The following is a 53274-nucleotide window of genomic DNA, read 5'->3' as shown; positions in this document are numbered from 1 at the left end:
AATGGGGAAAATCCATTGAGTCTACAAAATGGACGGTTGTACCAGTACGTCATCTTCAAGATACAAGGCAGTACTAAGAAAGGAGCAAAACCACGAAGCAGACCTTTAAAGAGAGAATCCAGCATTTCACTACTGAGTGGAGAAAAAGGGAGTGGAGCGGTCCCTAAAGCAGAGAATTAAACAGAGAAGTGACAACATTTTTGCTGACCCTCCCCTGAACTGGATGGAAGATAAGAACATTCACCTTCGGCGGCACAGATGGAATAAAGACTGGATGTATCATTTTACAGGAAGAAAGAAGAAAAAATAAGGACAAATTCCAGAATGAATACCTAATAATCCAGCCCTAACACCTTGGCCATTTCCACACGGCTCCCTGCTGCTCGTAACAACCTGGAAGATCACGCAAAAAACGCGGAAGATTGCGTTTTCTCGCGCGAGATTTGCGTGATGTCACGTGACGTCGTGCAAATCTCGCACGAGAAAACGCGATCTTCCGCTTTTTTTGCGTGATCTTCTGGGTTGTTACGAGCAGCGGGGAGCCGTGTGGAAACAGCCCTTGTCTCTATGGAAGGAGAAATATGGATTATGATCTGATTCTTTCTGTATGTCAAATGATATGCAATATAGATCTAATGAAAGCTCTAGAGTCGCTGTATTATGATAGATTTTGAATGTTTACTGCCAAAGGGATGATGATGATGTGATGGCTGGGCCCTTGAAACTTTCTACCCGTTGTTGATTTTAGTTTTTCCTTTTAGAATATAAATGAGTGGCTAAGCTAAGTAACTGACTGCTCTTTTTAACCTTACGATTATGAAAACCCAAGTAATAGTGCAGATGGTCAAGATAAAACAGATGAAGGACCTAGTTTTCTCTTTTTTAAAAAAATGGGAAACCGTGCTTTAGCCTTGTAGCCTATGTAGACATTTCAGCCTTATTAATATGAAAATTTAAGTAAATAGCTCTGGCTGGACTTTTCCTTTCTTGAATCAAATACTGATCTGGCCTCCCTACCTCTACCACTATGAAAACCTAAGTACACAAGTTTGGAGGGTGTGGCCAGAACAGAGGCAAGGAAGAGGAAAACTAGAAGAAAAATACTTACTTCTTGTATAGATGTTTGATTGATATTTACTGTTCTGCTATTCTCACTTTCTGCTCCTAGAATGACTCATATATAATATATATAAAAGAAAAGAATGTTAGAAATGACATAAGGAATAGGATAAGTGGATTAAAAAGCGTAACAATTAAATAATGTTTATGGAAACAAAAGGGAAACTTGAAGGTATATGGGGAATTAACTATATATTTAGTGGTTTTTTATACTTGGATTGATGTATATCTGTCTTGTGGTGAACCTGCTAAAATTTGACTTCTTGTTGTAATCCCTTCCCACTACTATAAAAACCCAATAAAAATTCATATAAAAAAACCCCAGCTGATATCAGATCTGGTAACAGATATGATCTCTGTGAATTAAATTATACTGCACAGGGATTAAATGCTGTTGACCTATTGTTCACATTACAGCTGAATCTATGCCTGAACAAACTTCGTGAGATTCTTCGGTCATATTTGGAATTCCCCACATTTGAAACAACTGTTCCTCTTTTATTGGGAAATTGTTTCCCTTCCAAGGTTTTGCAAGAACGGGTCTCAGCAAACTCTGCTGGGGTCAAATTCCAAAGATGTAGCTGCAGGTGTCTGTATCGGCAGCAAAACTGAAACGTAGTCTTGTGGCATCTGAAAGACTAACAGATTTGCAGCACAGTCCTAAGGAGAGTTACACTCTTGATAGTCAATTGAAGCTAATGAGTTTAGAAGGGCCTAACTCTGATTAGGATTGCACTGTTATTGTACCGTAACCTTCTCTGAGGCCAAAGTCCACTTTATCCGATGCAAGGCTTGACCTAATCCAGTCGCCCTTGCTGGAAAGGGGCCCTGTAAAGTAGTTACCAGAGTATGAACACAGTATTTAACAAACAAGGAGGGCCCATTGCTTAGTGGTAGAGCACAGGCTTGCATGTATTAATAGTGCAAAGGGTGCGCAGATTTCAGGTGGCAGAACTCACACCCAGGAGAGGTACTTCATGAGAACATCAAGAAGAGCCCTGTTGGATCAGACGAACAATCCACTTTATCCTGCCCAAGATTCTAAGAGGCACCAACCACATGACCCCAGAAAGGCAACAAGCAGGGCGCAGGGGCAAAAGTCTCCCCCTATTTTGCACCTCGCACAGTTATTCCGAGACGTACTGCCTCTTTTGCTGGAGGTTCCATTTAGCTATTATGACTGAAAGCCGTTGATGGAGTCATTCTCTATAAATTTGCCTAATCCTCTTTTAAAGCCAGTTTGAGACGCATGTGCAGTATTGCAATCGCTGCACAAGCCGTACAGATCCTGTAAGTCCACTGCAGCAATCATTACATAGACTAGCCCCGGCTCTGTGTGGCTTGTGGGTATCTGGCACGCTTGTGACTCTCGCAAACCACTCTGCCCCAGGAGATTCTTGCATTCTTAAATGCACTTCAGTTCTGTGAACGGGGCTGCTCCCACAGGGAAGTTTCACTCCACTTTTGTGTCTAAACTGGACTGGGTTTTTTGGAAGCGACCACACAACTTTGTCCCCTGTCTATTTCCCCACCTTTGCTGCCATCTCTCACAAACACCTGGTTTGGGAAATAGGGCAGCCAAAGCACATTTGCACACTGCGTGGATGGGAAGGTGTGCATTTTTGCAGGTTCCTCCCACATCTGCAAAATTTCCTTGCCTCATTCCCTGAGGATGCTGTTCTCCCATTCCTCTGCATCACTAGACGGCTCAGTAATTGAATCACCACTGCAGTTCAATACTACAGCAACATGCCAATTACCAGGGCTTTTTTTCAGCTGGAACGCGGTGGATCGGAGTTCCGGCACCTCTTGAAAATGGTCACATGGCTGGTGGCCCCGGCCCCTGATCTTCAGACAGAGGGGAGTTTAGATTGCCGAGGGCAATCTAAACTCCCCTCTGTCTGGAGATCAGGGGGCGGGGCCACCAGCCATGTGACCATTTTCGCAGAGGGCGACTTAAACTTTAAAAAAACTCCCCCCTTGTTCCAGCTGACCAAAGTGACGTCATTGGCCTCGGGAGCATGCGTGCACTTTGCACGCGCACATGTGGTACCAGGGGCACCACCTCCTGCCAAGAGTTACCTCCTGTGTTGGCAACCCACTGAGTTCCACCACCTCTTTTCCCAGAAAAAAAGCCCTGCCAATTACCATTTTAAAAAGTCCACAAAAGCTCTCTAGAGACCAAGGGGGAGCAACAGCCAAGGAGGGGGTCTGGGCCAAGGAAAATGTAGGGAAACGTTCATTTGGATGCGACCATGCTGCAGGAAATGCCTCTGCATTTGCAGGAGTAACAGAAGGAACATGGGAAATCATGGCTGGGTGGGCAGGGCTTGGGAAAAGAGGGTTAGAGCCAGGTCAGCAGGTAAACATCTTGTAGTTTTATGCTGAGGCCCAGGTAAGTCTAACAGATCTGTAATTACCTTGAATCAGGGCCGTAACAGGTTGCTGTGCATGCTTCGTCTTGCTTCGGTGTCTCCGGGGACTCGGATGCAGCATCCCTACCAGTGTTCAGGACTGCGCCTCTGAAGCAGGCAATTGGTCCTTGCCAGTTCCTGTGGGCCAGAAAAATGTTCAGAGCATCCTTGCTCTAACCCAGGTGACTTGGCCTGCAGCTCAAGCAAGGCTGTGACTTTGACCTGCTTCCTGACTCTCACTTGCGCCCCCTTGTGGCCTCAGATTGCTGGTGGAGTCTCACAAGACTCACTAGCATATGAAAAATTCCCTCCACTAAAGAAAAGCAAGTGCTAGGCAGGAAGGTTCTAGGTTAGTGATATGCTAGTTTTCTTCATGCAAGGCATTCTTCTTTAAAAATGCATTCCAGCATTTGAGCTCCCGCTTGCAGTCAGACATAGGCAAGGATTTACCACCTACACTGGATTCTTCTTTGGTCCTGGAAAAAGGCTAGGCAGAGCAACCTGTACCTAACTCCGGAGTGCAGTCTTAGCCTCAGTCCCATGACAACTTGCAGCTGTGAGTCAGAGAGAAGCTGCCCAGATGGCAGTTTGTGACACTACCTCGCAGGGCTGTTATGAGGATAAGGCTGCATTCATAAACAAACTTGTTATTTATTTACTTTATATATATTGCCAGCCTTTCTAGATGAGACTCAAGGCAGATTATTAAATTTAGAATAATGCAACAGGAACAGTATAAGGCATATTTTCAGCAATGTAATAAGGCTGAATTACAATGTTAGAGAACAATGCAACAAAAACAGCATAAGTCGTGGCATATGAGAAATGCAAAAACTGCATTGCAGAAATTAAAAACAAGATAACGAATAAATAAATAATTAAATCCCATGGAAATAAAAAAGAAATCCTCTTCAAGTAAACACAGAGATGATGAGGGTGTAAGGAAAAATCATAACATGAAATACATAATTGAAGTCTTTTCAGTTATGCTGTTCATCATCCCCTTAACCTGGGCAGAAAATAACATTTCCTTATCTCATTTATATAGCCTTGTTCTAAGGTTATGTATTTTATGCTTTTATTTCTTTTTTTAAATGTATAATGATAGTTTTCTCAGTTTCTGTACACTGCTTTGAACACATGTAGGTAAAGCAATAAATAAATTTAGAAGAGCAGAATTTCTAAACATTTATTATTTTTATTTACTATGACATCTTAACCTGCTTTTCTCTGACAAAAGTTCTGTTACATTGTGGTATAGCCATTATCATTTTAGCCAAAAAGATAATGTAGGAGATTTTTAAAAAATTATATTTTTAAAATATTTATCTCCTGCCCTGCCATTAAGGTCAAGGCAGCTTTCAAGACAACCTTTAAAACAGGCGCAGGAAGACAATAATAAGGTATCAACAATATCATCAAAGGCAGGAAACGCCTCTGCAGAAAAAGCTTTGGTGTCTGCTGTGCATACAGAAGACCCCAAATTCATTCACCAGCATCTCCACTTTAAGGAAGACTCGGGTTGCAGGTGATGGGAAGAGCTCATCTTGAGACCCTGGAGAGCTGCTGCCGGTCAGAGTGGACAAGACCAACCTTGACGGACAACTCATCAGACAGCAGCAGGCAGCTTTGTGATTTAAAACATGTACTGGTGTGCAGGGTCCGTAGCTCAGCAATAGAGTATACTCCTTGCACATAGATGATCTCAGTCAATAGCTGCAGAAGAAGACCTCTACAGAAGAGCCCCTGCCAGTTACATTACTTATCTCCAGGGCTTTTTTTCAGCAGGAATGCAGTGGAACGGAGTTCCAGAACCTCTTGAAAATGGTCACATGGCTGGTGGCCCCGCCCCCTGATCTCCAGACAGAGGGGAGTTTAGATTGCCCTCCACACCACCGAGCAGCACAGAGGGCAATCTAAACTCCCCTCTGTCTGGAGATCAGGGGGCAGGGCCACCAGCCATGTGACCATTTTCTCCGAGGGCAACCCACTGAGTTCCACCACCTCTTTTCCCAGAAAAAATGCCCTGCTTATCTCCATAGATCAAAGGCTGTAGAGATGAGAAAACTCAGGCTGCCAACAGGCTTGGAGAAAAAGGCCTGTCCTTTTAACAGAGGCTTCATGCGTGGAAACGAGCAACTGAAACTTTTCATGGTATGGATGTAAACAGTATTAGCTAGTAAAGAACATCCATTAAGCCTCTTTTAAAGAGACGGGACATTTTTCTCTCCAGGCCTCTTGGCTACCCTAGACAGAAGTGATAAAGTGGCAGAGAGTCAAGTGAATGGGAAGTCATGTGAAAAGACAGGAACGGATCCATTCTCGCTTGTCCTCCAGGGAACTCAGGATTTAGTTGGAAGAGCAAGCCCACTTAAGTGCTCACAGATTAGGAGTTTGAATCCAAACTTAACAACATATAGATGGTTGTTGTGGGTTTTCCGGGCTGTATTGCCGTGGTCTTGGCATTGTAGTTCCTGACGTTTCACCAGCAGCTGTGGCTGGCATCTTCAGAGGTGTAGCACCAAAAGACCGAGATCTCTCTCTGTCTTTTGGTGCTACACCTCTGAAGATGCCAGCCACAGCTACTGGCAAAACGTCAGGAACTACAATGCCAAGACCACGGCAATACAGCCCGGAAAACCCACAACAACCATCGTTCTCCGGCCGTGAAAGCCTTTGACAATTAACAACATATAATATTGGAGGGTTTGTAGGTTTCTTTACATAGAAAATTCCTGTTTAGTAGTATTGAAAATGATAGCAGAAAAAAATGTTTCTTATTTTCACCATATAATAAACTGCACGGCAGGGTGGGGCGGGGGGGGGGGGTCTGCATGGGAATTAGATCCCACCTGGTTCCAGGTGTAGTGATGTGAAATATGCTGCTTAATACCAGTCTTGGCCTGCAGTGCCCCCTGCTGCTCATTATGAGATAGTACATCCTATATCCCCTCCAACTTTTTTTTTAACGCACATCAGGGCTACCCCAGAGTAGGTCATTTGACACCTTAGCAATGTTTGGGACACCAATAAAATGGGGCAGCGACAAGATTATGGGAAACTCTTGTTGGCTTAGTTTTCAGGAACAAAAAACAGTGGTAAAAAAGTATAACCTGGCTAGGGATGCGCTAAAACAGGAAAGAGAGTGAGTGTGCAGACAGCAACAAGGAATCTGGTTTCCAGGCACCGAAAAGGACAGCAAAACCTGCAAAGACCTGAACTTCTAAGTGGGGCTTGGCAGAACCTTTACAAGTCTCTCATTGGACGGAGGATTGCTAATGGACCAGGAAAAAAACAAGGCAGCTCTCAGTGCTCTGACCTTGTGCTTTTAACAACTCCTTGAGCAGTAAAAACCATCCCGTGAGGCTTTGGATGGTGGAGAGGTAAGTGTTCTCACCGGGTGGTGTCTTCAACAGTTGGCAGCCCTATTGAGGTAACAGGCCAGCACCTGTTCAGCCGGATCTTTTCTCTCTTCATTCATTCTTTCTGCATTTATCAGATTAATTTAAATAATTTATTTAGCAAGCCCAAAATCTGCCTCCTCCTTCCATCATCCAAGGAATCCAGGTTAGCATAGATCATTCTTCCTCCTACATAACAACTTTCAGAGGTAGATTGGGTTAAAAATACAGTGGCTGGCGGGCCTAAGTTCATCTGGTGAGTTTCTTGGGGATTTTGGAAGGTCATCTTTGGAGTTACGCGGCAAATTCATAAATGAATAAGCTATAAGTCACTGGTGCTGCTTTGCTAACCTCTTGGTGGGATGCATATGTTGGGGCTCTGCATTGTATGGCTGACCCACTGAAACCAAAGATGTCAGGGACTCACCAGGGGCTCAATAAACCACTTAAATTTGCTGCTTGTTTGAGATGGTTAAAAAGCCCCAAATATCCTCCTGGCAGACCCACCGAACAAAATGTAGCGGTGATCGATAATGCAGCCTGTCTCAATAGTGCAAGCCTGATAAATGAGGGGTGGGGGCGGGAAATCATCCAAAGCAGGACAGTGATTTTGACAAGGCTCAAAGTTTTTATTTTTAGCCTGTCTCTTTTACCTAATTCACAGAAATGGAGCAGCCAGAGGGGAACTGTTAATGGCTCACGGTTGTGTTTAGACTTTGTATGCCTCTGAATACAAAAAGGGGGGGGGAGTAATAAGGGAAGCTTTTAACCAGGGGTCATTTTGTAGAAAAAGAGCTGGAGGAACTCATTAGCATAACTCATTAGCACAACTCATTAGCATATGCCACGCCCCTTGACAGCACCAGAAGTGTGTCATTAGCGTAACTAATATGCATATGCTACACCCCTGACATTACCTATCCTGGCTGTTTTGGACCCAAGCCTGGCCATTCAGGGCCAAAATTGGGCCCAAAATGGCAAAGAAGGGTCTGAAAATGGTCAAAAAGAGCCCCCAAATGGTCAGGATCGGGCCGCTGCTGAGCGGGAGAGTGATCCAGCACCTGTCAGAGGCCCTATCCGGGTCGTTTCGGCCCCAATCCGGGCTGAAACGGGCCCAAAATGGCTGAGAGTCAGGTAGGCAGGGCTACCTGACATGTGACCTCTTTGGGGAACTGCCGGAACTGTGTTCCTGCGTGTCCCCCCTCGAAATGAGCCCTGCTTTTAACTGTCATATCTGTTTGAGGGGACAATGTGATGCTGGACTAAATGAGCCCTTGTTGTGATCCAAGAGGACTCTACTTACATGCACACAAAGCCTCCTTTTACTGAGGCAGGTCCTTGGTCTATCCAAGTCAGTATGGTCTACTCCAACTGGCAGCGGCTCTCTAGGGTATTATGCAGAGATCTTTCACACCACCTCCTGTCTGAGGTGGTGCTTGGCACTGAAGGTCGGATCTTTTGCAGGCAGTACAGAAGCTTTGCCACTGAGCTATGTGGAGACCTCTCAGAACTGCAACTGATCTCCAGGTGATAGAGGTCAACCCCCCTGAAGAAAATGGCTGCTTTGGACAGTGAATTCCATGGGATTATAACCTGCTGAGCTCCAGCCCCTCCCCAAGTTCCATTCCCAGGTATTTTCCTACCTGGAGCTGGCAACCCTATGACCCCTCCTATGTTCTTAACAGTTTAGCTTGCTTAATATACCCCCCTCCCTGTAGCCACATGTCTATGACTGCATTAAGGACAGGGCTTTTTTTCAGCTGGAACGTGGTGGAACGGACTTCCGGAACCTCTTGAAAATGGTCACATGGCTGGTGGCCCCGCCCCCTGATCTCCACACAGAGGGAAGTTTAGATTGCCCTCCGCACCGCTCGGCAATCTCAACTCCCCTCTGCCTGGAGATCAGGGGGTGGGGCCACCAGCCATGTGACCATTTTCTCCGAGGGCAACCCACTGAGTTCCACCGCCTCTTTTCCCAGACAAAAAGCCCTGATTAAGGATATGCCAAAAAGTGATCCTGGGCTCTTCTGTTGTGAGTTCATTGCCTGTTTGAATTCACAACTAATTCGCTGCAGACACATTCACAGAGGCAATACAGACCCATGTGTTCCTACACAGTTTCCTTTGCCATCCCTCTGTAGACACCCTCCCCCTTGTGCCAGCAGGGGCCTTTTTTTCTAGCTTTTTTAAAAAAATGACTCGATAGTGTTATAGTGATATAGCAACTATTGAATTATTTTTTAAGCCACCAAAAAAGCGCTTTGGAACACAGTGGTGAAAATGGCTGCTGTGCAGGTAACAGCAGTAAAATGTGACTGTGTGGCTGGAAGGTTTGAAAATGTGCACCTTTCCATTCAGATGGTGTGCAAACCCACCTGGACTGCAATCTATCTGGAACAATCAGAGCGAAGCAGGTTTGGAAAAGCTGGGAGCAAAGCAGGAGAAAGTTGGGAAAGTGGACCATTGGAGGACAGCACTGTGAGAATGCTTTGAAAAACTCTGCTCTGGTTTGGAAGCTATGGTGGAGCCCAACAGCTGTGTAAATACATCCTCAGGCCCATAGCTAGAAAATTCCTGTTAGGGACAAATGAGCACTTGGGAGGGCAGCCTATTGTGTGTCTGTACAGAATAGACATGCTTATTTTTCTAAATAATTAAACAAGTTAACCCAGAAAGTTTTGTTGGGGTGGGGGGATGAGTACAGTGGAGAGCTGCCCATCATTATTTATTTATTTATAGTCTGCTTTTCTCACTGAGACGCAAGGCAGGTTATGTAACTAGAAAAACTAGAAAAGAGAAAGAAGTATCAGATTCTACATATGAAATGGTCTGCCTGAAGAGGTCATGAAAGCTCCTGCTCCCCTGGCTTTCCTCAAACTATGCAAAGCTGATTATTCAAGAGAACTTTTTTCATAGTTAATAGGACTGTGCTGTAAGGATATGGTTCAGAATGACATATTGGTAAAGGGATAGGAACTGTAGACTATACTACCGTGTACTATCTATTGCCTTAAGTATGTGCCTACTGGATAGTTTCTACAGTTAATATGTCATGGCAATTTGCTTATGTTTTGTTTCAGCATTGTTTTCAGCTCTGTATCAGATTTCTGCTACTTCTCATTTTTCTGCAGTCATTAACCTATTGCATTTTTATTGAAAGTCCCTGCCATTGATTATATTCACTTATACTGTGCAATCTACCTTCAGTCTCAGTAGCAGACTATAAAGTAAATAAAATAAAAATGTCAAGCTGTGCAGAAAATAAAATGATAAAAGTAGAAAACAATGCAGTAATTGCACAATAGTACATAAAATAGATTGATAATACATTGCATACATGCGGACATAGCATACAGTTGGGTCGCTATTGCCCCATTACTTTTATAAATTCCCTTCCCAAACAAACTCTGTTTTACACAGTTTGCAGAAGCAGAGAAGTGTGGGAGCCTTTATTCTAGTTATTGAAACCAGAAACTGTCATTACAGCCTCCTTTTCTCTTTCCTTTGTAAATTTTCTCCAAGGGGAACTGAACGCTTTATCTCTTAAAACAAGACTGTTACAACCAAGAACATCCATCATACCAGCTGTAGCTGGAACTCTTCTCAGTGCATCCAAAGTTTGTTTGTGGGTAATTTGGAAGCCAAGGTCAGGTCGAGTTTTTCCGGACCTAGGTCTGAAGGACAAATAAAGCAGAATTGTTCAGGAAAGCATTTCTATAAAAGTAATAGTGCTGTACTATAAGTGAATGGTTCAGAAAGCTGCTTTTATAAGGAGAACACGACTGTGGGCTGTATCACTGTAAGTTATGTCTTATCTGTCTGCTGTATGTATTATCCTTCTCTTTTTGCAATACTTTCTACCTTTGTAATACAACTTTCTGCACTGTTTGACATACGACGTTTAAGAATTTTTGTTCTGTTTTGAACTCTATAATCCTAGTCCCATTGCATTGCTTATGAGATGTCTCATCCTGTGCCTTAAATCTCAGTGAGAAAGGCAGGCTGAAAATAAAGTAGATAAATAATATGCATAGGAGCAGGTTGTGAGTAGGATGGTTTTCCCAGTGAACGTGCGTGGGGTCAGGCTACAGTGGCATAATCCTAAAGCTGCCCACAGGTGAGGGATCCCTTCCCAGCACCTTTACATCTTCAGAACAAACACTACAGCCCCTCCCTTATGAATACAGATTCCTGTGGGTAGCATAGAAGTCCTGTACTTGTTTTCCTTTGGGGCTTAGCCCTTTATTATTTGTCTCTTGTCCTGTCACAAATAATTTCCTCAGCAATAAGAGGCCTGCTGGATTATTGTAGAACACTGTCCTTTCCCCTCTCTTTTTCTGTGTTGTGAGTCTGCTACAATACTGTTTTCACCCCTTCACTCCTTAGTTAGCTTTTCTTTCTCTCCCTCTCTTTGCTGTTCTCCAATATGATTTTACTCTCCTCCTCCTTCCTGCTGCAGGCTTTTAAAACCAGGGCTTTCTAGCTCTGCTAACTACTAATTCTGTTCTAGTCCCTTACAGAGAGAAGTCACGCTTGGAAGATTTAAGACAGGACTGACACCTTTCTGCATCAACGTTTCCTATTGTATAGACAATTTACACTCAAAAGACTAATGCTTATTGACAAGTTTTTGATGAGGTACCGCTAGGGTTCCCGGGTCCCTATACCCTCCCAGTGGTGGGTGGGTGACCCAGGACTTACTGGGAATTGATTCCTCAGCCCAATTAATAATCTCTTCCAACAGTTATCCACATCTAACAATAAATATACACTTATAACAATAAATAGCTCAAGGACTATTTATTATTGGACTGTATTTATTAAGAAATTTAGCACTTGAACACTTTGCACGTTATTCTTTTATTCATAAAAATTTATTCAGTATATATTGTATATACTCTTTTCTGTATTTTCCTGAATGGTGGGTTTTCACTCTTTGTTTGAGGAGGCTTCCTTATTGTTGTAACCTTCTGGTGGTGGCTGGAGATCTCCTGGAATTACAATTGATCTCCAGGCGACAGAGATCAGTTCCCTTGGGGAAAAAATTATTGCTTTGGAGGGTGGACTCTATGGCATTATACTATGCTGAGATCCCTTCTCTCCTCAAATCCCGCCTTCCTGAGGCTCCACCCCCCCCCCAAATCTCCAGGAATTTCCCAGCCTGGAGCTGACAACACTAGCCAGTACATCCTCAATAGACATATCTGGTGGCTGATGAAGCAATGAATACAATGAGTTGGGTATGCTTCCAGCATTTTCCAGGCATGGACGTTCACCCAACATTACAAACTACTCCTATGTAACACATGAACTCCTTGAGCGAATGTAGAGTTGCCAACTCCACCTTGGGAAATTCCTGGAGGTTTGAAGTATAATGTTAGGAGATGGGAGGGAGCTCAGGAAGAATATGATGATGCCATAGAATCTGTCCTCCAAAGCTGGCATTATCTTCAGGTCATAGACCCAGAGGAGTTAGCTGTGTTAGTCTGCAGTAGCAAACTAGCAAAGAGTCCAGTAACACCTTAAAGACTAACCAACTTTATTGCGGCATAAGCTTTCGAGAGCTTATGCCGCATCTCATCATGCATCTGACTGCTCTCATCATGCATCTGACGAAGAGAGCTGTGGCTCTCGAAAGCTTATGCTACAATAAAGTTGGTTAGTCTTAAAGATGCTACTGGACTCTTTGCTATTATCTTCAGGGGAACTGATCTCTCTAGTCTGGGAAGCCATTGTGATTGTGGGAGAACTCCAGGCGCCACCTGGAGGCTGGTAACTGGACAGAAGTATTGCTGCAACATTCTAGTATGGGAGCAAAGAGGAGCTCTGAGGAGGAAACATCAAAACCCGATGCTACAAGACATGGGTCAATCTTCCATGTGTCGCAAAACTCTTATTTTGTTTTTAATATTTATGTGCCGCATTTCGATTAAAGTCAGAGGAATCCTGCTAGGGAAAAAGCCGGCCAGTTCCCAAGGCAGGCTCAGGCAACCCGCCCCCTGAAGAAAACCCGCTTGTGCCGGGACAAGCGGCTCCGCCCCCAGAAAGCTTTCTGCCGTTCTGATTGGCCGGCTGCATTGCTTTAAATAACAAGGGGGAACATCCGCGCTCTGGAAACGGGAAGGAGAAAGAGAAGCGCGAAGATGGTCGGGGCTTTGCTGGCTCTTTGTTTGTGGAGCGTTGCCTCAGGTGAGTTTCTGCGGCAAGGGTTGTGGCAGGTAAAAACCTAGTCCCGCGGTGTTTGCGGTCCTTGTTGTGGATCCTGCCCCAAAGCCGGTTGTTTCGTTGGTTGCCTTGCTATGTCTTGCTGTGTTGTTAGAAGCGTGAAGGTAATGTGGGGCTGTTGAGTGACAATCAAAATAATAATATACAATAACAACAACCTATGTATGAAGTTGCCTTATGCAGAGTCCTGCTGTGAATCTGTCAAGGTTAGTCTTGTCCACTCTGGTGGGTAGCAGCTGTCTGGGGTCTCAAGCGGAGGTCTTTCACGTCACCTGTTGCCTGGTCATTTTAACTGGAGATGCTGCGGATTGGACCAGGGGCTTCTGTATGCAAAGCAGAAGCTCTTCCGCTGAGCTACAGCCTCTTTCCAACTCTCCAAAGTTGGATGCTGTTTAGGTGGGGCTGTGGCTGAGTGGCCGAGCGCCCTCTTGGCACGCAGAGGGTCTTGGGGTCCATCCCTGACACCTTTGGTCAAAAAAACCAGGTAAGAGGTGATGTGAAATGTCTCTTCTGCTGAGTGGCAGAGCGTCCTCTTGGCATGCAGAAGGTCTCGGGGCTTCCATCCTTCAGTCAAAAAAAACCAGGTAAGAGGAGATGTGAAATGTCTCTTCTTGGTTGCTTCCAGTTGGAGCAGGCAATGCAGCTGACCTTGATAGCTCAGAGATTTAAAGCCTCGTATGCTTTGGTAGTAAGCCTATTGGATTGATGGGTTGAAATGTCCCAGATTTGTGACTGTATTTGAAGTAGTTTGCTCCTCTCTGTATAAAACCCGCAGCGATGTAGCAGCTTGCCTGTTTGACTGAGATGGGAGGGCCAGGGCCTTTTCATACAGTGTGGTGTAGTGATTCACGTGCTGGAGTCGGGTCTGGGAGACGCAGGTTTGAATCCCCACTCTGCCGTGGAAGTTTGCTGAGTGACCAGTCATTCCCCCTCAGCCTGTGAAGATAAAATGTAGGCGCGGAGAAGGACGTAAGCCGCTTTGGCTCCCCACTGGGAAGAAAGGCGGATAAATGAAGTAAGTAAAAAAATTTCCTGGTGCTGCTGCTAGAGGCACAGCATAAAAAGAAGCTGCCGGTGATAACGTTTCAGCCTTAATTGAATAAGATGCTTCCATGCTGGAATGTTTCAGGGGTATTTGTGTTTGGAATTTGGTGGGTTGTTTTTGTGCAGCTTGTAATGCATGAAGAACTTGCAAGTTTCTGTAGGTACGTACAGTAATTTTTGTACAGGTACACAAAATCCATTCATGGAAAGCGCTTCTGGTCTTCTTGGTCTGTGAATGAACATATTACAAATGTATGATTGTTGTACGTTTGGTCATATATTTGTAATATGCTCATTTTAACATGAAAATCGAGATGTCTTCCATGTGGGGATGCCTGGAACATCCTTTTTCTAACATACAGGGTGGTTTGCTTTCTTGGTTGTGGCTCTGTGTCTTGAACAGTGGGAATACGGCAGAAATCTAACAGGTGGTACCGTTCCTCCCAGTCTAAGATAAAGCATTGGGAATACTGCACCTGTTGAATTTCAGTATGTCAAGGCACAGAGCCTGATGGGTACTCCGTACGGTGGGTGTGAAGCAGTAACACTTTCTTGGGCTAAGAAGAAAAAACATGCCATGCTGCTCCTTCTTGAACAGGGAGCACTAGGTAAATATGCCCTGCCCCTGCTTTACTCTCCAGTGGGAACCCAAAGTGGCTTACAGCTTTCCTTTATTCCCTCCTCTGTTTTGTCCTCCAAACTGCCCTGTGAGGTAGACTGGGCTGAGAGAGTGTGACTGGCGCAAGGTCACCTAGCAAGCTTCTGTGACAAAGATTCGAACCTGGTTCTCTCAGATTCTAGTCTGATGCTCTAACCACTATGCGGTACTGACTCTCAGTTGTCTGCCTTTCTAATACACTCCACCTTCTGCCTCTAGCCTATGTCCTCCTGCTTCTTTGCCCATGGGGCTGTGACTGTGAAGCATTCTTCTGGGCAAGGTAATGAGGCTGTAGAACCAGTGAGGGAATGGCTAGGTAAGGCCGTAATTTGAACTGGGCTGCTGGCACTGAGATAGTCTTGATAGTTTAACACCCACATGTACAGGTAGATCCCGAGAGGCGTTTAAGTGCAGAAGGCTTGAAACTGCTTGGTGTGTTTGTCTACATTCCGTAGAGGCTGCCAGCTGAAAGTTCTGTCTCAGTTAGGTCTCTGCCAGCCAAAGATGGATAAACATGTTGCTGGCTGTAGCATGCTTTATACGTTCATAGAAACCTGTAAATGAAACCTGCCCAGCTGGACCCACCAAGCTAGATGCTGTCCATCTGCCATGCATCCAGCATCTGTGCAGGACAGATGTCCTTGTCCTTGAAATTGACTGTACTAATCTCCCACTGTGTAATCTGCCTCGAGTCTTAGTGAGAAAGGCTGACTATAAATGACATAAATAAATACAGCTCATGTTCTTGCTGTCTGCCCACAGAGATCAGAGGGCAGGGCTTAAGACTGCATCCGTGTGACATTTGGTATTGCGCTATGGTGCCATAGCAGTGATACACAACTGGACTGGCTTGTCTGCCCGGGACAATCCAGTTGTACATAATTGTGACAATGCAATGTCCAATTATCTCTGGATGCTTCCTAGATCAAGTGGGCGTATACAGGGTAGCTACAAGTATGCCATTTTACTAATTTCGTACTGTGTAATCCGCCTTGAGTCTCAGTGAGAAAAGCGGACTATACATGACATAAATAAATAGATATATTTATATATAAATAAATAATTTTTAAAAAATTATTTATGTCATTTATAATCCACCTTTCTCACTGAGACTCAAGGCGGATTACAGTAAAACACGCAGGGTAGCTACTTGCTGGTTTTGGCTTCCTGCCCTGATGGCAGCTTGTGCTAGTCACTGGAAGGAACCGAGGTGTAATATCATAAGTAGTAGCGCACTGGCACATTGCTGAACAATCTCCCCACCCGCTGGAGTTCGGCAGTATCTCACTGCAGTTCAGCTGCCTGTAAAACCTTGTTCTCTTACGGCTTTATATAAGTGGCCAGTAAGCAATATAACAGTTTCGCCTGCTATGTGAGATGCCCGAGTACTGCCTCGTCATCATTGCTTATTGGCGTGGAGCTATTACGGTTATTTGCAGCATGTTGCGGTTAGCCCCTTGTGAGTGTTTCCCCATGCACAGTGAACACAGTAGATCCCTTGATGGAAACAACTGGAAAATGTGCTCTCTCGGCCCCACCTACCTCACAGGGTGTCTGTTGTGGGGAGAGGAAGGGAAGGTGATTGTAAGCTGCTCTGAGACTCATTTGGGTAGCGAACAGCGGGGTATAAAACCAACTCTTCTTTAACATCTTAAGGAATATTTGTAAAAGATACACTTTTTTAACAGAAATAGTACTTTTAAAAATGTATCGGATGCTTCCAAGACTCTCTTCTCTGCACAAGGTTTACTCACTTAAGCCTCAATTTGTGGCTAAGCACCTTTTCCCACCGGGATTGTCAAAGGTGGAGTAGCATGAATGACATGTACACACATGTGCAGTTGGGTTTGGGCCATAGAAATGGCTAGCAGTGCACCCAGGGGCTTGAGTCTTCCTTTTCTGTGGCTTTTTACACTTACTTTTGATGTGAGAGTAATAACGCCTTGTGGTTTATCCAGTTGCACAAACCTGTTGAGTGAGAGAGTGCACACTGTCAGAACTGCTGTTAGTTCTGCTGCCGATGCTGAATGCTCCTGTTGGCAGGTTTATGCTGAGGACGCCAGGGTTTTAAAAGACTCGAAGGACAGGCTTTCCCCGTATAGACCTGCTTGCTGCCTCTGTTCAACCCAATAATTTTTTGGAGTTTTCCTCCTCCTGGGAAGTTTTGAGTTTGTCTTGCTGAGATAAACTCCTTTTTTGATAAAATCAAAAAGAGTCCAGTAGCACCTTTAAGACTAACCAATTTTATTGTAGCATAAGCTTTCGAGAATCAAGTTCTCTTCGTCAGATGCATAGGGAATAGATCCAGAGGAGTTAGCCGTGTTAGTCTGTAGTAGCAAAATCAAAAAGAGTCCAGTAGCACCTTTAAGACTAACCAATTTTATTGTACCATAAGCTTTCGAGAATAAAGTTCTCTTTTTTGGTGGTAGCCTCCATCCTCTGAGCTGGCCTATCAGAAGAGATCCATAAAGCTTCTCCTCTGATAAGATTCCACAAATCGTACACGTACAAAGCAATCAGTAGGCAAATTGCAGGCGATTTTTAACTGCGGTGGCTTCCGAAGAGGGGATCCATGTGTTCCCCTGTTTCTGATTTCCTGCCCCCCGCCCCCTGCCAACCAGTTTGTAGAGTTCCTGCCTTGAATTGAAGTTCTGTGTGTTTTCAGTTGTTGCTGTGTGTTTTCATGTATTGTGGTTTTTCTGCTTAAAGGGAAAAGCCAAGGCGGCCCTGTAGCAATGCGCAGAATGAGTATGATGTCATGTGGATGCTCCAGTTTACATCGGGGAGGGGGGCGTCCTGGGGGGCAATCCTCATGTGGAAGCAGCCAGCGCCCAGTTGGACAGGTTGTACGTTGCACAGGTTGGCTTTAATGGAATGGGACGGCCATGCTGTTCAGGTTTCTTGTGTCCTTTGGCTTTTCTTCTGCCACACTGCTTTTGTTCTTTTGAATGTGGTGTGTCCTGCGGATATGATGCAGCAACAAAAAAAAAAGTGTCCCTCTCATACACTTGCAACTCAAGCTGAGAGAAAGGGCTGGAGAGCATGCATGCTCATAACCATGTTCAAGATCCTGTAGCCTCCAGCATCTGACAGGTGAAAATGGGCTTGCATGTTGCCCCCCCCCCCCGTCATTCTTCTATTACTGTTTGAGAACATTCATTGTACACCTCTGAGGTCTCTTTTCCATTGCTTGTATTCATTTACCCCACTATAACTGGCCCTGAATTGTTATAAAAGCCACAAGGGTATTCTTTCTTTAGTTTAGCAATGCCCTTAAAAACTCAGTTGTCTGGTGTGGTTGTAGCAGTTAGAGTGTTAGACTAGGGTCTGGGAAAGGATACAAAAAGGGAAGCTTACACAGGAGATTATTAATATTACATGGGAGAATATTAATAATATTAAGATTATTGACAATTATTAATATTTATATTTATAGATGTATGACACTTTTATGCACTTTTGCACTATGCACTTTAATGAATTGGATAATTTATGATGTTATTGTTGAATTAGTGGTGTGAATCTTTGGGTGGGAGAATTTTTGGTCAGCTGTAGGATCTGGGAAAGCCAAGTTCAAATTCCCCACTCTGCCATGGAAGCTGGACTGGGTGATATTGGACCAGTTCCACACTCTCAACCTAAACTCTCACGGTGTTGTTGTGAAGGGAAGGGGAGAATGCCGCTTTGGGTCTCCAGTAGGAGAAAAGTGAGATATAAACAAACAATAAAAATGAATCCACTTTTTTTCTGTTTAAAACGAGCCGGTCACTCCACAAATAAACTGTATATAGTGCATTCGTGTTTGCATGTGTGTGCATGTGAGACAGGATGCACAGAGAGACTTAATTTCAGGGGCCCGGGCAAGGGACTTGAGCTGTGAAGAATGCCAGCTCTAGCACCTCATGCTAATACAATTTTAGCGGAACATTCCCTCAAGGCTAAATTTGATTTACTCGAGACGGGGAAAAGGTCTTCCCTGGAAAATGGAGATGTCTGGTGCACAGAGCTTTGACATTGTGGCTACAGAGCCAGAAAAATAAAAACAGAAAAGCTGTGGGAAGGGGCAGGGAGCTAATGTGGTGTAAAATAGTAGAGAGTCCAGTAGCACCATTCAGACTAACCAACTTTATTGTAGCATAAGCTTTTGAAAACCACAGCTGTCTTTGTCACATGCATCTGATGAAGAGAGCTGCAGTTCTTGAAAGCTTATGCTGCAGTCTTAAAGGTGCTACTGTACTCTGCTATTTTGTAACTACAGACTAACACGGCTAACTCCTCTGGATCTATGAGTGTGGTGTAGTGGTCCGAGTACTGGACAAGGATCATAGAGAGTATTGGACACAGATTTTAGAGAACCAGGTTGTTGGGTGATCTTGGGCCAAACACTTTCTCTCAGCCTAACCTACCCCACAGGGTTGTTGTGAGGATAAAATGGAGGAGGGGAGAATGATGTATGCCACTTTGGGTGCCCATTGGGGAGGAAGGCAGGATCTAATAAAACACAATTGTGATTGCTGAGCTGTGTTTGGTATTGCTGTACTATTTGGTCGGCTGCTGCTTGCCCCAGCCTGGAGACAGGAGTGCTGCATCAGGCTTGTTGCCGCAGAGGAGATCTGGGGCAGAGTGCCAGTGGGCCAGAGAAATGCAGCCCAGGTGTCTGCAGGGAAAATGCTGACATGAAGGGGAAAGGGCCATGTTCCCTCCCAGATCTTTCCGCTTTAAATTAGAGGCTGCCTTTTCCTCTTCCAGCCCTAGCTGGGAGCTGGTAAGTTCCCAGGTTGCTTGTTCTAGATCTCTCTCACGCACACAGTTTCTCTCTGCCCAGCAGTTTTGCGAGGGGGTGGCACTAGAAACTACATTTTAAAGTGGCAGCGTGTTGCCTTTCATGCCAGGCAGTTTTTGTTCATCCTGCAAATTAGGGACTTGATCCTTGTTCAGAAAACGCTGGCATCAAGGAAGTAACAAGCCCATTTTTAGGGTGTGTTGGGTTTTCTCTGTCTTGTTCACGAGTGCTTTTAAATATATCAGAGTTGCTTAATGACAGTGGTAAGTTCTATAAATGGCAGGCGGGAGGGGCTTGCGATGGCTTGTCAACAGCTGCTCTCTTTGTTCAGGCTTAGGGTGTTTTGGGGGGGTTAATCCTTGTGCCAATTTCTTTTTCTGCCTTCTAGGCAGCTTCTGGGTGGAAATCGTGCAAAATCTCACCTGACTTGTCTTCTCTGCCCCCTCCCTCTCCCTTAGTTGTATTGCAATGAAATAAAATTCGTAAAGCTTGCTTCGCTTGGTACGGTACTTAAATTGGGTCAGTTTTCTTTGGAGCGTCTGGAGGCTTGCAGCGTTTGTTTTAATTTTTCCTGTATTCACATCACAGTTATACAAGTCGGCATTCCAACGGGGCAGCAGATACACTCTCCATACCGGATCCCAAGAGGGAGATCAGGCATCTTTTGCCTGCTTGGGCCAACTCAGAACAGTATTTCTGCTGCTCTCGCCAATTCTCCTGGCATTTAACTTGCACTTGCTTTTCACGCAGTCAGCAGAGAGGTCACCTCATCTAGTTTGATGGTGCTAGATAGGGTTATTAACTCCAGCTGGAGGATATTTGCGGGTGGAGCGCTTACCGAAGGAAAAGTTTGGGAAGGAACTTTGTGGGGATTTGATTCCGTAGAGTCCACCAAAGTTGCCATTTCTTCAAGGGGGACAGATCTCTCTAGTCTGGAGATCAGTTGTAATTCTGGAAGAATTCACACACACACACACACTCCAAGGTTGGCAACCCTAGCTGTTGAAATGGTTTTGTTCCTAAAGGCCTTTCAAGGAGAAGATCTGCAGTTGTTAAGAGACGCGATCGTTTCTTTGGTCATGGGCTCTGATTTCCCACAGGAATGCCACTTTAGGCCAAGTCTGAGACAGAACCATTCACAAATTCTAAGCTTGTTAACACTGTTTCTTGCAAGTCATCTTGGCAAGTCAAAAAAATGTGGGTTTGCCAAGAATAGAGAAATTAACAAGCCTGGGGGCAAATGATCAAGCTTTGTTTTGATTTATGCAATAAAGTTATCACGGAGTACTCATTTGTTTACCTATTTAAAGAGCATCCAAGGCTCCTGTTCTGGAAGGGGAACCGAGGCTAACAAACAGCCGTTTCCTTAAAGATGCCCAGTTTGTGTCTGGATGGATTTTGGACATGTTGGTGCAGCATGTTTTGCCTGCAAGCCCTATTGAGAGTAGACCAGTTCCTGTTGAGAGTAGCATGGAATTTCCCCCCGCCACTCCAAAATTGGTGCTTTTTTTGCACCCACTACTGGTTGTGGCATTTAAAATTAGCTGTGGAAAAACTGAACTGCAGCTCGTTCAGGTTGTCTTAGGCCATTTCCATACACGTTGAATGATGCACTTTCAATGCACTTTAACAATCCTTTGGAAGTGGATTTTTTGTTCCACACATGGAAAAGCAGTTCCAAATGTTCACTAAAGAGTATTGAAAGTGGATTATCCAATGTGTGTGGAAGCAGCCTTAGACTCAAGCCTGCCCACTAGATCACACCTGCTGTCATGAATGTCTTGCAGGTGATAAAACTATTTAATGATTATCAAAGAGAAGAGAGAAGATTCGAAAATGACTTTGACAAACTGAGGAACTGAATAAAGCCATGAGAAGAGATCCATGCACACAGTGTCTTGGATTCTTTCACCGTGGCCACAACTGTTTCATGGTGCTGATGGCGCATCGTAGCTCTTGGAATAATATAAGGCAAATATGTAACAGTCTATAAAATTACATTTAAGAGCTTCGGTAGCAATTCTACACAAAGGGGAAGACGTTACAAGAAAAGGCAAGGCAGTAGAGTTCCAGTATTTTCAATACATGAACCACTTCTGGAGCTACCGCAATGCCTTGGGAGTAGGGTTGCCAGCCTCCAGGTGGGGCCTGGCCTGGAGATCTTCTAGAATTACAACTGATCTCCAGGCTATAGAGATCAGTTCCACTGGAGGAAATGGCTGCTTTGGAGGGTGGGCTCTATGGCATTATACTCGAGGTCCTTCAACTCCCCAAATCCTTCCCTCCCAAGCTCAAGGAATTTCCCAACTTGGAGTTGGCAACACTGTATTGGTGTCTCTAGATCACAAGCAAGGGGCCAGTTACTTGTTTTCAGAAATGGCCAGCCAGGTGCTTTGGCAAATTCTACCTGCTGGGCACTGGGGAAACATCCTACCCTGTGTGCCTCATAGTAACTGGCATTTGGGATTCCGCACAGCTTACCTGAAGCTGGGACGTTGCGAAACATGCCGGAAAAAACGCGGAAGATTGTGTTTTCTTGCATGAGTTTTGTGCGATATCGCCCAAAACTTGCGCGAGAAAATGTGATCTGCGTTTTTTCTGGCATGTTTCGCAACGTCCCGGCTTCAGGTAAGCCGTGTGGAATCGGCCCTGGAGATGGGGGGTGGGGGGTGTCATTTTGTTGTCATGGCTAACAAAAGAAAGGGATGTTGTCTTGCAGAACCAAACGGGTTAAAGCAATGCAAAGTTGACCCACATTCTCTGGATGCTTCCTTCACAGGGCACAATCTGGAAAGACTTAAAGCTGTTTTAAGTTCATTTTAAAATCAAAGGCGTTTGTATGTTTAATTTGACAGGGCTGGTCCCGTTTGATTATAAAAATAAAAGTTGCTAATCCTTGTGGTGTTAGATCATTCAGAAGTTCTCAATCCTGGAGCGTCTCACTTGGATTATTTGACAAGTTCTGAAGGGGAAGGATTCCCTTCTGCAAACCCTTGAGCTCCTTTCTGAAGAGCAATTCCAAAAGGACGCATGGTATTTTCGTGGCTTAATTTACTTGTTCAGTTTGTCAGTTTGTTTAAACTTCAGTTTCAAAACTTGTCCTCTGTGACTTGCAATTCTGCCTAGTTTCATATCACCTGCAAATTATTATCCTACGGGAGGGTTACTTGTACGGAACGGATGTTGGCCAATGGAGTTTCCTATAGTATGGTTAATTACATATTAAAACACTGATGCGTTTGTTTGGCAACAAAATCTGCTTAACCTCCCTGTTAGCCTTTAGGTTGTTTTTGTCATATGAATGTATTAACCACATTTTTTTTCTTATTTCAGGAAAGGAGTGCAACGTTTCAAGCTCAAATAAAATCCCTGATTTTGGAGCAATCTACCACGTCAAAGGTAAGCTGCCACTCGGCCGTTTTTTAGAGACTTGATGCCCTCGTTGACTTCAGCCATAGTCAAAACTGCTTTCTAATACTTTATCCCAGAAGGTGAAACCACACAAATAGGGCAAAAAGCAATCAACACATACAATATCAACCAGTATAAAGTAATACTCTTCAATAAATAGTCCAGCTCAGTCCAGCTAAGCAATCAATATATAAAGGTGCAGAGTAACAGTCACTGATTGAAGGTAAGTAGTCACATAGTGTCCAAAGAACAAGTAATTGCTCTCTTCGTCTTCAATGACAGGTGGGGACGGGACGCGCACGGCAGGTCCAATGTGCAGCGCCGGCAATCAGTGATTGTTACTCTACACCTTTATATATTGATTGCTTATCTTTGATTGCTTATCTAGACTGAGCTGAATTATTTATTGAAGAGTATTACTTTATACTAGTTGATATTGTATGTGTTGATCACTTTCTGCCCTATTTGTGTGGTTTCACTTTCTGGGATTGTGTTTTCCAAGTAGGGTCCTCTTTCCTACATTCTAATACTTTATGGCATGAGCTGTAGCTACTCCAACTGGTCTTTATCCTGGCTGGTGGTGCTGAAATCATATCTTGGGGCACGCTTCTCTGTCTTTAAACTGTTATGGATGGGTTTATTCATCAGATGCTATGTGGCTACTTTGCTACTGAAAAATGTTTTTCATATGGTTAAGGGAAACAAAAAGGAACACCCTCGAGAAATGCCAAAATGAAGTATGGGAAGGTATATAAAAATAGGGTTGTTTTGTAAACTCAAATTGAAAATACCACCTGAACCCACAATGAGAACAAGCATACAATTATAGACAGCGTTCAGTATACCAACAACAAATGTAGAACTGCACAGGAATAAAGTAGAAAACAATTGACAGGGTAATTTTCAATGCATTGAAAAAGTGTGCAAAAGGAGTTCACACGTATGACAAACAGATGGATTGCCAGCCAAACTACATTTTGAGTGAACCTTCGTCAGAATGTTTCAAACCATTTGAACCTTTAAAGACAAGGAGCCAAAAAAGGTCTCTTGTCCATGCTGTGTGAGATGCAAAATTACACCAGGTGACATACGTAGCATGAGCAAGAGACCCTTTTTTTACTCCTTATTTTGAATTGGTAGCTGCTTTTAAAGTTACTTGTGATATCGAGCACTGGGAGGGAGGGAGGGGGGAATCTGGTTCCATGCAACAGAAGCATCCTTCCAGTCAGGATGGAGGATTCATTTCCAAACGGGTATCTTTTTAAAATCACACCTCCTATTTTTTGTCTCCTGAGTGGTCATGAAAGAACGCCAGTGTGGTTTTAATGTGCCTAGGACTTGGGAGATCTGGATCCGAATCCACACTTGGCCAGGGAGACTGCTGGGTGACCTTGGGCCTATATGGTCTGTCAGCCTAGCTTACCTCACAGAATTATTATGATTGATAAAATGGAGGAGGGAGAGCCATGCCCAACACCCTGACCTTGGAGATTGGGTGGGATGAAAGGGACTGGCCAAGCAGAAGTGGTGAGACTAGTAAAGCCACCTAACTCTTATCTGGGAGATGTGAAGGAGGCACCACATAAACTGCACTATTAGTGCATGAGCGAAGGAAGGTAAATTGCTGGTTATAAAGTGCCAAGATGCTGGAAGCAGATTGGGGGCAAGTGTCCCAAAATAACGTGGATGACTTCAGTGCTCTGTGCAATACTGCTTTGAATTTGCACAGCCTGGTTATCTGAAAATGTTCTTGGCCTTAGATTCTGCTCGGTTTTTGTTGTGGATTAATCCCAGTTTAAAGTGTAGGGAAAGCACACGTGTTTCCTGAATGGCAAAGTCTGGAAACTGGTGACATATGAAATGCTGTTGTAGTGTTCAGCATGAAACGTCTTGTTTGATTGAGGTGGAGGCCATGGCAGAGTTGTAGGCAGGGCCCAAGTATTAATTTTTCAGGCCCAGTACAAACTTGTAAAAGTCCACACATGTGCCCGCGCGTGTGCGCACATGCGCACACACATCACAATTCTTCATCCTGTACACACTTGTGAACCATAGAAAAAGTTTTCACTATGAAATTACTGTTAAATACCGGTTTTTGCTAGTAATAACACCCAGCCTGCGAGTCCTACAAGTATGCTAACTATTTAGTCATTTTTGGCTACTATAAAGGAATTAATTTTTTACATTTTTTTTTAAAAAAAACATTCTAATGGAACAACATGGCTGCAAATATTAATCCAGTTGATGTAAAGCTTAATTTTCCTGGCCCCCTCCCCTCGCCATTTCACTTGCAAGTTCACATTCAATAGACAAGATGGCTAGGTGGCTTAACCATTCTTGCCCCATTGTAGAATACCAGCCGTTTTTGATGCGTGTTAGCTTGTTGAAACTTCTTTCAGCTTCTTCCACAATCATTGACGGCACAGCAGACTCTACGTCGAAATCATTTTCACCTTTTGTCCATTTGCTCTCCGAGTTACTGTACTGTTGCCTTGAGTGCAGAAAAGCCTTGATCGATTTGGAAGACTGAAGCAGAGATTGCTTCCCTTTAGCTACTTTTTGTCCCCTTTCTTTTACCTCCTTAACATTTCTGGTTGCCTGATTTGTATTTATAACCACCACCAGACAAAGCAGCAGGAAGTGTGTTCATGACTGTGAGTGAATTAGACACATACGTATAATTTGGGTAGGGTTGCTGGGTCCCTGGGGGGCAAAAGAGGGGGGGGAGTCACGCAGGAGGGACTTGCCTCACAAATGTTCGCAGCACGTGCATGCTCCAGAGTGCCGGGAATGACATCTTTCCTAGCACAACACAGAAGTGATGGGTTGTGCCGGGGCCGGTTGAGTAAAAATTGCCCCAGTACTTTTAGAAGTGTTTAATCAGAAGTACAATGGGAGATCTGTGGACCTTATATGTTTGGCCTGGCCTTTCCTTGCATCATTTGAATCCATTCAAACAACCGAACTTGATGCTACATTACTTTAAAAAGTCAATAGACTACCATTTCGCTTCTAAAACACCTGCCCACAATCTTCCCTCTCTTCTTCATTCAGCTTTCTTGTTTACTGGTGAATCACAGGTGGTGTCTGTTAATTTTCCGAGCGGCTTCCTTGATGCCTAAATTCATTCATTTATTTAATACATTTATACCCACCATTCTCCCCAACGGGGACCACAAATGGTATACATCTTTATCCTTACAACAGTCCTATGAGGTAACCCTGCAGTTATCCTGCAGAGGAGTTCCAAAGGGAGATTAAAAAGAGAGAGACTGCTGAACTGCAACTGATAATGAAGCTCAAGACAATGCATCCACCTGGACTGAATGGAGACATTGGCTTCCTATCTCCTTACCAAAGCTGATTCCTCCACACTCACTACCCCTCTCCATTCCCTCCCCCCACCCCGTATTCAATCACGCCTGCCATTGTCATTCACTGGCTATTATTATTCGGCTTCTGCAATCACTCCTCTCTTGAAGGACAGATGGACACACATTCTAGCGTATCTGAAGAAGTGACCTGTGACTCACAAAAGCTCATACTCTACCACAAATCTCATTCGTCTTATAGGTGCTACTGGACTCTTGCTCTTTTCTACCCCTGTGAGGTAGGTTAGACTGGCCCAAGGTCACCCAGAAAGCTTTGATGGCAGCGTGGGGATTTGAACCTGGCTCTCCCAGTTCCTAATCTAGTATTGTGCTTACACCCTGCAAAATTCAAACGGCCAGTCATCAGAGCTAACCAGAACTTGTGAATTAAAAGCCCACTGCAAAAAAACAAAAGCCAGCTACTTCAGATATCTTATTCTGTGCACATTCCTTTGTTGAAAAGAACGGGTTCATGAGTCACTCGTAATCCTCTGTTTGTAAGAGATACAGAATCTGTAGAGGAGGAGGGGAGGATGCTGTGTTGCGTGTCTTCCTGCCACAAAGCACAACTGAGCTACTTATTTGTGGTTCACAGCACTGTCCAAACGAGAAGGAGTGCCTAATGTTGGAAGTTCCAGTATTATCCAAGCCTCAGCAGAGGAGTAATTGCCACACTGGGAAATTATGATGCGATTGTGAGAGGCGTTATGTATGCCTGGTACTACTTTCTCATTAACGCATGCCTCTTGTGGTGACTTGAGAGTAAAATTTTTACACCAAGGCCTCCCTGTAGGTCCCTGGAAGGTCATTGTGTTATGGCTGCAAGTTTGCTGTTCAAAGGAGTGCCGAGGAAATGCAAGTCGCGGCTGCAACTGGTCTCTCTGCTCCCTTTGCCAGAAAACAAGGCAGAGAGCTCTGTGGATTCCAACTGGGTTTCTTTCTGCTGCCTGCATTCTTGGAAGCGTCTTGGGTGGATGAATCAGCTTAATCACACCTTGCATAATCTGAGCCAGTTACATAAATCTTCCACAACAATGTGGCTGCAAAGCGATTTTTCATTCTTCACCAGTTCCTGAACGGGTGTGTCCTCAGAGGATAGCAGTTAGCAAGGTGGCTGTTTGAATGCTCTACGCATCCTATCCCTCCACCCAGGAGCTCAGGGCATCGCCCATGATCTTTCCCTCCTTCCTTTCTCCATTTTCATCCTTAAAATTTCCCGGTTGAGAGAATATGACTGGCCCAAAGGTTATTGAGGGCCAAACTGAATGAGATCTAGGAATTCCATGAGTGGTGCTTCCGGTTATATTTATAAATTTAAAATTTTGAGAATGTGAGGACTGACTTTAGAGTGGAATCATAATACATGGTTTTTTTAAAATAGCTTCCCCCCATTTTCACAATCTGAAACTGTCCCAGGGAGGCACTTTGTCTCTCTAGTGGCTCCTCCAGTTTGGCCCTTTGTGAGCATTCAGATACAGAAGATTTTGGAATGTGGGTCCTGTTCTGGGCTCATCACTGTATCACATTGACTGCTGCCCTTTTGTTCAGCAGCTTTTAGGTGTTGTGGTCTCTCTGGGCATTTAGAAAAGGCTCATTTAGAGACAGTTCATTAGAAATGCTGTGGCACCATCCAGTTTTCTCTACAATGCAAAAAGGCAAATCCTAAAACTTGCTAGTATCCAAAATGCAAGCCCATCTGGTATTCAACAGATGTAACATGAAAACCAGATTTGAAGAACTGAAGCTTAGCATTGTTGTCAGAGAAAAACTCTGTGGCATACTAGTGAGGCAGTGTGATATAGGGGTTAGAGTTTCAGGCCAGAAGCTGAGAGACCTCGGATCAGACCCTTTCTCTGCCATGGAAGCTCAGCAGGTGACCTTGGGCCAGGACATGCTCTCAGCCTAACATACCTCACAGAGTTATTGTGAGAATGAACCACATATGATGCTCTGAGATCTGCAAAGGTAAGGTGAGATTAAAATGCACTAGATAGACATAGCACATTCCACAAAATGCACATTCCATAAAATGGGGCATGATCCATGTACATTCCACAAAATGCACGTTCCACAAAATGGGATGTGATCAATGCACATTCCACAAAATGCACCTTCCACGAAGTTCTCTAGGTCCGGCCTAATGCTTTTCCTGCTTATTCAGCGAGTATAATGTAGACTTTTCACCTAGGTCCGTAATCGTAGGGATTGCATTTTGAGCTAACTCAGCAAATTACAAGGAAAAGGATGATTTTGTCATGCTGTAAATACATTGTCTTCCTTCCAAGCACATCTTTGAGAGACTTACTTCCTTGATGGTGTCGGTGTTGGAGAAGGAACTTGTTTTTTAATTAGACGGTGGGTTTTGGAAAAAGTAATGCAGATATGAAAGTGATTAAACAAGAACTTCGTGACATCAGGCTGCATTGGTAAAAAGTCTTGGTGACTTCCTTTTTGAATAGTAGGTGCTGGGGGTGAACGGGGGGGGGTGAAGCCTTTATGCTCCACTTCTGAGCATCCATAACTATGGGACTTTATTGGCCTCAGTTTGGAGCTGCCTGTGCACTGTTCAGTGCATTGTGCTGCTCCTAAATGGGCACATAATGCTCCCTCGAGGCCATTTTGGGTCAGGAAAATGCACAGTGGGGAAGTTGAAGCTCCCCCTCCCCCGTGCCATAGCCCCAAACAAAATTTAGTTTCCCCATGGCTGCCTTTTGGCTAGGCTTAGACCCACAGTGGCAAGCTGCAGGAGGTTTCTGTGGAACAGGGACATTCAAATGTGCGTCACTTTGGTGCGCATTACTTCTGGCAAGAAGCCGAAAGTGTCATCATGTTGGGGTGGCACTCTGGGATCACACTAAAACTCTATGGTAAAATTGAAAGTGATGTCACACCCATTGAAGCAATCCACATTCCCCACTCCCCTGTCACCCATCCAAGTGGTAGTGAGGGACCAGGGCTTCCAGTGGGAGCCCTACTTCTACCCCTAAGTTAAAGCCTTTGTCCGTGCCCTCCAGCACTGTTCACTGTTCAGGGAGCACCTCAGTTGCCTGGGTAGAGGCTCGGCCCCTCGTGCTGGGTAAAATGACCTGGTGTTCCACTGTTGGCACACATGCCAGGGTTTTTTTTTACCCTTGGACTAGCCTCCCTTTGAAAGAAAATGCTTAGCCAGATGGAACTCTTCAGGCCACTGTGGAAATGCCTTTAATGCCTGGCTCCCTGTGGCCTCTGCCTCTTGGCAGGAGGAATGTCTTTGCACTTAGGGCCAAGCCACAAGTGACGAATGACACTTGAACGGCAAGTGAACAGACTCGTGTGTATTCCTCCCTGTTCACTTGTGCTCCACTTGATCACATAGTGATCAAGTGGAGCGCATGTGGAGGGCAAGTGAACAGGGAGGAATACACGCGAGTCTGTTCACTTGCCGTTCAAGTGTCATTCCTCACTTGTAGCTTGGCTCTGAGTTTGTCCCTCCTTCCAACAAACACCAGCTGGCGGGGATGGGGGGGAGCCACAGAAATCTCTGTGCAGCCTTAACAAGAAGCTTTTCCTCACTGGGTTTTTGCTGCAGCTTGGCTTCTGAGCTGCAACCATGTTCTCCTCCCTGATGCCCAGCTCTCCTGGTTCCACAATTTTCCTTTGTGGTGGTCTGACAAAACACAGGGAGAAACTAAAGACTGGCAAACAATCCTGTGTGCTAGGAAGGGTCAAAAATCCAATGCAGTTAAGAAGCTGAACTGCAGCAAAAACTTGATGCGGGAAAGTCCGGAGAGGCCGGAGAAGGAGATGCAGATCACTGGGGCCATGCAGTGAAGGCAACGCAGCGTCTAGGCGTGATCAAACAGGACTAAATCCTCCAGTCCTCATGACGCCAATAAAGGCTTCCAGATTGGCAAACCAGTTGCTCAGCTGTTGCCTACAGATACGCCCCTCACACCAAACTCTGCCACAGTGTCTCAGCTTCCCTTTGATTTCTGTTCCCAACATGAGAGAGAGCGTGCGCGCAGTGTGGCTCAAGTCTTTTGAAACCCATCAGAATTTGCCCTTCGACAAAACCCTCACGCAGGTGCTGCTTCTTGCGGTTTGTAATTGCTGTTTCGAGTTCACCCCAAGAAAACAAGCCTGTGGGATGAGAATGCCGGTGGTGGTAAGTGAGGGGGACACTCTTGTCCTCGTGGGCCACCCACTCTCTTACCAGAGCGTGATTCGTTTGTAACCGGCTTCTGCATTGTAACTATACCTTTTGCTTCCAGATGGTGAGTGGATAACGATTTCTGAGCGGGAGTAATTTTATCCTCTGCTTGTGCTGAGATGAACTACAACTGGGGGGTGGAGCACATGCTTTGCATGCAGAAAGTCCCAGGTTCAGGCCCCGGCACCTTCGTTTGCAAGGATTTTAGCCAGAAGGGTTAGGGTGGACTTCTGCTATTCTTCAGGTTATGTAGGGTCAGTTTAAATGGGTCAGGGGCCTGACTCTGTAGAAGACAGCTTCATAGGACCAAGTATTCACCAAGTAGTTGAACATGTGCTGTGAGCCGCATCTTGCAGCTCATTCTCTATTAGCTTGCTGTATTGCAAGAAGAGACCAGAGTTGAGGTCTTGCTCATAGGTGGCCGATGGGAATGTTCCTATCGTGTGATTTTGTGCTCAGCTTTCCCCCCCCCCCCCTTCATGAAGGTGCCTTTTACTGAATCAAGCCATTGGGGCTGCAAGATCATTATTGTCTGCTTTGACTGGCAGCTCCTCTCCGGGGTCTCTCACATCTCCTGTTCCTTCTAACTGGAGATTCCAGGGGTTGAACCCGCGACCTTCTCCAGGCAAAGCAGACGCTCTACCACTGAGCCACAGCCTCTCCCTCATTGTGAACTGCCATTAAATTTGCAAGTTTGTTATCCACCCCATCACCATTTTATATGCCAGGGCAGAGACATCCAAGTAGATAATAGATTGGCTCCTAGTGTTAGGAGGAAAAATGATGAACAACAGTATTGCTTGGCTTCTGCCTGAAGGCTGGCCAATCTCCAAAGAGTTTCCGTAAGTTATTTTTCCTAATAAAACTGAATGACAGCAAGTTTTACTTCCATCTGTACCTGTGGAACCAGTATGATCCCATCTAACCGTCTGCAACTTAAACATTAGATTCTGGAATTAGTATTTCAAATACTAACGTTGTGCTGAATGACTCTTGCAACATTCTTGACGGAATCTCTGTTCCTCGCCTGAGACGGGAACCAATTTAGCTTTTGGAAGAAATTCCTTTGCAGTCAGCATTTCACACAGACAGAGAAGAGCACGTGTGCAACTGCTAACAATGGTTGAAATCGGAGGGCTCCATCAGCATTTTGGACTTTTGCAATGCATCTTCAAGGTTCCCGTGATATTCTGAAACCTCCTTTCTGCCATAGTAGCTATTATAATGGGGAGGCCTTCTTCCCCTTCCCAGATCTTTGGTCCCTCCACCCAAAAGGAATCAGGCTGGCACAAGGCTACAGCTAATGAGAGAAAGAAAAAAGAAACCCCAAAATCGAATTGTCCTTTTAAAGTTACCATATAGTACCTGAGGCATCCCCTGCTGGGATGGGGGGTCCGGTGCTCGGGAAGGTGAAGACAAGCCCACCTTTAGGCCCTCCGTTCTCCATCCTGCTGAACCACGCACACAATAGGCTGCAGAGGATTTTTGTGCCATCTTTTCCCAAGGGGGGGTGGTCCCCTCCTGTTTCCTCCTGTAAAACCGGTCTCTCCGAAACTTCATGGCGCGCTGGCCCCTTGTCACGCCACCCACATCTCTCATGCCTCTGGTTTTATGATGGTACCAAAACACTAGAACGTCATCCCTTGAGCCATTATAGGATATCTGTTAGAGCAAACGGTGTTTATTGCCCTGTCCCTCCTGCTTTCCCAGGGCTAGATTTGAAAAGCTGAATCACGGGCCAGGTTGATATAAAAGGCCTGCAGATATAGGCCCTCATCATGACAGTGGCCCCACACTCTCTCCGTCAGCCTCTGTCCCACCATTGCCAATACTGGCCTGCCTCATAGGGTTATTGTTGAGACTACAACATGTGAAATGCTTTGAAAGCACTGCAAACGGGCAGACTATGATGGTGAACTTCAAAATGCTACTTCAGCATTCACTGAGATGTGGAATTCATTGGCACGCGGTGTTGTGATGGGCCATATAGCACACACCTCTCAGAAATAAGACTAAATATATGGAAGGAATTGCTAGCTGTGGGAGTAAAAAGTTTATTGGGATATTTATATCCTGAATTTTTCCCCAGTGAGACCCCAAATGACTTACCTCATTGTTCTCTCTCATTTTATCCTCAGAACAACCCTGTAAGATAAGTTAGACTGAGAGCCAAGCTACAAGTGACGCCTGACACAGGTTGGACACTTGCCAGCTTCCCTCAAGTTTGGATGGGAAATGGAGGCGTCCTGGTTTTACAGCTTGGCTCTCCATTACAGCTGCAAGACCAGGACGCCAACATTTCCCATCAAAAGTTGAGGGAAGCTGAGAAGTGTCAAACCTGTGTCAGGCATCACTTGTAGCTTGGCTCTACATCTCCCGGCTGAATTGTTTAATGGAAGGAAAGACATTTGCAAAGTGGTAAAAGAAGTCAGCTTCGACCATTATCTACCCTGCCTGGCAGCAGGTCTCCAGCATCTCAGAGCCAAGCTACAAGTGACCCCTTACACAGGTTGGACACCTGTCAGCTTCCTTTAAGTTTTGATGGGAAATGTAGGCATCCTGGTCTTGCAGCTGTAATGGAGAGCCAAGCTGCAAAACCAGGATGCCTCCATTTCCCATCAAAACTTGAGGTAAGCTGACAAGTGTCCAACCTGTGTCAGGCGTCACTTGTAGCTTGGCTCTGAGAGCCTGTGACCAGCCCAAGCTCACCCAGCGAGCTTCCATGGCAGAGTGGGGATTTAAACCCGAGACTCCCAGATCCTAGGCTGACCCTCTAACCACCACACCATGATAGAACTTCTATGTTCAGTGCTAGTTTATTAGTTGCTAGGAATTCACAATGCATGAATGTTACCCTTACTGTCTTGCTTCAGAATTTCCCATTATGGCATTCTCCTGAAAGGTTAAAGGCAAAGGTACAAGCAATGAGTCATTACTGACCCATGGAGGGACGTCGCATCACAACGTTTTCTTGGCAGACTTTTGTTACGGGGTGGTTTGCCATTGCCTTCCCCAGTCATCTACACTTTACCCCCAGGAAACTGGGTACTCATTTTACCGACCTCAGAAGGATGGAAGGCTGAGGGCCAAACTACAAGTGATAAATGACACTTGAACGACAAGTGTATTTCTCCCTGTTCACTTGCCCTCCACTTGCACTCCACTTGATCCACTTGCCGTTCAAGTGTCATTCCTCACTTGTAGCTTGGCCCTGAGTCAACCTTGAGCCAACTAATTGAACCCGGCTTCTGCCAGGATCGAACTCAGCTCGTGAGCAGAGCTTGGGCTGCAGTGCTGCCGCTTACCACGGGGCTTGTATTTTTATTTTTTATTCCAACAGCCTGACAGGTGGTTGGAATAAAAAAACATTGCAGAGCGTTGGTTTGACTCAGCATGGAAATACCCAGGATGGTATCACTGTAGCTGTGTTATGTCACTAGGAAGCGTTGCCCAAGAGTTCCCCCAGTTCTCGTTTTGCTCAATCCTGGTTCCTCAGTTGCTAATCCCCTGTTGCAAAAGAGAGCCAAGAGAGAGGCCGTTGTTGTCTTGCACTGTCTGTAGCAGTGCAGGGTCAAACCCAGATTGGATGCTGTATTGCTGGCTCACTGTGGCTGAGAATTTAATTTATCAGATTTCTTACCCGCCCTCCCTGCAAGCAGGCTCAGAGCAGGTTATAACACCATACAGTAATACAATAAATTAAAACAATACACAATAAAAGATAAAACGCACAATTTCATTGAGCCAAAGCAAATCTAAAATTCAGCATAAGATGGTGCACCATAATGCATCCCAACACCAGTATCACGGAGGTAGGGCAGGCAGGTCAGCAGAATGTAAAACGAGCAGACTAGAAGCCGCAGCAGAGAGGCCAACCGGGCAGTTCGCCCCTGCCTTAACCACCACTGCAAACCTTGCGGAAAGTTCGTCTCTCTCAAGTCAAACCCTTGACGCCAACTAACCCTCTGTTGTTGTCTTACAGGAGTCATCAATCTGCCTTACGCTGAAATCGAGGAGCCCTTTGAGGCATGGTACAACCTTACTGGAAACAAGAGTCGCATTGAATATTATGACGGTAAGAAACTCAGTGTGCCACCGAAGCTGCACTGCCGGCCAGCAAGCATGACCGTGTGCAAAAGGAGAATTTTAGTCCCTCAGAGCTATGAACTCAGGGCTCTTCCCTTCAACTTTCCCATGTTCTGCAGTAGGCAGAATTGTATAAGCTGTACGCACAATGCAGATCTCTCCTGTCTGCATAATTTTCCTGCGGGAAGAGCCTAAGTAGGGCATTAAAACCCCATCCTGGCTAATGTCCCTGTTCTTGCTTTCAAATGGAAAACGTGACCAAAGATTGCATCTGGTTTTGGCCCTCCATTGGGGTGTGTGTGTGTGTGAGAGAGAGAGATTGAACAAGGTGGATATGTGTGTTTGAAGCCTTAATATAATTAAAGAGCCTTTGCTTTTAACAACGAATGACTTGCTTTCATGCATCGTTAAATAATTCATGTATGTAAGAAGACAATGTATTGTTAGCATTGCTCCGCCATCTCAAAGGGAGCCTATACATTCTCACATGTTCTTCAAATATTCTAATGCTAATTTGTCAATCTGTAAATTCATTTACGTCGGATTGCTGTGTAGCCTGGCCCACAGCTGCAACTGGGGTTGCCAACTCCAGGTTGTGAAATTCCTGGAGATTTGGTGGTAGTGCATGAGGAGGGAACTCAGTTGTGATTTGGTGCCATAGAGTCCTCTCTCTGAAGCTCTTGTTTCTTCCAAGAAAACTGATTTCTCAATTCTGGATAGCAGTTGTAATTCTGTGAGTTCCCCAGGCCCCACCTGGAGGCTGGCAACCCTATGAAATGGTAGAATTCTGAAGGAGGCTGTACGTTGGTAATGTTCCCTGATGTGAAATGCATTGAGAAAATACAATATTAGCAGGGTTGCCTCCATCTGGGACCTGGAGCGTTCTGAGAATTACAGCTGATAGGCCACAGAGAACAGTTCCCCTGGAGGAAGTGGGAATTTCAGAGAGTAGACTCTATGGAATTACACCCCTGCCGAACTCCTTCCCTTCCCCAAGCTCCTGCCCTTGCTAGGCATCCTATTTTGGGCATCCTTTCTAATGTTTGTGATTCTAATCCTATGACATGGTTTGTTGGGTGCCTCATGCCATTTGATTGCATTGTCTTCACACTCAAATCTCAGGGAGAGTCTTGGGGAGAAAGGTGGGCTGTAAAGAAATAAACAATCCCTCCCCTGCAGTCTGAAAAGCAATTTTCCATTTCACCACCTCCTTTTCCTGGCTTAAGATTGACCTGGCTCAAGAGGGATCTTCTAAATCAGTGGATAGCCTTAGGCCAGGCACTGCTGGAATTTTGAGAGGGGATGGTGAGGTCTGTGCTGCTCCAAAATGGCTGCCCTAAATACAAATTAAAAAACAAAAAAACAAAATGGCTGCCATAGGAGGTGGAGCCAAACGCAATACCTCCCTCCTTACTGTGCAAAAGAATCATAGAAGAGGAATCATAGAATCATAAAAAGAAATGAAGGAAAGCCCGTGATGGCGGTGGTGGGGAGGAAGAGAGAAAAAGAAGGGGGAATAAAAAGAAGGAAAGCCTGAAGGGGGAATGGAACCACAAGCCTGCATGCTTGGCCTCCTGATCCTTCAGTGGCAGCTGCTGCTATTGTAGACTTGCATTTGAATGAGGGCAGCCAGTAACTAGCCCTGCCTTACAAAGGCCCTGCCCCTTCCTGAAAAGTTTGGTGAGCATCAAGTAGGGTTGTCAGGAGACCTGGCAGGAGATCTGGCTCTTACCTTCTTTCTTTCATGCACTGCGGTGATGTCACTGCGCAGGTACAGGGGGTGCACCCGCTTCACAACAGGCCAGTTTGGGCCTCCAGTGGGCCCAAATTGACCCATTTGGAGCCCAAATTGGTGAAACACAGGAGTGCTCCCAGAGCAGCACGATGGCGTCAGTGATGTCATCACGCTGCCCCAGAAGCATGCCCGGGAGCCCCATTCCTGTTCCTTCCTCCCCCGCCGGCCAGGTAAGTGGAGGCGGGGGGCAGAGCATGAAAGCGAGGGATCTCCCACCCCCACTGGGGGAATGGGATCCCTAGCATCAAGGGAAGTACTGGCGAGCACCCATAGGTTCCACTGTGGGGAACCCTGCTTTAGGTTATACAAGCATTACTGAAATGAGAGCTCATAGCTGGCTGTTCCACTGAGCAGTTTGAAATAAGGTTGCTAGCTCCAGGCTAGGAAATTTCTGGAGACTCAGGGGTGGAGTCTGGGGAGGGTAGAGCTTGGGAAGGGAGTTCAGTGAGATAATGATGCCATAGAGCCCACTCTCCAAAGCAGCCATTTTCTCCAGGGAAACTGATCCCTCTAGTCTGGAGATCAGTTGCAATTCTGGGAGACCTCCAAGCCCTATGTGGAGGCTGGCAACCATTTTCTGAAGCCTTCCTCCAGCCTAAGGAGCATTTTTCTAACGGAATAGCATCTTGATGTGGGCTGCTGCCCATAATGTTTATGTGCCTGGTCTGGCGTGTCACTTTTTGCTTCCAAATCTCTACCTGCGGCCCTATCCTGTAGCTGATGGCTTTGGGATGAGAAGGAGGAAGTGTTCCAGAATAGCCATGGCTGATGTGCCACCGCCTTGCTTTTTCCCTTCTCCGTTCTGCAGGCCAAGTCGTGACTTTGCAGTTCGGCTGTACAGAGCCATATGGCACCATGTTCAAGTTGACACCAGAAACCACTGAGAAGGAAGTGAACACGAAGAAGTGCTTTCAGATGAATGGCACCAAAGAAGGCCGCGTGGAGCCGCAAACTGTCTTCCCCAGCCTGCACGGCTACAAGGTAAGCCACTGTTGCTTGGCTGCTGCTAAACAAAGAGTAAGGCCAGAAGGTCCAAGTTAGGTGGCTTACAAGCAAATATCCTGATCTAGCTTGGGTCTCAAAATGCAGCAGTATTCTTGTGCACTGTGTCATGGTGCTGTTGTCCACCTTCCCCCCTCCCCCTTCTCTGCCGCAAACTTTTCTAAACCAGCTTTGACTCAACTTTTCTGTAAAGATGGCAGTCAACATTCCGTATCTCAATATTCCCTGTCTCTTACAGCATGTTTAGTCCTTATCAAGCTGACTTTTTGGATGTTTCTCTCACCTCACCCGTTAATTTACAAAGTCATATATTTCTGCTGCAAAATATATAGAAACCTCTCTCTCATCTGTAGAGGTGGTCTGATTTTGCAGATATTTGCATGCCTTTCATAGAGGGCCAGCTCCTTTACTTATAGAGTGATAGTTCACCCTTTCTCCCCAGCCGGTAAGGGAAGAGTATTTCAGAGGAATATATTGCACCGTGTGGCAGAACATATCCTACTGGGGCAAAAAGAAGAACATCTACACCATGTGGGTCACCAACTCCAGCTGCGGCGTGTCACCCGTGCATTATGAGATGAGGGGCTTCAACACTTTGCTGGGTTCCCACTACGACAAGTACGAGATCGATTACACAGACTACTCCAACAGTTTCCCCGCTTCCATTTTTGTCCTGAAACCTAATGGTAAGGAAGGAACTCTTATACTCTGACCTTGCTCAGAAAAACCTGAGAGTGGCATAAGTGGTGCTGTTTTGTTCATCCCCTCTCCCCGCAATGACTTTTCTCCCAACAATTTGGACTCAAAAGCAAGTCACAAAGTTAAAACATCTCAAATCAGTTTTAACATAAGAGGGAAACAGCGGACACTGAAGTGTTCTCCCTTTTTCAGCCCTTCGGAAAGCTGTTGAAATGGGCTCTTCTGGGAGGCCATTTCGTACAACAAGGCAGCCATTGAAAGCTTGTGAATTGGGTGGTGGCTGACCCCTCTTTAGCGTGGTGGGGGTTCGAGGGCAAAAGATGTTACTGGACCAACCTAAAAGCTGCGTAAGAGAGAGGCCTTCTTCCTTAAATCTTATAGTTGTTTAGTTGCATAAATTTGTTGATGACGTAAATGTATGTCTGAAGAAAACAGTTCAGAAGGGGGAAATGGGTTTTTGCTTCATTTTCCAACGGTGCACGCATGTGTCTACAGCAGGCACCATCTCTTAACAAAGCACATTCCTTCCTTTGAGAGGGAGGGGCAGGGACACCTTCTTGAAGGCACTTGCTGTCCTTCGGTTTGTAGACATTTGCATCAACGGCTTCCTTAATTAAAAACAAACCAACTCTAGTGCCTGATTTTAGCCCAGGGCACCTAATTGTTCAACAATTTCAACTGGCTATTGAAGATCTACTATTTGAACAGATTATATATAAAAATATAACAGTTTTGTTCTTGCACTTAAAATAGAAATATATTTCTGAGATACAGGGGACATCTGACACATGAAGAATACGTGTTGGGAGATGCAATGTTAGCTGGGAAGGGTAGTTTAAAAAGACAGAGCCGGCAGCAGGGCAAAGGCTTTGCTATACACTGGAGCTGTGTGAAGGGGCTGTGAAATGCTAGAAGGGAAACTTCAGCCCATTATAACCTCTCCAGATCCAAGCCCAGCTCTGGAAGGCAGCTCCAGCCCATTTCCATTCCTTGCTGCCCTCTGGTTGTAATCCCACACACTGTTTTAGACTGGAGAGGTGAAATTGGCAGAGCCTTGGAAAGGTGAAGATGAAATTAACAAACCCTCTGAGGAGTGATCTCTGTCTTTTTAAACTATGCTTCCTGGCTAACATTGCATCTCCCTATACTTGGCGAACACGCACCGAGGCATCTCATGTAGAGAGATTCTAAAAGTAATAGTCACAAGTGAATCATATAGCCTAAAGGTATATTTTAACCTTACTGATTTCAATTAGCAAAATATTGTTATTGTTTGACTCATAAATATCCTTAGAGAAAAATCTTGTGTTAGGACTTTGGAACTGATCACAATCAGTAAGCTTAAAGTATGTTGAAAGCTGGGGCTGGATTGGGGCCACATTGGGGAATTAGTTGTATAAAAGTTTTGACAAACAAGCGATCCCTAAAGTTTATGCCATGGCTGATGTTGAACTTGAGTATTGGAGGGCACCTGCTGGGCCCCACAAATCTTAGGAGGGCCTTTTACCACCCACTGACTTTGGCCAGTCAGCAGTCACACCTGCTTCTGGTTAGTGGCAAAATGAGGGGGGAAGCACTGAACTTGCATGGCTGAACAATTGGGGAGGGGGTTCTTTCTCAGGGATGGGCGATCCTACTGCTTCTCCTTGCAGCCGTTCTGTTAGCTTACTGAACAAGGATGTGCCAAGGGCAGGGCTGCTTCCTGTCTCTGAGGAGGAAACCAGTGAAGTCAATGAGAGTGACGTGATGACAGCCACTGTGCATTTGTGGGGAGGAGGGGCTACCAGAGAACAGCTTTCCCAAGGTTTTCCATAAGACTGCCACTCCAGGGTGGGAAATTCTGGAGATTTGGGTTGGGTTTGGAGAGGGCAAGGACCTCAGCGGGGTATAATGCCATAGAACCCACCCACCAAACCACCCATTTTCTCCCTGGGATTTCTGTTGTCTGGAGATCAGTTCTAATTTTGTGAGCTTTCCAGGCTCCACCTGAGGGTTGGCAACCATAGCTTCCCAAAACCTGGCTCTTGCCCTGTACCCTTCTATTTTTATAGCCGGAGCCCAAAGGCAATGTAAAGATCCCCCAAACTTATCCCAGCATAAGCTTTCACAAGTCAGAGCTCACTTCTATCAGATGCAGGGAGCGTATTCTCTGTGTGATTTCTGACTGAAGTAATGGTTGTGTCTTCCATAGAAATGCCCCCCCCCCACACACACACACATCTGCCACCTACTATTAGCTGTTGTGCACTGATGGAATAAAGACAAGCAAACTTCAAGAGATTTTCTGCCCAGGCTACACTTCAGCGGGGCTGTTCTTCCTTTCGTGGATTGTGCTGACTCGATAATATATATAGCTGTACGTTACGCCAGATAAACTTCATTGCCGTCCCAGGAAAAGCTGGCCTTGGTGCACAGAGCCCATGACTACGGCAGTTTGGTCTTTTGCAACGTGCAGTATGCAGAGCCAGAATATTACAGCTATATTAAGGAGAGGACTACCTTTGCCTATGGCCACATCCACATAGGCTTTCTGGCAGGAGTTCATTTGCTTTGGGTCAGCATTTCAGTCTTAAAAGTCGGTTTTCCTATGCAAGTGGACCTCACGGTGCTCCCGAAAAATCAGTGTGTAAACAAAGCGGGGCAGGAAGTGCCTTGTGGGAAGGCAAGCTGGGCTGATTCCAGACGGCCCTCCCCATCCTGAAACGTCGTGCGGAAAACGCGAAATATCACATTTTCTCACGCGAGTTTTGAGCGATGTTTCGGGATGGGGAGGGCCGTCTGGAATCGGCCCTGGTCCCCTCCATTTTCTGTTCGGCTTATTCGTTCACTTAAGCTCCATGGGGAACTGAGAGCCAAAGTAGACATGACAGGTGACCCCAGCTGAGACACAGGATTCCAAACAACTGGGAGTTGCACAAATTGTATAAAGTGGGTTTACTCACCTAAAAACATTCCATGTGTCACTAGAGAAAGGTGATACAAAAAAGGGTCTGGTGGCTATTTCCACTGGCAGTAAAGGTGCAGTAGGGATGCTGGAACCCCTCCCTCTCAGCACTCCAAAGCCCAACTGAACACTTTTTAGATGAGTAAACTCTCTTAATACGACTTACGTGGGACAGCAGGTCGATTCAGGCACCTGTGTCCCAACTTGTTACTCATAATGTCTAGTTGGCTCTGTGGACCCCACAGCAGCTGTGTTTTCAGAGAGGGAGGGAGGGAAAGGTGGTAGATTCTTGATGATGTTGCTGAAGGTAGCTTATATGTAGCCATGATATTTGCAGCCAACAACATCTTGTACTTCATGAGTTGGCTGAATGAAGATTTTTACCAGAACTGCTTGTTTGTTTTAGAAATCTTTTTTCTAGAACCCTTTTAATTGTATTTAATTAACATTTAATATTGTATTAAATGTATTAATATTGTATTAAATAATTAACATTTGATATTGTATTAAATTAACAATATCAGTGAATGTTGAGAGTGGTCGAGACTCAGTTGGAGCAGAAAAGGTTGCCGGGGCAGGGGAGCGGGGAGGAAATGAAGCTGCTCAGCTCGGGGTTTATAGAATCCTGAAACGGAGACCGTAGAGACTAGATCAGAGTTTCCTTATTGCTGTCTGTCTTACAATTCTTCATAGGTGCCCAATTTATTGTGATCTAATACTGAAGCTGTAACCCAAGTACTTGTCCGTACGTGCTACCTGGGGAGTACGATGCAGCAAGCGGAGATCGCAATTTGTGGCCTTAGCTAGCTGTTTTATATGCCCTGTGCATGCACAAGGAGGGAGTGGGCTGCATAAATGAAGGATTCTGATAAAAATGGATACCTTGATACTTCAGGAAAAAATCAGCACATCTTCCAGCAACATCTGGATCAGACGATGCTACCATAGCATTTTAATGCAACTAGTATGGCCATTTGTTTTTTTCTGATTAAAGTGGTACTAAGCTAATATCAGGGCTTTTTTTCAGCGGAAACACAGGCATCTCTTGAAAATGGTCACATGGCCGGTGGCCCCGCCCCCCTGATCTCCAGACAGAGGGGAGTTTAGATTGCCCTCCATGCCAAGCGGCACGGAGGGCAATCTAAACTCCCCTCTGTCTGGAGATCAGGGGGCGGGGCCACCGGCCATGTGACCATTTTCGCCGAGGGCAATTTAAACTTAAAAAAACTCCCCCCTTGTTCCAGCTGACCCAAAGTGACGTCATTGTGCGGTCTTGAGTTCCACCACGGAGTTCCACCACCTCTTTTCCCAGAAAAAAAGCCCTGGTTAACATTATATACTTCCCCAAGCAGTACCAAGTTCCTGGGGCAGTGTTGTTGAGTTTTGATTCCTTTAGAGAACAGGGAAGAGGAAACTTGGCATTCTTGTAATTATTAAGATTACCATATCTTAAGTTAGATGATTTGTGAAACAAAATCAGGTGCACGCACATCCCCACAGGCAACATAGGGGCTTTTTCAAGCTCTCAGTGTCTCCCCAGGTATATAGAAAAATATAGACTTTTTAAGCAGGCCTGATGAGGCCCAAGCGTACCCCGAGAATCACGGATTGTTGAGAGTCAATTAAAAATGGAGTTGGGGAAGCTGGCCAGCTAAAATCCATGTAAGTTTGTTGATGGGAGGATAAGAAATTTGTTTGTTCATCCTATATTCTTTGCGCTATCTCAGCTTGTTCACTCTTATTTTAAAAACAAAAACTCCATGGTGCCTCTCCATGACTAGTAAAACCCTTCAAAATACTGACTTCAGAACAAATAATGTAAAAATAACAGGAAGAGGTACAGAACTTGGCTTGCCCAGGGGTAGAACTTTAAACTTTTTAGTGCAGTTTGCTTGTAATTGTCTCTTTCATAAGGTTCTTGTGTGCATGACTTTACTCCATTGATATGTAAGAGAACCAGAGAGAGAACCAGACAGTGAAGGCTTCAACACTATTCATGTTAATTTGGAAGAAAGTCCCCCTGAATTCAGTAAGATAGTTATCATTGTTCTGCTTTCCAGCAAAAAAATACCCTCTCCAGGTGACTCAGAACAATTAAAATTCAATACGCCAGGCTTTTAGCAGCTGCAGCATACAGGCTCTGTTAGCGGAGTGCAAACCGAGCAGAGAAGTTACACTGTGCTGACTAAAGAGGCAAAAAGTTTATTTAAGAAATACAGACTTGAAAGTGAAGAAGAGCGATAGAGTCCTTGCTATCTGACTACATCTTGTAGAAGAGTGAATAAGGCAGGAGAGAGAAGAAGCAGAATATTGCCCTGTTTAGCCCAATAGGAGACAAGACAAGGAAATGACCCCCAGGAAACAAGAGGGATGCTGCTCTCACTGTCCTAACTAAGTCATCCTTGCTGCCCCCTGCATAGAAGGCTCATCTTCCCATTGCTGCTGCAGTACACCAGACATTGCAATTTCCAACAGGCTCTGCCCTTCATTCTTGCACATTAAAAAGACAGGGTGCAGAAGAGGGTTGGAAGGGGAAAGGTAGAGAAAGGAGACCGATTTAGCAATACCAAAGCATGTGGTGGAAGTGCTGAGTTCTTAAACGGCATTTGTATCTGACTAGAATGAGGCTGCTCTTCCCTTGCTGGGGTGAAGGTGGTGCAACTACCCAGCAGCCTTACGGGTCTTCTGACTGGAGATGGAGCGCTCTTCCCCTTCCTTCTGCAGGCCCCGCGCAACCTACACTGGAGCAGAGTTCTTTCTGGTAGAGAACGGGATGCAAACACCTTGTGGTTGCTCTTTGTCCAGTGGGGCCAGGTTTGTCTTCCCCCGGAGAACTTTTCTGGCTCAGTTCCAATATTGCACAGAATATTTAAGCCAAATGCAGGCTGCTTCTGTCCTGTATTGATTAGTCTGGATCAGTCAAACCAGAATCTGGAACCTTAGTCGGAAGCTTTTTTGTTAACCTAATTTGAGTTTGGTTTGCATGATGTACCAACATGGAAATCCTACCTTGGTCCCCTGATCACAGCAAAGGTAACAAAACCAGGGTTTGTAGAGGCACATCAGGGTTTGAGTGTGAAAGCTGAATCCTTGTTTGACAAACAAATAGTAGTTAAAATAAGCCGTGATTTTGCCCTCTGTCTGAACCAAGCTTTTGGGAGATGTAGGGTGCAAATGTCCCAGTGGCATGCATAGGATGAGGCTGTCTTCATTACGCTTTTTTCTAGGAGACTGGAGCTCCACTCTTTGTGATTTCTGCTGATGCTTTTCCTACAGAAACAAAGCTATGCAGTCAATTGCCAGGCGAGTCAATGGAGCACCGCATCCTAGCAAACCCCATGGCAGATTTTGTCGGGGGGGAAGAGGACCGAGCCCACCAGCTGTTCCACCACTACAGAAAACGGTTTGGAAAGACGTATGACAATGAGACGGATATGGAACACAGGAAGCACACCTTCACCCACAACATGAGGTGTGTGGGCAGAGAAGGGGGGGGTGGAAGAGGTATCGTGGTGAATAGCGTTCCCAGTTGCCCAGGCCCCGATCCCCAACCTCCTGTGAGAAACTGAAGGGGGGGAGGAAAAAATGACCTCCATAATGGCATACTAGAAGTTTTCCTTAGACTCTATGGTCTTTACCGTTAGCGATTAGAGAAAATTCCTAGAACTTCACTTGGACATTCTCCTCAAACTCCACTGTCCCCTGGCACTTCTCCCACCAATATCCCAACATTTGCTAGTTAGTGTTGGGTACCCTTGTAGTGAAGAAGATGGTTGTGGAAGAGAAGAGAAATGGTACCCAAGTATGTTTTTGAGACCATATGATATAATCACCACACTGAAGCTAAGTGTTTGTGTTGGTTTGCGCTGAAATTTGCGTAAGCTGCTTTGAGGCCTGTGATGGGAGAAAGATGAGCTATGCACGCAATAGTGAGGCAAGCGAACGGAAAGCATGAGGTCTGTCGACAATCCCAGTGTCCATACTTGCTTCATACTATGACTTGGCTTCTGCAAGGTGGCTGCACCATGTGACTTTGGGTTACTCCCTGAAGCTGAGTTTTCAGTTAAGCTTTGGCTCTGTATGTCATAGCAGCCCTGCTCCTGTTACCTTGCTCGAAAGGGATGGATTGCTAACTTCCAGGGGGGGCTTGGAGATCTCCCAGAATTAAGCTGATCTCCAGACTATAGAGATCAGTTCCCCTGGAGAAAATGGCAGGTTTGGAGGTCAGACTCTATGGTATTATTCTGAGCAGGACTCTGGAGCTGGGAAAAGGATTATTTAACTCTTTCTCTGATCAGAAATGCACAGGCCAGGCTGCTGGAGGGGAAAATAGAAAAAAGAGGTATGATACAGGTCCCTCTGTTTTTGTTTTTTGTTTTTAAAAACTCCCAGGACTTAAGCCAAGAGAGGCCATTTTCAGCTGGGGCATTGTGCAGAGAAAAAAGTGACCCCCCCTTTCACTGTGGCACCTATCCATACTGGTCATAGATCCAGAGGAGTTAGCCGTGTTAGTCTGCAGTAGCAAAATCGAAAAGAGTCCAGTAGCACCTTTAAGACTAACCAACTTTACTGTAGCATAAGCTTTCGAGAATCACAGTTCTCTTCTGACGAAGCTTATGCTACAGTAAAGTTGGTTAGTCTTGAAGGTGCTACTGGACTCTTTTTGATTATCCATACTGGGATTGTCTGTTTTTTTACTATCCAGTTACATGTGTGCTTTAGCCATTATGTTGACCATAAAGGTCCACCAGCCGAAGCTGCCCTTAGCCAGCGCCTCCCCTCACGACACCCATCCCTTTCCAGGTTCGTCCACTCTAAGAACCGTGCCAACCTCTCCTACAAGTTGGCTCTGAACCACTTGGCAGACCTCACCCAGGATGAGATTGCCGCAATGAGGGGGAAACTCAAAAGCACAACACCCAACAACGGGCATCCTTTCCCTCATGACCAGTACATCGGCCTCATCCTGCCAGAGAGCATAGACTGGCGGCTCTATGGTAAGTGGGGTCAGGAGGCAGCCTTTTAGGCAGAGGCAGGACTGCAGTTCAGAGCAGAGGACAATCTCTCTGCTACCCCATTTTTCAGACCAGTGGTGATTGTTCCTATGTTTAGGGTCACTTTTCCATACTAAGAGGCCCAAACTGAACATTTATATGGGGGATGTAGAACTGGGTCCTTCCCTTTCGGTCTTCCCTTATTTATTTGCTGTGTTATGATGGCAGCTGGAAGGCAAAGAGATCTCATCCGTGCAAAGGGTTTTAGTCTCTTCCCTTGTGCCGTGGCCCTGGATCAGTGTAGGTCCCCACATCTGCATCCTTGATCCATACTTGCTTAGAGAACTGATAGGCTGCCTGTCCAGCAACCTGCTAGACAATAGCCTGGGGACAATTCAGGGGCCCTAACTATTTCTCTGTGGCGTTCAGGTGCAGTGACTCCAGTCAAAGATCAGGCGGTGTGTGGCTCTTGCTGGAGCTTCGCAAGCACAGGAGCGTTGGAAGGGTCTCTCTTCCTCAAGGTGAGCCAGCCTGTCTCTTCAGGGGGAAACCCTTTCTGCCTGTCTTGGAGAGCGTGGTGGGCAGAAGCAGCCTGCGTGGATGCTATACGTGCCTGGGATGCAAACGGCTGGGAGTTCTGTGTGCTGTCATAGGATCAAACTGGCCCAGATGCTGGAAATTCAGAGTATGGTATTCCCAGGCTTTTTCCTCGTCACTTGGTGGTGTGCAGGGCCTTGGTCTAGAATGGGCTTGCAGTGTGGGGCACCTTAAGCCTCACCGAAAGTGACCCCTGAAGGTCTTCTATGGGCTCCAGTGCATAAACCTACTGGTTATATATTCAAGCTTCAGTTGTCCACAGGGGCAAACTGAAGTCCCGCAAGGTTGCTTTGGAGCAGAAAAACAACATCAGGGGCTTCATCCCTCCACCCCCTTTGAGCCATGATTCCCAGTTGGTGCCCTGCACTCTGGCTATTAGTGTGTGTCGGGGGAGAGAGATTAAGTGCTGCCTCACCGGAGTTCATCTGGTTCCAAAACAAGATGGACTGCATCGACACCAGCCACGTTGTTGGTCTGGCAGATTCGTGGGGAGGCAGTTCCTGAGCACCCTCTCCTAGCCTGCCAAACACGAATTCATATTTTTCTCCTTTTTGACATCCCTTAACAAGCATCACTGGATTTAATCACTAGGTAGTCCCTGTCTTGATGGCGATTTGAAAACTTTAATACGGACTTAGTAAGTCCATGAAAGAAAATAGCATATGCTCATTGTAGACTCATTGAGCGTAGCTAGCTAGTATATTGCCTTTCAGTTCATGAGCGATGGTCAAGTTTTTCCCCCCTTTTTCCAAAATGTATCCTCCCAAGAGTAAACATTGTTGATATTCACGTCTGAGCCCTTTTGCATCCAAAGGAGTGGTGGTGCCTTCCGGTTTAGTGATATGCGGCTCTGCTGCCTGCCAAGTGCAGAATGCGGCTTCCCTGGGCAGGCGGCAGAGACTGAGGACAGCTCTTCCCTCTCCGCAGACTGGTCAGCTCATCCCACTCTCTCAGCAAGTCCTCATTGACTGCTCTTGGGGCTTTGGGAACTACGCCTGTGATGGAGGCGAGGAGTGGCAGGCCTACGAATGGGTCCTGAAGCATGGGGGGATTGCTACCACAGAGTCCTATGGGCCATACAAAGGCCAGGTAAGTGGCAGAAGTTTGGAAGGGGCAGGGGGGACTGGATGAACCAGTCTCCGCACATCAGAAGATAGTTTGGTCGGGATTTGTGCTGGTAATGAGATTGGGTCAGTGTGCTGGACTAGGATTGTCGAAACCTGACTGCAAATCTCCTCTCTGCCATCAAATTCATTGGGTGGCCTTGGGCCAGTCGCACTCTCACAGGGCTGTTGCAAAAGGGCAGGATAAAAATTTAACAGATCTCTATTATGTGCTTAAAGATCTTGATGAGCAGAGCACATTCTCAATGAGTATTTTGTACGATTAGATCATTGCGAGTCAGAAAACCAAGAGATCCCTGTTGGGGACAGGGATAAATGAGATTATGTAAAAAAATTATTTTAGTTCATGAAATATACACCCTGCTTTTGCATCCAGTGAAGGCACAGGTCATTTTCCAGTAAAAACACAATGTCAATAATATTGATTAGAAAACGCAATCCAGTTTAGAACTCCAGATTGAAAGTCCTTGACGGAGTGTTATTTTCAAAGGCCTTCCAGAACAAGTGCTATTTAAATATCACTCGAATCCATTTAGAAAACCACCTAGGAAACTGAAAGGTAGAAGGGTTGTACATGCATGCACACTTATGGCATGGTTACCTCTGGCAGAACGTTTTGATTTTAACATTATTACAAAGCACCACTGGAGCAAGTAAAGTACAGTCGATCAAATTAACACAATGCAAGACAAACATGAAGATGGCCTTGAATTGGACCAGTGTATCCTGTCTTCCAGAGCGGCCAACCAGTTGTCCTTGGGATGCCCTACTGAGCAGGAGTTGAAGTGTCAGAGGCCTGCTGCCTCTGAACATGGAAGATCCATTTAGTCATTGTGGCTAATCACCATTGATGGTCTTCTCCACCATGACAATAAAACTATCTGTGCTAGTGTCCTTCACTCCATTAATTACTCATTGCATGACGAAGAATTTCCTTTTGTCAGCCCTGAACCTGTTCATCAGCTTTACTGGGTGCTCGCAAGTTCTACCGTGCATTATGTGAAAGGGAAAAGAAGTACTTTCTCCTCCTTGTGTACACCTCTGTCTTGTCCATCTTAGATCAAGATGGGTAGCCGTGTTCGGCCATTTCCATACATGTTGAATAATGCACTTTCAATACACTTCAGAAATCCTTTGGAAGTGGATTTTTTGTTTCACACAAGAAAACCCAATTCCAAATGATCACTAAAGAGCATTGAAAGTGCATTATCCAACATGTGTGGAAGCAGCCTTAGTCTGTCTGTAGCAGTAAAAAAGAGCAAGAGTCCAGTAGCACCTAGAAGACTAACAAAATTGGTGGTAGGGGATGAACTTTCATGAGCTGGCTCACAAAAGCTCATACCCTACCACAAATGTTGTTAGTCTTCTAGGTGCTACTGGACTCTTGCTCTTTTCCATTGTCCTGCTTAATCATCCTTTATCTAAATTGGGCAGGAAGCTTCTCTGCAGTGTGACTTGATGTTAGTACAAAAGAAGCAAAATGTTTTGAAAATTGGCTCGGATGGGTGATATGTTGTGGGTAGTGAATGATGGGTGAGTTTGTGGGATTATCTGTTGCATATGATGCTGTCATTATTAACGTCTCTTTCTCCCTTTCCCCTTATTTCCACCCCCCCTCCCCGATCAGAATGGTTACTGTCATAGCAACTCATCAGAGCTTGTAGCCAAACTTTCCCATTATGTCAACGTCACCTCCGGGAACAGCACTGCTCTGAAGGCTGCCATCTACAAGCAGGGCCCCGTGGCCGTCAGCATTGATGCCGCCCACAGGACTTTCTCTTTCTACTCCAATGGGGTTTACTTTGAGCCTAAATGCAGTAAGTCCTGGATGATAGCATTGAAAACCTGTAAATAAAAGTTCATATTCTGGGATACATACAAACAGGGTTGTCATCTTCCCCAGCCCCAACAAGTAGTACTTAAATATAAGAGGGGGGCCCAAGGAATTGCAAGAGGAACACAAACACACACCCCAAATCTCCCACTCTCCAAAATTTCAGGGTCTTGAGCTGCGTCACCTACTGTGCTTTGTTCTTCTATATGTCAGTCTCGGTTGCTCTAACATTCTCCGCGCCCTGGAGCATGCTCAGTCCTTACTAGGCTGCTTTTAGTTAATTAACCATCATATTACTATGCCTATCAGGGGCGTCTCCCAAGTAGAGACTTTTCTTGTCTGTGTGGGGCCATGTGACTGCCATAAGGACTTTACTACTCGATCTACTGATTCTCCTCCTTAATGCAGATAGTCCATTTAGCAGCTGTCATGGCTGCCAGCTGCCAGTTTTTTTCTGATCATTGTGTTCCACGGTAATGAGTTCTATAAAGATAAATTATGCATGTCCTGCTACGGTGTTTTTGCCCATCTTCAACCCGCTTGCCCCGTCAGTTCCATGGAGGGAGCATGAATTTGAGTCCCAAAGAGGAGGAGCGAGATGCCTCCTTGTGGAGGGCCACTTCATGCGAGGCTTTGGTGTTCTTGCCCCCGGCTACCTTGCCTGTCCTTTGCTTTGCATTATCTCATTTGTTGAAGCTTCATTTTGTTCTCTGCTGATTCTCTCTCTCTTTTTCAGAAAACAAGAGAGGAGAGCTGGACCACGCAGTCCTGGCTGTGGGTTACGGAGTCCTTCAGGGAGAGCTTTACTGGCTCATCAAGAACTCCTGGTCTACCTACTGGGGTAACGATGGCTACATCCTCATGTCCATGAAAGATAACAACTGTGGGGTAGCTACCGATGCCACATACCCAGTAGTGGCTTGACCACACCCTGGCAAGCTCCCAAAGGTGGTCCCACACCACTTCCTGCTCCAAATGACGTTCCTCCATCTCCTAAATTTCTCAAGCATTTTCTCCAACACACTGGAATCTTAGCCATAGGACTAGCAGAGATTCGGGGAGCCACCAAGTCCGGCCTCATGAGAATGTATGAGCCCACCTGGAGCAGACCAGCAGTGCAGCTCTCCGTGTCCCACAGCGGTCAACCAGGTGCCCCAGAAAGCCAACAGAGGGCAGAGAATCCAAGGCCTTCCCCTGATGTTGCCCCCTAGCACCGGCATTCAGCCTCTAGGTGTGGCAGCTCTACTCTGTAGGCAGCACCATTTTTGGAGTCATTCTATATGGAATCTTGAACCTCTTGGGACTTCTTTTTGCGTGACAAGCCCCAGTCCCTGAAGCCTCATTAACAGGAACGGATCTAGCAACGCTCTGATGACAATCTCTTTCTGTTCCATCAGCACAAACACTTTGCAGGCTTTGCAAAAATCTCTGAGAAGCAGGCAAGGCGTGGCCTTCTGGAGCAAGGCCCAGAAATGTGGTGTGGCTTCTCTAAGGCCACGAAGCCGTTCTGTGGCAGAGCTTAAGGGACTTGCTATTTCTGTTCCAGGCCTGTTGCCTCACCCACGCCGCTCTCTCCGTGCACGTGCTTGGGGAAAGCTGGATGGAAGCTGCTGCTGTAGTCAGGGGGTGGGTTTGGGAAAGGCTAACGCAGGAAAAGCCGCACGCAGGTAGGTGGTCAACTCAGACTTTGGCTGAATTCTCTGTCGTTGGTCATCTCGCCTCAGAAGCAGCTGCTGTGACTTTTTGCGTCTGGCCAATTAAAAGTATTGTACCGTGCTTGTCTTGATTCTTATTACTCACTCAGAGAATGGCTAGCTGCAAGTGGGATTCTAAAAATCCAGGTCTGTCTTCCTGCTTCTCACTAGAAATGGGGTCGGGGGGTATGTACAAGTTTGCACAGAGAGATGTTGCATACGACAACCCTGTGAGGTAGGTTAGGTTGAGAAAAGGTGGCTGTCCCAAGGTCACCCTGCCAACTTCAAGGCAGAGTGAAAAAGCTGATCTTTGGAGTCATAGCCTGACTAGGGCTGATTCCGCACACATTAGATAATGCACTTTCCATTCCATTCCAAATGATGTATAAAGAGGATTGGAAGTGCATTATCCAACGTGTGTGGAATCACTCCCTCTCTCTAACCACTGAACTACAGTTATCCAGAGATCTCCTTTTAACAAGACAGATAAAACTCAGTTTTGCAAAAGTACCACTGTGAGAATTGCCTTCTTATCTGACTGCTAAGAGGCAGTGTTTGATTATTTATTCACTTCATTGGCAACCCACATTTCCCTGCAATGGGGACCCAAAACAGCTTACATTGCTGTGCTCTCTATTTTATCCTTACAACAACCCTGTAATGTAGATCAGGTTGAGTGGGTTTGTGAGTGCCTCAAGGTCACCTAGCAAGCTTACATAGCCAAGTGGGGATTTGACCCTGGCTGCCCCCAATCTTAATCTCACAGCCTAGCCCCGACACTTGGTGGTCTTATGAGAACTGCAACTTGATTCTCCATGTTCAGCACATAAGTGTGCTACCCATGTAGTAGAGAAGCTGAAAGGATAGCCATGACTCCCAAAGGCTAAATAGGACACGAAGTGACAATTTCAACAATGGCGGGGGGGGGGGGGGACACAAATCAGTAATGCTTCTACATCTGCAACCAAGGGAACTGCTCCACCAATCAACAAGAAAATGACATCCTTCCTTAGGAAACATGGGAATGCTGTGAACATACATGATAGTATGGAAAACCTGGGCGGGGGGGGGGAGGAACTGTATGAATGAAACCATGAAAATAGCAGCATGCCTATATATGTTTGATGGTGGAGAGTGCCCTCAAGTCACAGCTGACTTATGTCAACCCCTGGCAGGGTTTTCGAGGCAAGAGACTAACAGAGGTAGTTTGCCATTGCCTACCACTGCCTTTGTTGGAGGTCTCCCATCTAATTACTAATCAAGGCCGACCCTGCTTAGCTTCTGAGACCTGACAAGGGCCTCACCTGGGCTATCAGAGCTTGTGGTGTTTACACTTCTACTTATGACAAGGACGGCTGTGCTTCTGGGATTAGCTCTGGCCATAAGCGTTTAGCCAGGCTTTTGCCACAGCAGTTGTTAGTGTTGTGAATAACTGCTGAGAGATCAGGGCTGCAAGCGGAGACTGGTGTAACTCTGATGACAAACGATGATTCAGCCAGCTAGAGATCATTATCTGTGGACTTGCCTGAAGTGGTTTCAGTGGCTCAAGCAGGGGAGTACAGGTGAGGTTGGGTCACGTTTTAATAACCTGGGTTGGATTTTTTAGAGTTGGAAATAAAATGGTACTGCAACATCAATCAGATGGCCCTTTCTTTTGGTTTCAATGGCAAACGTTTTCAGATGCAAATCACCAAGACACATTCACACCCAACTTGGATAAAATTCTCAGCAGATGCGCCCTTAACCAAGTCTGGCCTCCTCATTGTATTTTACCTCCAACCCATACAACTGCTCCTGCCTGGCAGCCAGGACAAGCAAAACATTTCAGTACCCTGCAGGGTCTGTATGTGGACAAGCATTGCCTACTTGGTGGGGTTGGGGGGGGGGTGA

At 45.6% G+C, this 53274-nt stretch overlaps 1 protein-coding gene across 1 annotated transcript; it reads left to right on the top strand.

Moving 5' to 3' along the window:
• Positions 1-13060: 13060 nt before the first annotated feature.
• Positions 13061-51486, top strand: LOC129343737 (digestive cysteine proteinase 2-like). Its single transcript, XM_055000119.1, has 11 exons — positions 13061-13123; positions 22978-23043; positions 34598-34690; positions 37305-37477; positions 37941-38184; positions 44418-44613; positions 45945-46138; positions 46565-46656; positions 47660-47821; positions 49484-49673; positions 50427-51486. Exons 1-11 carry the CDS (start codon positions 13078-13080, stop codon positions 50612-50614), a joined length of 1644 nt encoding a protein of 547 aa, XP_054856094.1. The 5' UTR covers positions 13061-13077; the 3' UTR covers positions 50615-51486.
• The last annotated feature ends 1788 nt before the right edge of the window (positions 51487-53274 follow it).

Source organism: Eublepharis macularius, chromosome 15 (assembly GCF_028583425.1).
Source record: "Eublepharis macularius isolate TG4126 chromosome 15, MPM_Emac_v1.0, whole genome shotgun sequence".
Classification (NCBI taxonomy): domain Eukaryota; kingdom Metazoa; phylum Chordata; class Lepidosauria; order Squamata; family Eublepharidae; genus Eublepharis; species Eublepharis macularius.
The sequence above is the reverse complement of the archived record's forward strand: the minus strand, read 5'-3'. Positions and strand labels throughout refer to the sequence as shown.

What these genes read in the sequence shown, in the direction of transcription:
- LOC129343737 (XM_055000119.1), top strand. Translation starts at nt 13,078, where the DNA reads ATGGTCGGGGCTTTGCTGGCTCTTTGTTTGTGGAGCGTTGCCTCAG. An exon ending in TTTGTGGAGCGTTGCCTCAG is followed by an intron (nt 13,124 to 22,977) that starts GTGAGTTTCTGC and finishes TTCTTATTTCAG; the next exon opens with GAAAGGAGTGCAACGTTTCA. An exon ending in TCGCATTGAATATTATGACG is followed by an intron (nt 34,691 to 37,304) that starts GTAAGAAACTCA and finishes TCCGTTCTGCAG; the next exon opens with GCCAAGTCGTGACTTTGCAG.